This window comes from Hemiscyllium ocellatum, chromosome 3 (assembly GCF_020745735.1).
Source record: "Hemiscyllium ocellatum isolate sHemOce1 chromosome 3, sHemOce1.pat.X.cur, whole genome shotgun sequence".
Classification (NCBI taxonomy): domain Eukaryota; kingdom Metazoa; phylum Chordata; class Chondrichthyes; order Orectolobiformes; family Hemiscylliidae; genus Hemiscyllium; species Hemiscyllium ocellatum.
Window position 1 is genome coordinate 96,281,459 of NC_083403.1, and position 72,089 is coordinate 96,353,547.

Sequence of the window (72,089 nt, forward strand, 5' to 3'; positions counted from 1 at the left end):
CCCTCTGAAGACCATTCTACTCAGATGAAGAGCCTGAAGACTCACCCCCTTATTCTTCTAAGCTACAGTGATATTGGCCTAACCTACTTAACCAATCCTCATAAGTAACCTTGTCATTCCATGAACCATCTAAGTGAACTTACTTTTAACTGTCTTAAAAGCAAATACATCTCTGTTTACGTAAGGAGACATAAAGTATATAGAGTACCTTGGGTACAGCCTCAACAATGTCCTGTGCAGTAAGATTTCCATATTTTTATTATCCATCCCCCCATCCAATAAAAGTCAGTGTTCCAACTGCTTCCAATATGCAATGTGTTCCTCCTTAAATAAGTTGAACTTAACTGTGCGCAGTACTCCCATCACAGAAATTCACTGCAACCAAGGAACAAAACCAGAAATAAACCAGTTACGCTGTTGGAATTAATGTCTCCGCGGTGAAGACAAACACATCTCTCTACATGTCACCAGAATAATTGTTATTCATAGTTTGACTTTTTTTTTGTTGAAAGATTTTCCAGCTCCATCGAAAGTCAAGTAATTGTCGTGATAGTCATTCTTCATGTAAGCCGGTTAAATGACTGTTTTTATCTTATTTTGTCATTTCGATTTGCATTGTTTGACAATGTAAAGGGCGATGATGAATTCATGTAATTAGCTCCAGTAAGGTTCTGTTGGCAAGATAAGAATAAATTTAATACAGAAAATAAACAATACTGCAAATTATTGCAAACTGGATGAGAATGAAGAGCATATTTCAATGGAAAAAAATCTATTGTTATGAATACAATACACTAAATATTTAGAGGTGGAGATGGTTGGAAGATTTTTTTTCAAGGATAAATTGTTCTCTTTCCTCATTCTTAAAACCATCCATGCAACCTGTCACTTTTGAGCAGAGGGTCAGTTGACCAAAATTCTTCCCCAATGATATTTTGAAGTGCATTTGCAACAAGGTAACCTATTTTGATATGACTCCCTGAAATTACACAGGGAAAAACTAGAGTGGCTCTCTTCATTTATCCCCTTTCCCTTTGGAAAAGCTGTTAGACTCCATTTCCGCATAAACTGAAAATGCAAAGGATCACTGGGTGGCATGAGAACCCTGATTCAAAGCTGTATAGTTCAAATTGTCTAACAATTCCAAGGGTTAGTACTAAGTTTGCATTTTGTTTAATTTAAATTGTTGGATATTTTGAGCAATAAATATGATTTTATTTTAAACTGTTTTAGATTCTCCATTACCATTAAAATGGGTGCTTAGTTTAATGCCTTATTCAAAGGCCTTTGGCCTGAACTTTCGCCAAGTTGGGCCAACTCAAGAGGCCTTTAAAAATGATGAACTGAACCAAATTTTGGAATTCTTGCCCCCATTTCCTGACAGTAGCAAGGAATTAGGTTGCTGGTAGCAAGGCCACATTCTGCATTACTAACCTGTCCAGGTCAGTTACAGTGGCTAGGCATCGCAAATCCACTCCCCCTAATTTTTATGGAGTCAGCACTGCCTCAAGGACTGAGGCTGACATTCTCACAGAGAAATAATAGTTCATATTCAAGGAAATTTTTGAAAAGTAAATTTCAAAGCTGTTACTCATGTATCGTGATAGCCCCATTCCTTTTAAATGTGCTTTCCATTAATTCCAAGCCCCTTCAATGACCCCATGTCTTTCCATGTTCCCTGGAAATTCCATGCCCCACTCATCCAATATGCACCATGAGCAGAAACAAAACAGAAATTGCTCAACAAGCTCAGCAGGTCTGGCAACATATTTGGGGAGAAATCAGAGTTAATGTTGTAGGTCCAGTGATCCTTCTTCAGCAATTTTGCTTTGGTTTCTGAGTTCCAGCATCCGCAGTTCTCTCAGTTTTTATTTTGCACAATGAAGAAGACCAATGAACCATATAATTATAATGGGAAATCCTGAAATGCTCAATGAAGGCAACATTGATTCAGAACTCTGCTTTGGTAGAGGTTGATCAGTTTTTACTGCATCATTTCTGTGTCAATTAGGGAATGTCATTCATAGTTTGAGTAACTCCTCTTAATGTTGTCCTCAGAAACAAATGGACATTGAAAAAAAAACAGAGCAAAGGAAGAGTAACTTCTGATTACTTAATAAAAATCGCAATAAATAAAAAGGAGCACTCCAGGCGGAATATTCCCAGGCACTGAACTACATGATTGATGGAGGAAAATTTGGCACAATCATGTGATTGAACTCCTTCCAATATTAGAAACAACAAGTCACATTTTCTGACTAGGTTCCAAAAATTGAGCCAGTGAGTGATAAGGTCCATATTGATGAAGAGTATCACTCATTATCAGCCTCATCATTAATTAATCTTGTCTCATAATATACAATCTTTTATTATACTACCTGTCTGATAGAAATTAGATGCTGAGAATTCCTGACATGAATGTCACATTTTCTTGTGAACCTCCATCTTGGGAATTCAGCACTAATAGCTCAGGGCACACACTTTGGTTTGTGACCACATGCATTCCACATCAACAGACACTGATGTCTGGATCATAACAGCCTCTCAGCACAATTATGGCACATCATTGATCCACATACAGTGTGCCCACCTGTGGCAGGACCATGCTCATGACAACTTATACTGTTTCTTAACACTCTCTCCTTTAGTGCATTCCTTAATGTCCACAAAATGCTTGTTTTGCCTTTACTTTTGGTACTTCATCTGCCAGTGATTATAAGTGGGCAATACATATATCTTGGTTTGTCTTTTGATACAGACCCAAAGCCTGGATTCTTGATATAGTTGTTGGGAGTAATCAGTCAAAGGGGAGGATGTGTGCCATATAGCATGTCAATCTCATGCTTGAACTATGTGCCAGCTGCTTATGTGGCAGGGCAGCTCTGGTTTGACAGAGCTTGACCAGGTGCACAATGGCCTTGTAAAGTGACGCTAGCACCAGGCATCCCACGGAATTCCAGGGTATCCCCCTTGAGATAATGAAAATGATTGGTTGTTTCATCAAGCTTGTCCTACACACATAGTCACTAGACCATAAGGATAAGATACCTTTTCATCATCAATCCCACCAGCCCCATAACCATTTGGAAGAAGCAAATACCAAGGGCCTTAAAGGAAAAATTAAATCTTGAAAATTCCTTTTACACCACTTCAGATGATGAAAGCAGTTCAAGACACCATCTGTGTGGCAGCATATCTCTGAAACCTCCAGCTTTTACTCACATTTGATGAAACACTACATTTGGAAAGCATAAAGATCTCTGCCCCAAGCAGTCATCATTCAATATCCTAGATATTTGCTTCTGAAGTAAATTAATCATTCATTTTCAATAAATGAGGATCTTTTGATGAAGCATATTAATTTGCACACTATTTAACTGTGATGGGCAGCATTAAGTTGAAGTAATAAATTATAATTTTACATAGAGCAAAAATAAAAACATCTGAGACTACAGCTCAAGCTAAAAATAGTATAGATTTCATTATTTACGGAGGCTGAGATAATTATATAAATAATGAACATCAGTAAAATGCACACAGAATGAATGTCATCTTTGTCCTTCAATTTTAACCATTTATTTTCTAATATGCAAACAAGATCAGCATTAGCAAGAATAGATTTGGACTCACTTGTTAATATTAGCTTGTGATGAAAAAGTTAAGCAAGGAAGTTGAGATGTTTAAAAGTAGAGGGGTAGATGAAGACTCATAGGGAGAAGAAATGCCAGCAGTGAACAAGTAAACAAAATGGCCCAGTTTGTATACTATGAATTTTATGTGGTCACTTTATTGCCTCCTTTTGCAGACGTTGTTTTGGAGGGAAGGAGTGCACAGGCTGTCTATCTAATAAGTACAATTGATGAGCCTTTGCTGTCATTATTGCAATTTTTTTGTAATTTCTCCAAGCTACCGGATTGCTTTGACTTCTTTTAAAAACCAAAAAGGCGGCCAGAGGAGACCCGAAAATGCTAACCCCCTAAACTGTGGAGTTCTCTGGAGAAACACTAAGAAGACATTAGTAATATTATATGCATGAATCTTTAAGGGGGAATAGCTTAAACTGCTGTCAATCAGTTCTAGCTCAACAGGACGTGATGTATTCATCACAAGAATTGCATTCAGTCACAGCAGTAGATGTTGGGAGTCAGATGTGTATACTGAGTATTCTAGTTAACATTGTTGATATATAGTATTATCTTTCAATACAGAACCTATGTTTTTGTTGTACTAATTTTTTTTAGAGTAGATTAGATTACTTACAGTGTAGAAACAGGCCCTTCGGCCCAACAAGTCCACACCGACCCGCCGAACCCACACATACCCCTACATTTGCCTCTTACCTAACACTACTAGCAATTTAGCGTGGCCAATTCACCTGACCCGCACATCTTTGGACTGTGGGAGGAAACCAGAGCACCCGGAGGAAACCCACGCAGACACGGGGAGAACGTGCAAACTCCACACAGTCAGTCAATTGAACGCGAGTCTCTGGCGCTGTGAGGCAGCAGTGCTAACCACTGTTCCACCGTGCCGCCCACCGACATTTGACATTACCTTGACATTTGATCATAAAGTTGAAGAGAAGGATGCCACAAAGATAATAAGGTAAAATCACTTTCGTGATACCGGGCTTTCCAACAGCGACATGATCTAATAACCTGCATTTTAAACTATCATGTGGGTATTATGTAGATCTGTTGCTTTTTGATACCTGCCATATAAATGGTTATGTCCTGGCATCAGATTTTCTGTATGGCATCTCTCAACAGGTAGAGAGGTTATTACCATAAATCTCAAGATAAGCAAATTAGTAATCCTACAATTCCAATGAATAATGGTAGATTGCCTCACAGTATTAGTCACTTTGTTTTTTAAAAAGTGGGGACTGTTTTATTAGAAGCAGAGAGATTATGGACGTATTAGATAAATATGTTGAATGTAATTAAAGAAGAGTATAAATAGGAAAAGTACTTACATTGAGGGGGATATAATGAGCACACATTGATTAGAGATCAAATTGGTGAGTTTGGGTAGAGAACCCAACATTGCTTGAGGTAATGGAATGCACTACCAGAATAAATTATTGAAGCAGAAGTTATGTTTGAGAACAGATTAAAGGGAGAATAGAGGGATATTGAAACAAAACTCAGCCCAGTGATTAAAACTGTTTATGTTCAATATTAACATAAATTGATTGACTAAAAGGTCTTTTAACCAGAAATTTCAAGATGATATAAAGGAAATCTTAAAAGTTTATTATAGGGTATAAGTGGTTATAATTTGAACTTGCTATTGCAATCTTTACAACTTTACAAGCTCATTAATGTCTTTGTTACATTGCATATTTGAAACTAAAATCTGTTTAGAGCAATGTAGAGGTGGCTCATATAAGTTATATTTTCAGCAACTGTGTTTAGCATCCAAAAGCTGGTGAGGGTACAGCAAGAATAAAGCTCCAATGTCATTGTGAACAATGAAAATATTTGAGAAAGGCATTTTAAATGTATTTTTAAATGCAACATTTCAAACAATAATGACATGTTCTGAGGTTTTGATACATTGCAACGCCAAGATTGATTTAGTTATCAGCCCTGCACTGCTCATTCTCATGCAATGTTAAAACCATTTTAATTTGTTATACTTTGTGAGGATATAATATGAAGCTCTCACAAAATGTTGTTCAGTAATCAATGGAAGATATCTTGTTTACAAACCTTTGTCATGACGAAATGGTATTTGAAACTGTTAGTGCTACTAAACAGTATGTAATGAAACTGATGGCATTACTCAGCCTCAACTGATCAATGAACATTTTTTGGAATGCAGGCTTGGTACTTTTGTGGCAAAATTTCACATGATTCCCAATGTTCACAGGCCATTATCTGTTTGAGGGGATTTAGATCTCTTGAACAAGCTTTTCCATGAATGAGAATGTTGCTTTTTTTAATATCGTAAAGTCTCTAATCGCCATTTAAATTTTATTCCATTCTAACCGAGCATGAATTCTGCATCTAGGAGAAAGTGAGGAATGCCGATGTTGGAGGGTCAGTCAAAAACTGTGGCGCTGGAAAAGCACAGTAGGTCAGGCAGCATCAGATCACAATCCTGATGATATGCTTATGCTTGAAACATCAACTCTTCTGCACCTTGGATGCTGCCTGACCTGTTTTTCCAGCCCCACAGTTTTTGACTATGTATTCTGAAGTCTGTCTATTGTGGATCCTGGAAGATTTGCACAGATGTATAAAGCAAAAGGTATTGAGATGGGTGGTATTTGGCTCTAAACTTGAATAGAGACAATAAGAAACCATGGGGTTGGTAGAGCATGTTTTGGTATAGAAATTAATGAAGAAGGGCTATTAGATGTGAGTAGGGAGGTCATTAGTTCCCATGCATGGGTAAGGGGATTGGATTGTATGTTAAGGGAGTGAGTGAAGCAAAGGCTAAAAGGCAGAATTGTTAAGAAAGCAACAGGGATGAAATCTCATAGAAACAAGACTGGTCTTCTAAACAAGACAAGATAGGAAATCAGCTGTCTTTATCTCGTCTGGCTTGTATATTACTCCAAACCCATAGCAATTTGTTTGATCACTAACTACTCTCTGGACAATTAATGATGAGAAATAAATCCTGGCTGAGCCTGTGACACCCACGTCCTGTGGAAAAAATAAAATAAAATAAATCAGTGTTCCTCCATTTGGACCAACACTTTGGAGGTTGCACTGAGGGTGACAAGGGTCCATACATATTCTGGCATCTTTAATGTCCACTATCGTCAGTGGCTCTGCAGCAGACAGTCGAGCTCTAAAGGACATTGCTATTGGACTCCATCTCCAGCAGGTGATGAGGGAACCAATAAGAGGGGAAAAACAAATTTGACCCCATCCTTACTGATCTGCTGGCTGCAGATGTATTTGCCCATTACAATATTGGTAACAGTGACCATTGCAAGTTCTTGTGAAGATGATGTTCTGCCTTCACATTGAGAATACCTTACATTACGTTGTGTGGCACTATCACTGTGATAACTGAGTTCCAGACTTTTAACAGATGTGTCGATTCAAAATGAGTGTCTATGAGGTGCTTTGGATTATCAGCAGAATTGAACTCCAACACAAAATTTAACCTCACAGCCCAGCATGTCCCCTACTCCGCCATGACCATCAAGCCAAGGAATCAGCCCCAGTCAAATGAAGTGCACAACAGGGCATGACAGCAGCAGAACCAGACATATCTAAAAGTTATCAACCTGAATGAATCCACAAAACAGGGCTACTCTCATTCCAAACAGCAAAAGGAATGAATGCTAAGCAATCCAACAAAACAATCAATCAGATCTAAGCTCTACAGTCTTTCCGCATCCAGTCTTGAATGGTGATGGGCAATTTAACAACTCACTGGAGGAGGGCATTTCACAAATATCCCACCCTCGATAATGGGGCTATTCAGCACATCAGAGCAAAAGATAAGGCTGAATTAAGCGTTTGCAATAACGTTTAGCCATAAGTGCCTAGTGTACGATCCATCTCAGCCTTGCAAAAGTGGAGGGCTTTTACCTGAAACATTGATTTTCCTGCTCCTTGAATGCTGCCTGACCTGCTGTGCTTTTCCGGCACCACACTCTCGACTCTCATCTCAGCCTTGTCCAGATGTCCACAGCATCATAGATGTCGGTATTCAGTAAAATCAATTCATTCTACATGGTTCCAAGAAATGATTGGAGGCACTGGATACTGCAATGTCTGTAGGCCCTGACAACATTCTGATAGTAGTATAAAGACTTCTATTTGAATGCATACCATACTCCTAGAGAAACTATTCATTATAGCTTCAATGCTAACATCTACCTGACAATGTGGAAAATTGCCCAGTTATGTACTGTACATACAAAAACAGGACAAATCCAACTCAGCAAATTACTCTTGATCATTAATAAAGTGATGGAATGTGTCATTAATAGTGATATCAAGAATCACCTGCTCAGCAATAACCTGTTTGCTGATAGATTGTGTTCTAACAGGGCATCTCAGCTCCTGATTACATTACAACTTTCATCTAAATATGGCCAAAAGAGCTGAGGTAAGGTGAGAATGATATTTGAAATTTGACAAGTCTGACATCAGAAGCCCTAACAAAACTGGAGGCAATGGGTGTCTGGGACATCACTGTTACATTTCGTCAGAGCAGGGTCATGCCCCAGGTCCACCCATCTTCAGCTCCTTCATCAAATAACTTCCTTACACCATAAAGTCATTAGTTTATGTTCCTTTGATTTAGTCCAGCGGGAACTAATTTTCTGTGTATAAGTATCTGAAGACCAAAATGCATATTTCTAGTAACAATAGACAACTTTTTTTTGTCTCTAATACTTTGATAGGTCTGTGGCTTACACATCAACCATGAGGCCCTCATGGCATTTCTGCCAATGAATTGGCAATTGCTTGAACCCCTGAAGAATGGCAAGATTGCTGCCATCGGTTACGGCTGACACCCAAGTTGTTCAATGTTATTGTGCTTTGTGGGCGGCACGGTGGCATAGTGGTTAGCACTGCTGCCTCACAGCACCAGAGTCCCAGGTTCAATTCCTGCCTCAAGTGACTGGCTGTGTGGAGTTTGCACGTTCCCTCCGTCTACGTGGGTTTCTTCCGGGTGCTCCGGTTTCCTCCCACAGTCCAAAGATGTGCATGTCAGGTGAATTGGCTATGCTAAATTGCCCGTAGTGTTGGGTGGGGGGTAAATGTAGGGGTGTGGATGGTGGGATGGTGTCCACTTGTTGGGCCGAAGGGCCTGTTTCCACACTGTAAGTAATCTAATCTTCATCAGCATGATGTGATATGGTTGAAAAGATTTTTGATAATCTGATATGAAGCAATCAAATAGCTCAAGCCCCCTCTCCCCATCCTCATCTCTTTAGTCTCCTCCCAAATGTGGGCATCTAGCCTTTTGATTCGGATCTGTGATGAAGAACAACATGCCCTGCTTCAAACTAAAATTGAAGAATAAGGTGGGCAGGTTTGATTACTGCTTTTCACTGGGTGCCACATCAGATGACCTTCTGACACACAGCAAATGTCAGTTAATGCCACATTATTCTATGTTTGTCCTTTCCCTGTTCACTGTACACATGTTGACTCTCCCAAACACACACTACACACCTCAGGGAATATTTGTCTTGGAACCTATTTACATTGCAGTGTAGCTGAGTGACACCCAATTTACATTTTGATGGAAATGTACACTGTGAGTAATGGTATCAGCAAAGCAGAGTTTACTTTTCAAAGCCTATGCTAAGCTTAACATAGCAGTCTGTGGTGTTTTAAAATGACAATGCAATATAATTTTTAAAAATGATTTGTCAATAACTATTGAACAAGTTGTATTTCAAAAGATGCCATACTTGGAGCTATTTCAAAAGCACAATTAACAACTTTATATTGGGATCTTCATTTTAGCTGGTGATAGTGATGTCAAGAGAACAAAGCTTGATGGAGTTATACTATGAAGGGATAATGGATAAGATTCAAAACCAGTTATTTTGGTAATTCTTTACTCCCCAAACTTTTTTTTCACTCCCAAACAATGTAGAGGCTTGTTAGTTGTTGTGATGCCTCAGCAAGAATGGAGAAAATGGGGGCTTGTTAGAGACAGAGCTGTTATAATTCAGTCAGGAGTTCCATGGTGACTGTTGCTGACTCATAGCTTATGACCCCAAAGTGACAGCTTGTGACTTCATTTGGGGTCCTGACCCCTTCCATACTGGGAATCCCTGCCTTACCTTTGAGTCAGAAACTTCACAACATAAGGATAGGAGGAGGCTATTTAGTTCCTTAAGCAAACTCCAGGATTCGATTCATTCATGAGGTCACAATTAACCATGTTGATTCTGGAACACAAATAACTTTTACTGACAAAAATCCATCAGCTTTAATATGGTCAATTAATGTCCAGCCTCGACATTCCTACATTATACTTGGAGTATAGGAATACACCACTCAACTGAATGTGGTGTCATCTCTTTGTTTTAAGAAAAAGAGGAGACTGTGACATAGTCAGATAAAGCCAGAGACACAGATTAACGCTCTGGGGCATGTGTTCAAATCCTGACATGGCAGATAGTGGAGTTTAAATTCAAATGATTAATAAAGATTTGGAATTAAAAGCTAGTCTCAGTTATGATACTAAAAGAACATCATTGATTGTGATACAAATCCATCTGGCTCACTAATGCTTTTGAAAGAAGGAAACGTGCTGTCGTTATCTTATTTGTCCTCCAGACCAATAGCAATTTAGTTGATGGTTGACTCTTAACTGTACCCTGAAATGGCCTATTTAGCCATTTCTTTTAAGAATAATAAAGAATAGGCAGTGAGTGATGCTGACGTTTTAAGAAAAGATATATTCTTAAAAACAGTTCACGCCAGTTTTTTTGTGCTCTGCACGAACCTCTACCAAGTCCTCTTCATCAAACCCCACAACCGTGTCCTTCAGTACCAGTAGACAATAGACAATAGACAATAGGTGCAGGAGTAGGCCATTCAGCCCTTCGAGCCTGCACTGCCATTCAATATGATCATGGCTGATCATTCCTAATTAGTATCCTCTTCCTGCCTTATCTCCATAACCCTTGATTCCACTATCTTTGAGAGCTCTATCCAACTCTTTCTTAAATCAATCCAGAAACTGGGCCTCCACTGCCCTCTGGGGTAGAGCATTCCACAAAGCCACCACTCTCTGGGTGAAGAGGTTGCTCCTCATCTCTATCCTAAATGGTCTACCCTGTATTTTTAAGCTGTGCCCTCTGGTTCGGCACTCACCCACCAGCAGAAACATGTTTCCTGCTGCCAGAGTGTCCAATCCTTTCATAATCTTATATGTCTCAATCAGATCCCCTCTCAGTCTTCTAAACTCAAGGATATACAAGCCCAGTCACTTCAGTCTTTCAGTGTAAGGTAATCCCATCATTCCAGGAATTGACCTCGTGAACCTACGCTGCACTCCCTCAATAGCCAGAATGTCTTTCCTCAAATTTGGAGACCAGAACTGCACACAGTACTCCAGGTGTGGTCTCATCAGGGCCCTGTACAGCTGCAGAAGCACCTCTTTGCTTCTATATTCAATTCCTCTTGTTATGAAGGCTAGCATGCTATTAGCCTTCTTCACTACTTGCTGTACCTGCATGCTTGCCTTCATTGACTGGTGTACAAGAACACCCAGATCTCTCTGTACTGCCCCTTTACCTAAATTGATTCCATTGAGGTAGTAATCTGCCTTCCTGTTCTTGCCACCAAAGTGGATAACCATACATTTATCTACATTAAACTGCATCTGCCATGCATCTGCCCACTCACCTAACTTGTCCAGGTCACCCTGTAATCTCCTAACATCCTCATCACATTTCACCCTGCCACCCAGCTTTGTATCATCAGCAAATTTGCTAATGTTATTGCTGATACCATCTTCTATATCATTAACATATATTGTAAAAAGCTGCGGTCCCAGCACGGATCCCTGCAGTACCCCACTGATCACTGCCTGCCATTCCGAAATGGAGCCGTTTATCACTACCCTTTGTTTCCTATCAGCCAACCAATTTTCAATCCAATCTAGTACTTTGCCCCCAATACCATGTGCCCTAATTTTACTCACTAACCTCCTATGTGGACTTTATCAAAAGCTTTCTGAAAGTCCAGGTACACTACATCTACTGGATCTCCCTGGTCCATTTTCAGAGTTACATCCTCAAAAAATTCAAGTAGATTAGTCAAGCATGATTTCCCCTTCATAACTCCATGCTGACTCTGTCCTATCCTGTTACTACTATCCAGATGTGCCATAATTTCATCCTTTATAATAGACTCCAGCATCTTTCCCACCACTGAGGTCAGACTAACTGGTCTATAATTTTCTGCTTTCTCTCTCCCACCTTTCTTAAAAAGTGATATAACATTAGCCACCCTCCAATCCTCAGGAACTGACCCCGAATCTATCGAACTCTGGAAAATAATCACCAACGCATCCACGATTTCTCAAGCCACGTCCTTCAGTACCCTGGGATGTAGACCATCAGGCCCTGGAGACTTATCAACCTTCAGACCTAACAGTCTCTCCAACACCAAATCCTGGCAAATATAGATTCCCTTAAGTTCAGGTCCTTCAGCCACTGTTACCTCAGGGAGATTGCTTGTGTCTTCCCCAGTGAACCTAGATCTGAAGAATCCATTTAATTCTTCAGCCATTTCTTTGTTCCCCGTAATATATTCCCCTGTTTCTGTCTTCAAGGGCCCAATTTTAGTCCTAACCATTTTTTTGCCTTGCACATACTTAAAAAAGCTTTGACTATCCTCATTTATATTATTGGCCAGTTTACCTTTGTACCTCATTTTTCCTCTGCGTATTTCCATCTTAGTAATCCTCTGTTGCTCTTTAAAAGCTTCCCAGTCCTCAGTTTTCCCACTTATCTTTGCTATGTTACACTTTTTCTCTTTTAACTTTATATGTTTCTTAACTTCCCTCGTCAGCCACGGCCGCCCATGTCTCCTCCTGGGATCTTTCTTCCTTTTAGGAATGAACTGATCCTGCAACTTCTGCATTATACACAGAAATATTCACCATTGTTCCTCCATGGTCATCTCTGCTAAGGTATTGCACCATTGAACTTTGGCCAGCTCCTCCCTCATAGTTCCATAGTTCCCTTTATTCAACAGAAGTACTGTCACTTCTGACTGTACCCTCTCCCTCTCAAATTGCAGATTGAAACTTAATGTATTATGGTAACTACTTCCCAATGGCTCCTTCACTTCAAGGTCTCTGACCAATTCTGGTTCATTACATATTACCAGATCCAGAATTGCCTTCTCCCTGGTCGGCTCTAGCACCAGCTGCTCTAAGAATCCATCTCTGAGGCACTCCACAAAGTCTCTTTCTTGAGGTCCAATACCATCCTGATTCTCCCAGTCTACCTGCATTTTAAAATCCCCCATAACAACTGGAGTAGCATCTTTGCGACAGGCCAATTTCAGCTCTTGATTCATCTTACATCCGACATCCAGTCCACTATTTGGGGCCTGTAGATGACTCCCAAGAGGGTCTTTTTACCCTTAGTATTTCGCAGCTCTATCCACACTGACTCTAGGTCCCCCCGCGCAAGGGACTGAATATCCTCCCTTACCAACAAGGCCACCCCACCCCTTCTGCCCGTCAGTCTGTCCTTACGATAGCACGTGTAGCCTTGAATATTCATTTCCCAGGCCCTGTCCACTTGAAGCCACGTCTCAGAACTTGGCAAATGTGTGACCTGATTTTGAAGGTTGAAGGTTGTTGCAGCCACTTGCTGAGGGCAGATGGGGAAGGGATAGGATTCTAGAGGGAAGAGAGTGAGAGCTGAATCCTGTGGCGTATAGGGAGGTGTTAGCGATCTGTGGCAGCCATTTCTGTCTCTGAACCTGCAATGCCAGCACTTCTGCTTTTGACCCAATTTGGTACTGATCCACAATTTGGAAACCACTGTTTCATGCTTTTTTTTAAATCCTCTTATATTTATCTAGACCTATTTTAGAGGTATCAATTCTGTTTGCCTCTTCGGAGAACGTTTTGCATTATTGTGGTGAGGAGAGGAGACCATTTCCTCTACCTTTTGTAAAGAAGTGCTTCCTGACATCACTCTGAATTAACTGAGGTCTACTTTTACACCCGAATATTGTTTTAATCTGGACTCCACACAACAGAACTATTCACTGTTTTTCATTTTGCATTTCTCCTTTTCACTTACTTAGTCCTTCACTTCTACGTGTTGCTGGAAAAGCACAGCAGGTCAGGCAGCATTCAAGGAGCAGGAGAATCGACATTTTGGGCATGAGCCCTTCTTCAGGAATGAGGAAAGTGTGTCAAGCAGGCTAAGATAAAAGGTAGGGAGGAGAGACTTGGGGGAGGGACCTATCGCATTTCCAACGCCCCTCCCCCAAGTCCCTCCTCACTACCTTTTATCTTAGCCTGCTTGGCACACTTTCCTCATTCCTGAAGAAGGGCTCATGCCTAAAACGTCGATTCTCCTGATCCTTGGATGCTGCCTGACCTGCTGCGCTTTTCCAGCAACACATTTTCAGCTCTGATCTCCAGCATCTGCAGTCCTCACTTTCTCCTTCTATGCACACTGCAAATCGTCATTTCAGAGCAGAGCACTTCAGTATGTCTTTCCATATGAAGTGATGCTTCATGGGCTGTACTGCTCTGTGAATCGGATCAGTTTTTCATTATTGATCATTAACATTGAGCTCACTCTTTGTGCTGCTTTGATTGTGCTGAATTTCTCCATACATTTGAGATCTTTATTTACATTAAAGTTCTTATTTTCTTCCGGTGATATGGGTCGCTGTTGTTAATTCAGGATTCTTCTTCTTTATTAACTGCTCCTTGCATTCTGAATCATGCCAGTTCATTCTATCTGTATGTTTACAGGAGAGCTACTGCTTAACAGATGAGTTCACACACAAGTTTTCCAACTCTTAACCATTCTATTCAGTTGAAAGTAACATGGTACTAGATTCTAAAATAAGCTGTAAGAGATGAAGGAGGGATTTTCATTTATTTAGTGTCTTTTATGATTTCAGGATGATTCAAGGTTCACAACTAAAGAAGTATTTTTCAATGTATTTTGGAAACACCAGCAGCCAATTTGAACACCGTAAGCTACAGTGTGACAATGACCAGTAAATCCATTTTTTCAGTGATGTTGATTGAGTAACAAATATTGGTCACGCCACTGGGAATAACTCAAATAAAAGCAATATATAGAATGTGCTGTGAATCTGAAACAAACACAGAAGGCTACAGAAACTCACTATGTCTGGCCGCATTTGTGGAGAGAGAGAGAGACAGAGTACCTTGAACTCAGAAACAGAATCAATGTTTCAAGTTCCAAGAGATTCTGTTTTATCGTCACAGATGCTGCCAGACCTGCTGAATTTCTGAGAGCATTTTTTTGTGTTTGTTACCACAAAAAACTCTCCTGCTTTTTTTTTTGGAATAGCATTTGTTGATCTTCCAACATTCACCCATACCCTACTATAGCAAAGAGAACTTTGTGTGGCTTAACATGCAAAAGACATCACCTCCAACAAAGCAGCACTGCACCAATGACTCATGGGGGTTTTGCTGCTGAGATCTCAGGAGTAGAACTTGAACCCATGGCCTTCTTGCTGTATGTTATCTGGTACAAAGAGAAATGGTTGTGCTTCTACCAGATCAATCATCTTTGTGCCAGAATATTTCCAGAGTCATTTGGCAAGGTGCCAAGGTTAGTGTGGAAAATAAAAGACCATTAAGTAGGGGGTAACATATTGGCCTGGATAGAAGATTGACTTGCAAACAGAGAACAGTAGGCATAAATTAATATTTTTCAGTTGGTCATGAGTAGTGTGCCACAGGAGTCGGTGCTGGGGCTTCAACTCTTTATAATTTGTATTCATGGCTTGGATGAACTACCAAAGGTTTAGCATTTAAATTTGCTGAGAACTTAAATGTTGATAGGAAAGTGAGTTGTGAAGAGGATCTAAGGAACTTACAAAGGGATATGGATAGGTTAAGTGCATGAGCAAAGGCCTGGAAATGGACTACGTTTGGAATTTGGGAACTGTAACTCCACTCTAAAACATAACACTGACCGTAACAAGTAGTGGGAGAGAAAACAAAGAACTGTTGATTGGTTAGGTTAGCATTTTAAAGATTGCTGTACTCTGTTGTATTAGGGGAGTGGTCACTGGATAATTAAAATTAATTGGATCATGATATCATTACACAGAGTTTTATCAAATGATAATGGTTTTGACCAATATACTAAAAGTTTTTTTTAAGCTATACCTAGTGAGGCAGATGCAAGGGCATCGGCAGATGTTGTCTGTTTGGATTTTCAAAATACTTTTGATAAGGTGACATACAAAAGGTTATTGCAGAAGGTCAGGGTTGATTGAACTGGGAGAAACATGTGAGCCTTTATTAAAAGTGATTCATAGATTTCTTTTGAAAAATAGATCATTTGGGATGACAGCCTATAATTAGTGGGGTAGCACAAGAATTAGTGCTTGGGCTTCAACTATTTCAAACTATGTTATTCCTAAGGACGAGCGAACAAAATATAATATATACACATTCTGTTCAATAAAAGGCTGGGGGAAAAGTAAGCAGTAATGAGGACATAAATAAGCTTCACAACATTTCAGACAAATTAAGAGACTGAGCTGATGGAATATAATGAGTGGAAATAATATATCCACTTTTATGTGGTAATGTTCAAAACATAACTGAATAGATTTTATACTCAAAGGGAATTGAATTACATGGGGGAAAGGCAGGAAAGGTAGGAATCAATAATTGGAATGGCAGAGCAAACTTGGGTGGGTGGGAATGTCTGCAAGATATTCCAATTCTCATCTTTATTCAATTATCTTTGGTAACATCCTGGGTTTTCTTATAACGAGGTCCAGTTTTACTAGTTTAAGTGCAGAATAGAAAACCTGATGGTTGGAATAATGTTAGCATCTAATTCCTGCACTCGATGTAGCACTGCAGTACATGGAGTTCAATGTAGCTAAGTGTGAAGTAATTCACTTTGGTAGGAGTAACAAGAAGATGGATTACTGGGCTAATGGTAGACTACTTGGTAGTGTGGATGAGCAGAGGGATCTTGGTGTCCATGTACACAGATCTCTGAAAGTTGCCACCCAGGTAAATAGTGCTATGAAGAAGGCATATGGTGTACTGGGCTTTATTGGTAGAGGAATTGAGTTCCAGAGTCCTGAGGTCATGTTGCAGTTGTATAAGACTCTGGTGCGGCCTCATCTGGAGTATTGTGTGCGGTTTTGGTCGCCATACTATAGGAAGGATGTGGAGGCATTGGAACGAGTGCAGAGGAGGTTTACCAGAATGTTGCCTGGCATGGTAGGAAGATCGTATGAGGAAAGGCTGAGGCACTTGGGGCTTTTCTCATTGGAGAAAAGAAGGTTTAGGGGAGATTTGATAGAGGTGTACAAGATGATTAGGGGTTTAGATAGGGTTGACAGTGAGAACCTTTTTCCGCTAATGGAGTCAGCTGTTACTAGGGGACACAGCTTTAAATTAAGGGGTGGTAGGTATAGGACAGATGTTAGGGGTAGATGTTTTACTCAGCGGGTTGTGAGTTCATGGAATGCCCTGCCAGTAGCAGTGGTGGACTCTCCGTCTTTATGGTCATTTAAGCGGGCATTGGACAAGCATATGGAGGTTATTGGGCTAGTGTAGGTTAGGTAGCTTCGGTCGGCGCAAGATCGAGGGCCGAAGGGCCTGTACTGCGCTATATTTTTCTATGTTCTACAAACAATTCAGCATGCCAATCTAATTATGAAGTGTACAAATTGAGTGAAAAAGGAAGGATCAAGGTGCAGAAAGGCTCATTCTAACTAATGGGCGGTACGGTGGCACAGTGGTTAGCATTGCTGCCTCACAGCGCCAGGGACCTGGGTTCAATTCCCGCCTCAGGCGACTGACTGTGTGGAGTTTGCACATTCTCCCCGTGTCTGCGTGGGTTTCCTCCGGGTGTGCCAGTTTCCCCCCACAGTCCAAAGATGTGCGGGTCAGGTGAATTGGCCATGCTAAATTGCCCGTAGTGTTAGGTAAGGGGTATATGTAGGGGTATGGGTGGTTTGCGCTTCGGCGGGTCGGTGTGGACTTGTTGGGCCGAAGGGCCTGTTTCCACACTGTAAGTAATCTAATCTAATCTAATTGCACTTTATGCTTTACTAAAGGCACAAAGAAACATAAATGTCCACAGTGTGGATCAGGAGTGAAGTCGACCACTAAGCAGAACATTCAATAGGTGCAGAAAGTCAGGACTGTCTTGATGAACTGCTGAGAAAAAGTGATATATAATTAAAGGTTCCTGATGTGGAATAACAGGCCCAGGGTAACACTAAGAATCACAATCAATTATATCCTATTGCTAGATTTTACCACAACTGTCCAATACAGAGGAGGTCATAGGTCGGAGCTATAGGCAAGTAGTTACTCCGAAAGTTCAAGATAGATGGGTGACAGTGAGGGGGAGTGGGAGGAGGAAGCCAGTGCAGGGACCCCCTGCGGTCATTCCCCTCAAGAACAAGTATACCGTTTTGGATACTTGTGGGGGGGATGACTTACCAGGGGCAAGCAACGAGGTTCAGGCCTCTGGCACGGAGCCTGGCCCCGTTGCTCAGAAGGGTAGGGTGGAGAAAGGTAGAGCAATTGTTCTTGGGGACTCGATAGTGAGGGGTACAGACAGACGGTTTTGTGGGGGCGACAGGGACTCACGTTTGGTATGTTGCCTCCCAGGTGCAAGGGTACGTGATGTCGCTGATCGTGTTTTCCGGGTCCTTAAGGGGGAGGGGGAGCAGCCCCAGATCGTGGTCCACGTTGGCACCAACGATATAGGTAGGAAGAAGGGTGAGGATGTAAGGCAGGCTTTCAGGGAGCTAGGTTGGAAGCTCAGAGTTAGAACAAACAGAGTTGTAGTCTCTGGTTTGTTACCCGTGCCACGTGATAGAGAGTCGAGGAACAGGGAGAGAGAGCAGTTAAATGCGTGGCTACAGGGATGGTGCAGGAGGGAGGGATTCCGGTTTCTGGATAACTGGGGTCCTTTCTGGGGAAGGTGGGACCTCTATAAAAAGGATGGTCTACACTTGAACCTGAGGGGCACCAGTATCCTTGGGGGGAGGTTTGCTAGTGCTCTTTGGGAGGGTTTAAACTAACTCCGCGGGGGCATGGGAACCAGGACTGTAGCTTTAGGGTACAGGACCTTGAGTGTAGGGAGGTTAGGAATAATGCAGCGATCTCTAAGGAGGGTGCCTGTAACCAGAAAGGTGGATTGAAGTGTGTATACTTCAATGCCAGAAGTATAAGGAATAAGGTAGGTGAACTTGCAGCGTGGGTTGGTACCTGGGACTTCGATGTTGTGGCCATTACAGAGACGTGGGTAGAACAGGGACAAGAATGGCTGTTGCACGTTCCAGGGTTCAAATGTTTTAGTAGGATCAGACATGGGGGTAAAAAAGGGGGAGGCGTGGCATTACTTGTCAAAGACAGTATCACAGCAGTGGAATGGACGATGGAAGAGGACTTGCCATCTGAGGTAGTTTGGGCTGAGGTTAGAAATAGGAAAGGTGAGGTCACCCTGTTAGGTGTTTTCTACAGGCCTCCTAATAGTCCTAGAGAAGTAGAGGATAATATTGCGAGGATGATTCAGGAAAAGAGTGAAGGTAGCAGGGTGGTTGTTATGGGGGACTTTAACTTCCCAGATATTGACTGGGAGAGCTATAGCTCGAGTTCATTAGATGGGTCGGTGTTTGTACAATGTGTGCAGGAGGGTTTCCTGACACAATATGTCGACAGGCCAACAAGAGGGGAGGCTATATTGGATTTGGTTCTAGGTAATGAACCAGGCCAGGTGTTAGACTTGGAGGTAGGTGAGCACTTCGGGGACAGTGACCACAACTCGGTGACTTTTACTTTAGTGATGGAGAGGGATAATCGTGTGCCGCAGGGCAAGAGCTATAGCTGGGGGCAGGGAAATTATGATGCAGTGAGGCATGACTTAGGATGTGTGGATTGGAAAAACAGGCTTCAAGAGAAGAACACTAATGAGATGTGGGGAGTGTTCAAGGAGCAGCTACTGCGTGTCCTCGATAGGTATGTACCAGTCAGGCATGGTGTAAAGGGCCTTGTGAGGCAGCCGTGGTTTAGTAAGGAATTGGAGTCCCTTGTGAAAGGGAAGAAGGCGGCATATGTAAAGATGAGGCGTGAAGGTTCAGTAGGGGCGATTGAGAGTTATAAGGTAGCCAGGAAGGAGCTAAAGAGGGAGCTAAGAGAAGCGAGAAGGGGACATGAAAAGTCTTTAGCTGGTAGGATTAGGGAAAACCCAAAGGCTTTCTATAGGTATGTCAAGAATAAAAGGATGACTAGGGTAGGTATCGGTCCAGTCAAGGATAGTAGTGGGAAGTTGTGTGTGGAGGCGGAGGAGATTGGAGAGACATTAAATCAGTACTTTTCATCAGTATTCACTCAGGAACAGGACACTGTTGCTGATGTGAATATGGAATCACAAATAATTAGAATGGATGCCCTGGAAATATGCAGGGAAGAGGTTTTGGGAATATTGGAAAGGATGAATATAGATAAGTCTCCTGGGCCTGATGGCATTTACCCCAGGATCCTATGGGAAGCTAGGGAGGAGATAGCAGAGCCATTGGCCTGGATTTTTATGTCGTCGTTGTCAACAGGAATAGTACCAGAGGACTGGAGGATAGCGAATGTGGTCCCATTGTTCAAGAAAGGGAGTAGGGATAGCCCTAGCAACTATAGGCCAGTGAGTCTGACTTCAGTGGTGGGCAAAGTCTTAGAGAGAATGGTAAGGGATAAGATTTATGAACATCTGGGTAGGAATAACGTGATCAGGGATAGCCAGCATGGTTTTGTGAAGGGCAGGTCGTGCCTCACAAACCTTATTGAGTTCTTTGAGAAGGTGACCAAGGAAGTGGATGAGGGTAAAGCAGTAGATGTTGTGTATATGGATTTTAGTAAGGCGTTCGATAAGGTTCCCCATGGTAGGCTAATGCTAAAACTTCGGAGGTATGGCATTGAGGATACATTAGAGGTTTGGATTAGGAATTGGCTGGCTGGAAGGAGACAGAGGGTAGTAGTTGATGGATTATGTTCATCTTGGAGCGCAGTTACTAGCGGTGTACCACAAGGATCTGTTTTGGGACCATTGCTTTTCGTTATCTTTATAAATGATCTAGAGGAAGGACTTGAAAGCTGGGTAAGCAAGTTTGCGGATGACACAAAAGTCGGTGGAGTTGTGGATAGTGAGGAAGGAAGTGGTAGGTTACAGCGGGATATAGATAAGTTGCAGAGCTGGGCGGAAATGTGGCAAATGGAATTCAATGTAGCTAAGTGCGAAGTCGTTCACTTTGGTAGGAATAACAAGATGATGGATTACTGGGCTAATGGTAGGCTACTTGGTAGTGTGGATGAGCAGAGGGATCTTGGTGTCCATGTACACAGATCTCTGAAAGTTGCCACCCAGGTAAATAGTGCTGTGAGGAAGGCATATGATGTACTGGGCTTTATTGGCAGAGGAATTGAGTTCCGGAGTCCTGAGGTCATGTTGCAGTTGTATAAGACTCTGGTGCGGCCTCATCTGGAGTATTGTGTGCAGTTTTGGTCGCCATACTATAGGAAGGATGTGGAAGCTTTAGAACGAGTGCAGAGGAGGTTTACCAGGATGTTGCCTGGAATGGTAGGAAAATCTTATGAGGAAAGGCTGAGGCACTTGGGGCTGTTCTCATTGGAGAAGAGAAGGTTTAGGGGAGATCTGATAGAAGTGTATAAGATGATTAGGGGTTTAGATAGGGTAGATACTAAGAACCTTTTACCGCTAATGGAGTCAGGTGTTACTAGGGGACATAGCTTTAAATTAAGGGGTGGTAGGTATAGGACAGATGTTAGGGGTAGATTCTTCACACAGCGGGTTGTGAGTTCATGGAATGCCCTGCCCGTATCAGTGGTGAACTCTCCTTCTTTATGGTCATTTAAGCGGGCATTGGATAGGCATTTGGAAGTTATTGGGCTAGTATAGGTTAGGTAGGATTCGGTCGGCGCAACATCGAGGGCCGAAGGGCCTGTACTGCGCTGTATCCTTCTATGTTCTATGTTCTATACCTTTCATTACTATAAACAAATCAAAGTGTCAGTCCAATGTTGATGCAGACCTCCACTGTGCTATCTGAATAGTTCCACGCAGTACTGTTGTATTCTGAATTTAGCTTGTTTCTCAATGTATGTGAAACAGAAGGAAACTAACTGGGATTTTTAAAAAAATATTATTGCGGCATAATGAAAATGCACATGTTGATGACATGATATAACACTGCAGCCAAATGTTATCAAGACTCACAGGATCAAATAATCTGCTAAATAGAAGTGATACAGAGTTCACTAGTATGTATAATAATGCATAAAAAGAGTTTGTTGAAACTCCAGAGTTACAATAGTTTCTCTGAGGAAAGATAGAGACTGTGGTGCAGCACGGTAAGTCTAAAGAGGTACTTTCTCAACAGTTCAGCAAAGGACCCCAATGACAAAATCTCATAACAGGCTAAGTCATGAAGATTAACCAACTAAGGATTATATCAACAAAGTAGATCAAATTAATTATTTAATTTTAGCATTTATCTTGGTAACGTCATTCATAGCTGTCCTATTGTAGAACTGTACAAGATTACACACATTGTCTGTCTCTGTTGCGAAGGTATTTTACATTTCATTCTTCTGAAGCTGGCAATATATACACCATTTGTGTGACTTTTTTTTTGCTTCTGTACAGGATCACTTCAAAATCAATGAATTCAGTTTGCTAAAGGAAATTGCACTCACAAGGCAGCAAACCGTAGGGAACAAGGAACAATGGGCAGCAGAGAAAAATCAACAGCTTCTGTTTGTATAGCTTCTTCACTGGTATCTTTAACTGTTACCATCCATATAACTAAGGAAGTAGAGAGGACGTTAAACTAAATAATGGGGCAAGGTATCAAATTTGGAAATATATAGCGAATCGCAGAGTAAAGTCAAGGCCAAATAGAGGTATTCAATACAGGAAACGATAAACAAACCATGACCAGCCTGATAGAGTAAACTAATAAGTAACATCAAAATTTATTTTAAAAAAAACTATTGTACCTGAATACACATACCATTTAAAACGAAACAGATGAACTGAGAGTGAAAATAAAAATAAGTCTGATCTGAAAACCCATGGAGAGACTTGACTGCAATATTACAGGGAGTGGGACCTGAATCTTGAAGGGTACATGACAATACTGTTCCTCAGATGCTGCCTGAACTGCTGTCCTCTTCCAGCACCACTAATCCAGAATCTGGTTTCCAGCATCTGCAGTCATTGTTTTTACCTAATTAGGAAGCACAGTCAAGACAGTGGTGCTGGAAAGGCACAATAGGTCAGGCAGCATCCAAGGAGCAGGAGAGTTGACATTTCAAGTAAAAGTCCTTCATCAGGAATTAGGAAGCATAGAAAATTGGAAGAAAGATGGAGTGGTGGCTGTGTTTATTAATTATGGTGAGCACGTTTTGAGAAGACTTATAGCTCAGGTTGAGGTTATGGATGTAGGTATGCTCGCTCAGCTGGAAGGTTCATTTTCAGACGTTTCATCACCAACATCAGTGAGCCTCTGGACGAAGTACTGCTGGTGTTTCCTGCTTTCTATTTATATGTTTGGGTTTCCTTGGTGATGTCTTTGCCTATGGTGACATTATTTTCTATGGTGATGCCATTTCCTGTTCTTTTTCTCAGGGGGTGGTAAATGGGGTCCATGTGTTTGTTGATGGAGTTCTAGTTGGAATGCCATGCTTCTAGGCATTCTCACATGTCTCTGTTTGGCTTGTCCTAGGATGGAGGTGTTATGCCAGTCAAAGTGTTGTCCTTCCTCATCTGTATGTAAGGATACTAGTGAGAGAGGGTCATGTCATTTTGTGGCTAGTTGATGTTCATGTATCCTGGTGGCTATTTTTCTGCCTGTTTGTCCAATGTAGTGTTTGTTAAAATTCTTGCACGGTATTTTGTAAATGACATCAGTTTTGCTTGTTGTCTACAAAGGGTCTTTCAAGTTCATTAGCAGCTGTATGACTGCCAGACTACTCAGATCCTTTGGCACCATGGTAGTCCACAAACCCACCAACACATAATACAGCAGCTAATGAGTGTGAAAGATCCATACAAACAACAAACAAACTAATGTAGTTTACAAAATACTATGCAAGATCTGTAACAAACACTACATTGGACAAGCAGACAGTAAAATAGCCACCAGGATACATGAACAACAACCAGCCACAAACCATGATCCTCTGTCACTAGTATCCTTAAACATAGATAAGGAAGTACACCACTTTGACTGGGACAACACATCCATTCTAGGACAAGCCAAACAGAGACACACACGAGAAATCCTAGAAGCATGGCATTTCAACTGGAACTCCATCAACAAACATATTGACTTGGACCCCATTTACCACCCTCTGAGAAAAAGAACAGTAAATGATATCACCATACAAACTAATATTAAAGATTGGTTTAGAATTTCAGGTTAACCAGACAACGTCATCATGGTTTTTTGAGGGAGAAATTATGTTTAATCAATGAAATGAATTTCTTTAAGGAGGTAATGTGATGTGACTATACGGGATACTACTTCCACAGGTGATTTGATAAAGTGCCATATCTAAGATTATTGCAAAAAATAAAAGTTTATGATGTAAGGAGTGGCATGTGGGTATGGTTACAAGATTGCTTTCTGTTACCCAGTCAAGTGTAGGCAACAGGTTCGTAAGATGAACAAGTGATGTTCCACAACTGCTTATAACTTAGAAAAGTGAACCAGATGAGGGGATTGAAGGAATGGTTGTGGAGTTCGCTGATGACAGAGACAGATAGGAAAAAAAAGCATTGTGAAAAGGGCATAAGAATGTTGCAACTATATATAGATAGGTTCAGTGATTACAGAAAGATATGGGAAATTGTAAAATTGCCCATTTTGTCAAGAAGAATTTTTAAAAAGATCTAAACCGTGAGAGATTGCAAAGCTGAGATGTAAGGAGTGCCATAGTGCATGAATTGAAGAAGTTTACATTGCAGACATAGCAAATCATTAGGAAAGATAATATAATATTATAATTTATCATTCAGGGAATTGAATATACAAGAAGGGAAATTATGTTTAGTTTATACAGGCACTCTTAAGACTATATCTGAAGTACTGTGCCCGATACTGTATGTCTTATGTAAGGAAGGATAGAATTGCATTAGGGAAAGTTCAGAAAAAGTTTAAAAATAGTACATGGAATAGGTGAATTGTTTTGAGAAAGGCTGGACAGGTTAGGCTTGTACTTCTGGACTTAAGAAAAGTAAGAGTGGCTTAATTTAACAGAAGATCCTAAGGGGTGGATGTGGAGAGGTCATTTCCTTCTGTGGGAGAATCTAGAACTAAGGGTCACTGCTTTAAAAAGAGGTGTCTCCTGTTTAAAACAGAGATTAAGCAAAACTTTTTTTGCTTTCCTGAGGATCCTGAATCTTTGGAACTCTATTGTGGGAGAATGACATTGAGTCTGCTCTGTAATGTTGAATAGAGGAGTGAGCACAATTGGCTGAATGGCCTCCTCTTGCTCCTATTTTCTATGTTTCTTTCTGGAAAAGTGGTGGGAGTAGAATACTTGAATGTTTTAAAGGCAAGAGTGAATAGATTCTTGTTAAGCAAGGGATGAATCTTTATCAAGGGTAGGCAGGAATGCAGATTTGAGGTTAAACTTAGAGCAGCCATGATCTTAATAAATGACAAAGCCGGCTCAAAGGCTTACTCGTACTCTTTGTTTGCGTGCTCATATGTTAACAAAGGAGTCAACACGGATATCTACTTCAAACTCACAGCTACCTGGACTACATCTCGTCCCACTCCCTCCTCCTGTAAAATATAGTCCCTTACTCCCAAATCCTCCGCCACTGCCACATCTGCTTCCAGGAGGACCAATTCCACTCCACAACATCCCAGATAGCCTCCTATCTTCAAGGATCGCAATTTCCCCTCAATGCCCTCAGTGTATCTCCTCCACTTTCCACACCTTTGCACTTGAACCCCACTCCTCCAACTACAACAAAGACAGAATTCCCGCTCCTTACCCTCCATCCCACCAAACTTAGGATGCATCACATCATCCTCTGCCATAGTCAGACCCCCCTATCAGTGATGCATTTCCCTCCCTACCCCTTTCAGCATTCTGCAGAAACCATTCCCTCTGTGACTCCCTCATTAGGTCCACACCCTCCACCAATCAACCCTCCATTCCTGGCATCTTCCTTTGCCACCGCAAGAGGTGTAAAACCTCAGCCCACATCTCCCCCCTCACTTCCATTTAAAGCCACAAAGGATTCTTTCATATCCAGCAGAAATTTTCCTGCACATCCAAACACCTCATCAACTGTGTTCGTTGATTTCAATGTGGTCTCCTTCATATTGGGGAGACAGGATGCCAACTTTCGGAATGTTTCAGAGAACATCTCTGGGACACTGCATTAAGCAACCTCACTGCCCTGTGGCCAATCACTTCAACTCCCTCTCCCACTCTGCCAAGTACATGCAAATCCTGGGATCCCTCCAGTCCAAATCCTCGCCACCCAATGACTGGAGGAAGAACGCCTCACCTTCCACCTTGGGACTCTCCAACTGCACAGAATCAATGTCAATTTTCACCATTTTCCTCATCTCCCCTCCCACCACCTTATCCCAGATCCACCTTCTAACTTGGCACCACCCTCTTCAACTGTCCTACCTGTCTATCTTCATTGCCCCCCACCCCATCCATTCCAATCTCTACTCTGACCTATCACCATCACCCCCCATCTTCATCTACCTCTCACATTCCTAGCTTCCTTCACCTCAGCCCCAGCCTCCCCATTTATTTCTCAGGCCCCTTGACAACCACCCTTCCCCCCACAAACATTCCTGATGAAGAGCTTATCCTTGAAACATTGATTTTCAGATGCAAACTGACCTGCTGAGCTTTCCCAGCACCCTTCTAATCTAGACTCTGATTTCCAACATCTGCAATCCCCAATTGTGGGCAGCACGGTGGCACAGTGGTTAGCACTGCTGCCTCACAGCGCCTGAGACCCGGGTTCAATTCCCGACTCAGGCGACTGACTGTGTGGAGTTTGCACGTTCTCCCCGTGTTTGCGTGGGTTTCCTCCGGGTGCTCCGGTTTCCTCCCACAGTCCAAAGATGTGCGGGTCAGGTGAATTGGCCATGCTAAATTGCCCGTAGTGTTAGGTAAGGAGTAAATGTAGGGGTATGGGTGGGTTTCGCTTCGGCGGGTCGGTGTGGACTTGTTGGGCCGAAGGGCCTGTTTCCACACTGTAAGTAATCTAATCTAATCACTGTAAGTAATCTAATCTAAAGGCTAATCTAATCTAATCTCACTTTTGCCTGCTTATCAAACAAGCTATACATTTGGGCAGCATGGTGGCTCAGTGGTTAGCACTATTGCCTCACAGCACAAGGTTCCTGGGTTCGATTCCTATCTCTGTGTGGAGTTGCACATTCTGCGTTGGTTTGCTCCAGTTTTCTCCCACAATCCAAAGATGTGCAGGTGAGGTGATTTGGCCACTCTAAATTGTCCACAGTGTTAGGTGCATTAGTCAGATGGAAATTAGCTTGGGTGGGTTACTCTTCAGAGGGTCAGTGTGCCAATGGTCCTGTTTCCACACTGTATGGAATCTAACTTAATCTAATCATACTGCTACAAAACATAAAAACTTTGACCACGCTGTTGTTACCTGTGTTCAGACATTGATTTTAAGAAAGTGCCTGAAAGAAGAAGAGAGAGGCAGCAAGGTTTATGAAGAGAAGTCTTGAGCTGAAAGCACAGGAAGCTGAATGGATGGCCATGAAAAGCAGAATGATGAAAATTTTGGATGCATATTTGGCCATAAATAGGTCATAAAACTTCAAATGCTTTTGGGACTGGAAGAGGCTACAGTGATGGGAGGATATGAAGCCTCAAGCGATTTGAAAAATAAGTCGAGAAAATTAAAACAATCGACTCCTTTACTGAACCAGAACCAAGTAATGGTCAGCAAGGGCCAGACCGATGGATGTGGGCACCTCAACATAAACAAGCTCTATTTGGTGAAAGGCGCAAGTTGTGAGGTTAGCCAGGAAAGCATTGGAACAGTCTCATCAAGAGCACTCACACAATAAAAGAAGTTGAAGAAGAGGTAGAAGCAGCATATATGTATTTGTCACAATTCATTAAAAAGAGGAATCATAATGTCCATAAAGTGCAGAAAGATGCCACTTGGCCCAGTTAGCCCGCATTGATTCTCCAGACAGCATCCTACATCAACCTAGGACGCACCCTATCCCCACAAACCCCACTTAACCATGGCTAATCTACCTAGCCTCCAAATCCCTGGACATTACACCATCTCCACTCCACCTAAAACCTAAGCAACTTTGGACTGCTGGAAGAAACCAGATCATGAGGAAACCTACGCAGCTACAGGGACAACACCCAAACTCTACACAGACAGTCACCCGAGGCTGGAATCAAACCAGGCCTATAATGCTGTGAGGCAGTAGTGCTAACCACTGAGCCAATGTGCTTCAATATTGCTAGAGAACTGGCAGACAGCTTATGGCATTCCCTGACAAAACATTAAATACAATAGGGAAGTTCAGGGAATTATTGAATTAATGTGGTATGGGCGATAATTTTTAGCAATATTATAGAGAAACCTCTAGCAGCCAAAACTCAATAAAATAAAAGCATATATTTCAAACGGGTAAGTTATAGTCCATCAACTTTATTGAATTTTTTGGAGAACAGAAAGCCAGGCAAAAAGCAAGCCAGTGTATAATATATTTGTATTTCCAAAGGCTTTCAGTAATGTATTGCACGTTGGATTTATGTGTAAGATAAATAATATATGGAGTCGGGACAAAGATCAAAATGGGTGGCAAGTGAGGAACATGCAGAATGTTAGATTAGCCAGGCAGTCAGGAAAATGTGAGGAAGTGATTTTCCACAGAAGTCTGTGCTGGACTGTTTGTAGTTCTAAACTACAATGAGTAGTTTTGATTCAGTCTTCAAACATGCAATTTTAAAATCTGTGAATGACATCAATTGGCTGCATGTTTGAATTAGAGGAAGAAATGCAAGAAATACTGGAAAATATATTGAGAATTAAGATGGTATATTTTGAGGCCACATACTGCTTAGATAATCAGTCTTTATGAGGTAGATTAGTTAGGTTCAGTGGTTAGCACTGTTGCCTCAGTGCCAGGGATCTGGGTTTGATTCTAGTCTTTGATAACTGTCTGTGTGGAGTTTGCATGTTCTCCCCACACCTGTGTGGGTTTCCTTTGGATGTTCTGCTTTCCTGCCACAATCCAAAGATGTGCAGTTTAGGTGGATTAGCCATGGTGTCACTTGGTGTCCAGGCATGTGCCATCTAAGAGGATTAGTCATGGGAAATGCAGGGTCATGGGAATTGGGTAGGGGGCAGATCTGGGTGGAATGTTCTTTAAATTGTCGGCATAGACTCAATGAAATCACTTGCCTGCTTCAACACTGTAGGGATACTATAATTCTACACCAGAACTGAGGATTTATAATAATTAGGAAAGATAAAACAGTCAAAAGACTTTTTTTCTCTCTACAAAATGGAAGACTGAGGAGTGACTTGATAGTGATCACTAAGATAATGAAATCATGGTAGAGAGGTAGCGAAGATGTTTCTGCTTGTGAAAGAATTTAAAATGAGAGGTTCTAAATATAGCCACTAATAAATCCATTAGGGGATTCAGGAGAAACATTATTTTTAAGATTATGGGACTAGAGGTATCCTCTGAAACCATCACTGGCATCATGTGCTGATCAGGGTTCTGGCTGGTTCATGTAGTTCACTCCCAACAATCCTTTCTTTTACATATTTCCTAGGGCATGTCTAATTATCAGTGTTGCAGAGGATGAGTTACTTGTCTCAGATAGCAAGATATCAATAATGATTCAGATAACAATAGCAATGCATCAATTTACATTAATTTTTTCAGCATAATGCTTATGGAGAATTAATCTGTTCCCTTTGGGTACTCAAACAGAACTCCACTGTTTCCACCAAGACTGTGTGTTGTCACCAGATTGGCTAGAGGTTAATGCAATAAGATCACGATTTCCTTCAGATCCATTACTGTATGCAAGAGAGTTTACCACAGGAGTAACTAATGCAAATAGCATAAATGTATACTAGGGATAAAGAGTTTTCTTGAGTTGTTCAACACGGTGGCACAGTGGTTAGCACTGCTGCCTCACAGCGCCAGGGACCTGGGTTCGATTCCCTCCTCAGGCGACTGACTGTGTGGAGTTTGCACGTTCTCCCCGTGTCTGCGTGGGTTTCCTCCGGGTGCTCCGGTTTCCTCCCACAGTCCAAAGATGTGTGAGTCAGGTGAATTGGCCGTGCTAAATTGCCCATAGTGTTAGGTAAGGGGTATATGTATGGGTGGGTTGCGCTTCGGCGGGTCAGTGTGGACTTGTTGGGCCGAAGGGCCTGTTTCCACACTGTAAGTAATCTAATCTAAAAAAACTTAGTAGCTTGCTGTGCCATTTCAGAAGATGCATGAGATTCTACATTGTTGTGGGTGTAGAGTCACATGCAGGCCAGATGAGGTAATGGTGAGACATTTCCTTCCTGACTGGACTTTTGTACAGCAGATGCGCATGTACAGCCATTGTTGAGTCAGCCAACTTTTAATTCCTGATTTAGATGTTAAATTCTATTCCGTGAGTTGCTATGATGGGAGTTGAATACTGTTTTTCAAGCTAGCCCAATGCAATTAACAATATGCCACTGCTTCCACTTAGAAAAGCATGATCATAGTTGTTAACATGCACCCCAAATCAAGCCAAGGACAACATAACCCAAATGGCCTGGTTCCATGGTGTTTGGCTGGTGTAATGCTGAGTGTTGAAGACATGGATCAGGGTTAGAATATGATTGGAGTAAGTTCATCTTCTCATTTGTCAGCAGACCTTTAGAGATTTTGCGTTTTGGAAGTTGCAGCTGGTATCAGGATCATGAGAGGCAATGGTGCTGTCTTTTGGCAAAGTGATAATCTATTCTCTTTTCAACAATATTTTGAATCTGATGAAATTTATTAACATATATGTTTGACCATGAATCCTGAAATCAAAGAAGTACATGTTACACTATATAGAGGAAACTTGATTATCCAAACGAGAAGAGCAGGCACTATTTAGTTCAGATGATTGATTGTTCGATTAATTGGTTCAATGCCTTTGCTCTGGGGCTCGGACCTTTTCTGTTGAATCCGCTCCCCATTCAGGAGACTAGGTAGCAGCAGACTGTGCTCGGGCTCCCTCCCTGCAACCCCAACCCTGTCCAATACCACTCCCAACCCCACCCCCCAACCCCTTCCAACACCATTCCCACTCTGTTTCCCCCCAACCCCATCCAACACTACCCCCACCCCTGCCCCCCCAACCTCGTCCAACACCACTCCCATCCCCGCCACCAACCCTGTCTAACATGGCCCCTACCCCCGCAAATACCAACCCATCCAACATTGCTCCCACCCCCCACCCCAACCCTGTCTAACACCACCTCCCTGGCCCCACAGCCCTCCGGCCCCCTCCATGCGCGCCGCCTCAGTCTGCCCCAGCCCTCTCTCTAGGCCAGCCAGACTGGACACCAACAATAAGACTGCTTCTGCTGCTGCGCCTTTTTGGCGGGTCGGGGGGTGGGGTTATGTCCCAAATATCCTGTGCACGCTACACATACAGCTACACACACAACTTTTTATTCCAACGCTTGATAAGTTCCACCTTTGCCCTGGAGAGGAAAATGTTGGAGAGATTATCTGGGGAAGGGGGAATAGGTACAAGCCTGTGTAGAACTCCAGGGAAAGTGTGTGGGGAGAGAGAGAGAGGGCAGCAGATCAGTCATTTGGACATATTGCCTGGGCTCCAATTGATGACCAGGACTGTTTTCAGTAAGCTGAGTTCACTTTTAATTACTGTAAGCAAAAGACATGATCACTGTTGGAAATACGTCTTTGATGTAATGTTTCTATCGAGATCTCATGATCTCCTTCAGAAAATCCGATATTCGGATAATTGATATTCGGATAATCGAGGTTTCTCCGCACGGTGCCCTCCATTGTCAGTGGTGGTAATATGTACAAGGTGAAAAATCTTCAAGTAACTTTAGCAGCCTATATCTACCACATTCTATGATAAAGATGTCAATCCAGATTTGCTGGTTTCTGAAGATATACGTGGGTCTGATAATCCATTTGCGGGGAGACAATGTTAGTTGAGAAATGGGATGAAAGACCAGATTTGTTGAGTGTCGATGTAATTCAGGCCTCCCAGGGCTGCTGAAGATGTTGAAGTTGCTTTGCAAGGCAGGATTATTGCAGCTGATGTCTAATCCTTTCTAAGCAATGAGTCAGAGACAATATACAGCATGGAAACAGACCCTTCAGTCCAACTTATCCATGCTGATCAGACATCCTAAATTAATCTGGTAATATTTGTTAGCATTGGCCATATCCCTCTCAACTTTTTCTATTTATATGCCCATCCAGATGCATTTTAATGTTGTAATTAAACGAACCTCTACCACTTCCTCTGGCAGTTCATTCCATACACACAGTCTTCCTCTGTGTGGAAGACATTGCTCCCTTAGATCACTCTTAAATCTTTCCTCTCACTTTAAACTAATGCCCTCTAAGTTCAGACTCCCCTACCCTGGACAAATGACTTTGGCTAATGACCCTATCCATGCCCCTCAGGATTTTATAAACCTCTATAATGTCACCCCTCAGCCTCCAACACTCCAGGGAAAATAGCCCCAGCCTATTCAGCCTCTCCCTGTATCTCAAACCCTCCAACCCCAACAACATCCTTTTCTTTTCTGAACCCTTTCAAGTTTTATAATGTCCTTCCTATACCAGGGAGACCAGAATTGAATTCAGTATTCCAAAAGTAGCCTACTCAATGTCTTGTGCAACCATAGCATGACTTCCCAACTCCTATACTCAATGGACTGACCAATAAAGGCGAGTGTACCAAACACCCTTTCCACTATCTTGTCCACCTACAACTCTACGTTCAAGGAAGTATGAACCTGCATTCTGCATTCCTAGGTCTCTTTGTTTGCCAATACTCCCCAGGACCTCACCTCTACATGTATACATCCTGTCCTGATTGGCCCTATCAAAATGCAACAGCTCTTATTTATCTAGACTAAACTCTAACTGCAACTCCTCGGCCCATTGGCCCATCTGAGCAAGGTTGTGTTGTACTTTGAGGTAAGATTCTTCTTCGCTGTCCACTACACCACCAGTTTTGGTGTCATTTGCAAATTTAATGACCATACCTCCTGTATTCACTTAATCTCTGCTGTCTTTACCTGACATATATTACCTTCTTTTTCTTAACAAGAACCTCAACTTCTCTAGTCATCTAACATTCCTTACATCTGTCAGCCTTGTCCTTCACCCTGATAGGGACATACTGTCCCTGGACTCTCGTCTCATTTTTCAAGGCTTCCCATTTTCCAGTCACTCCTTTATCTGCAAATATTCAGTCCCAATCAACTTGTGAAAGTTCTTGCCTAGTGCCATCAAAATTGGCCCTCTTCCAATTTAGAAATTTACCTTTTAGATCAGGCCTATCCTTTATCATGACTATTTTAAAACTGATAGAATTATGATCATTTGCTTGAAAGTGCTCCCCCACTGACCCCTCAGTCACTTGCCATGCCGTATTTTCCAAGAGAAGATCAAATTTTGCTCCTTCTCTGGTAGGTACTTCCACATACTAAATAAGAACATTTTCTTGGATGCATTCAACAGGTTCTTCTCCATCCAATCCATTAACATTATGGCGCTGCCAGTCTGTTTGGAAAGTTAAAGTCCCCTACCATTTCATCATTTTGTTTGGACAGAGTTGTAGATTTCAACACTGTCCTCAGTTATGATATGCATTTAGGGTGATCTGATCTGTGAATATTTTTGAAGCAACAAGCAACATTAACTGCAACAATTAGTGCATCTTTCTTTGAAATCAGTTTGAGCTACCTTCCAAGATGAGAGAAGAGCCAGGCTTGATTAATCATAAAATAAAACATAGAACATCATGGTGCAGTACAGGCCTTTCTGGTCTCAATGTTGTACCAACCTGTGAAACCAATCTGAAGCCCATCCAACCTACACTATTCCAATATCATCCATGTGTTTATCTAACGACCTTTTAAATGTCCTTAAAGTTGGCATGTCAACTATAGTCGCAGGCAAAGAAGCTATCTCTAACGTCTTCCCTATATCTATCACCCCTTGATTTAAAGCTCCGTCCCCTTGTGCTGGCCATCACCATCCGAGGAAAAGCTTTCACTGTCCACCCTATCTAATCCTCTGATCAGCTTGTATGTCTCTATTCAATCACCTCTCAACCCTTTTCTCTCTAACGAAAAGAGTCTCAAGTCTCTCAGCCTTTCCTCAGAAGACCTTTCCTGCATATCAGGCAACATCTTCTGCATCTTTTCGAATGCTTCCACATCCTTCCTATAATGTAGCGACCAGAACTGTGTGAAATATTCCAAGTGCAAACACACCAGAGTTTTGTACAGCTGCAAAATGACCTCATGGCTCCGAAACTCAATCCGTCTATCAATAAAAGCTACCACACAGTACGCCTTCTTCACAACCCTATCAACCTGGGTGGCAACTTCCAGGGGTCTATGCACATGGATGCTGAGACCTTTCTGCTCACCCGCACTACCAATAATCTTACCATTAGACCAGTACCCTGCATTCCTGTTACTCCTTCCAAAGTGAATCACCTCACACATTTCCGCATTAAACTCCATTTGCCACCTCTCAAAAGATAATGACTAATTGAAGGATGGGAAAAAAATGTGGCTACTTCTTTTTTGAAGTATTTTAGGTGTTGGAGGTGAATTCCTTGAATTTCAGGAGTAGTAATTACTGCTTAATATGCTGATACATTGTTTCGGAACTTTGAAGGAAAAAAGTCAAAACAACAGCAACAGAAGGGCAGACAATAGGCAGCATATGGTCAGTGAAGGAGAAAGACAGAAAATGAAAACTGAAACAGCAGTGAATCTGTGCAGATACTGCCTTTGCTGTCTGAATTTGTGTATGTCTGGACATCATAGTGCATCGAAGAAAACTTAACAACCAGCAAAATTCACAACAGAACTTGGAGGAACTTGTTTGGGAGATGTAACAGCACAGACACAGATAAGTCCATAATTTTTAGTATAGCTTTGCTGTAAATCTACAATAGTGAGTGGAATAGGTTTGTTCTTGATTATGTGTTTTATTGAGATATGTCTCTCGATTAAATTTCAGAAATATAAGCCATAAGTATGAAGTTAGCCTGGAGCAATGTTCTTTTTAGCAAAGAGACAGTGCTATTTTCTGGGTCTGTAGATTGTGAAGGAGCAAAAAGGACCTTTAGAAGAGTGATGTGCTCTTCTTGTCGGAAACGTTTTTTAGGGAAAGTTTACGTCTTGCTGAGGATTATACCTGCAATAAATGTCTTTGGTGGTGAATCCTAGCAGATCAAATGGATCAGTTGGAGCTACAGTTAGAGACAATGAGGAATTTACAAGAGCAATGAGGTGTATTGGATGGCAGTTTTAGGAAGGGATAAAAACCAAAGATATGGACAGAAAGATAGGAGAGGTAGGCAGGTAGTGCTATCCCCATTTCAAACAAGTATGCTATTTTGGAAAATGTAAGGGGTGATGGACTCTTGGGAATGTAGCATGAACAGCTAAATTTCTGGTATCAAGACAGGCTCTAATGTAATGAAGGATTCATTGGGTTGCAAGCTATCAATTAAGTTAGGAGACTTTCTAGTCAGAGGCACAGACAGATGTTTCTGCAGCCAGCAGCAAAAAATCAGAATGGTGTGTTGCTTCCCTGGTGCCAGGATCAAGGATGTCTCAGAGAGGGTGCATAATGTTCTCAAAGAGGAGAGGGATCAGCAGAAGCTCATTGTACCGATTGGAACCAATGGCATAGGAAGGGAAAGGGATGAGCTTCTGAGGGGAGAATATGGAAAGTTAGGCAGAAATTTAAAAAGGAGGTCCTCAGGGGTAATAATATCCAGATTATTCCCAGTGCTATGAGCTAGTGAGGGTAGGAATAGCAGGATAGAGCAGACAAATGTGTGGCTGAGGTGCTGGTGCGTGGGAGAAGGGTTCATGTTTTTAGATCATTGGAACCTCTTCTGTACGGGAAGGATGGATTGCACCTGAATGGGAAGGGGACTATATACAAGCAGGGAGATTTACTAGAGCTGCTCAGGGGGATTTAAACTAGTAAGGTGAGGGAGTGGGACCCAAGGAGATAGTGAGGAAATAGATCAATCTGAGACTGGTATATTTGAAAAAAGAAGTGAATCAAACTGTCAGGGCAGGTTGGGTCAAAGCAGAGAACAAGGTAGGACTGATAAATTAAACTGCATTTACTTCACTGCAAGAGGCCTAACAGAGAAGGCTAATGAACTCAGGGCATGGTTATGACCATGGGACAAAGATAACATAGCAATTACACAAATATGGCTCAGGGATGTACAGGACTGGCAGCTTGAGTTCCAGGATACAAATGCTACAGGAAGGACGGCAAGAGAGGTGGGAAGAAAGACATTTTAAATAACGGATAGCATTACAGCTGTACTTATGAAGGATATTCCTGGAAATACATCCAGGGAAGTTATTTGGGTTGAACTGAGAAATAATGGGAATGATCAATTTATTGGGTTTATATTATAGACCACATAATGTCAGCGGGGAGTTCAGAAACAAATTTGTAAGGAGATCTTGGTTATCTGTAAGAATAATAGGGTGATGGTGATAGAGAATTTTAACTTTCCAAACATGGACTGGGACTGACATAGTGTTAAGGGTTTAGATGGAGGGGAATTTGTTAATAGAGTACAAGAAAATTTTCTGATTCACAATGTGGATGTACCTTCTAGAGAAGGTGTAAGACTTGACTTACACTTGGGAAACAAGGCACGGCAGGTGACTAAGGTGTCAGTGAAAGAGCACTTTGGGGCCAGTGACCATAATTCTATTAGTTTTAAAATAGTGATGGAAAAGGATAGACTAGATATAAAAAATGAAGTTATAAACTGGAGGAAGGCTAAGTTTGATGGTATTAGGCAAGAACTTTCAAAAGCTGTTTGGGGATAGATGTTCGTAGGTGAAGAGACAGCTGGAAAATGGAAAGCCTTCAGGAATACGATAACGAGATTCCAGAGACAGTATATGTTAGAGTGAAAGGAAAGGCTGGTAGGTGTAGAGAATGTTGGATGACTAGAGAAATTGAAGGTTTCGTTGAGAAAAAAAGGAAGCACATCTCAGCTGTAGACAGGAGAGATTGGGTGAATCCTTAGAGCATAAGGGCAGTAGCACTATACTTAAGAGGGAAATCAAGGGTGCAAAAAGGGTACATGAGTTAGCTTTGGCAAATAGATTTAAGGAGAATCTAAAGGGTTTTTAAAAAAATACATTAAGGACAAAAGGGAGAGAACAGGGCCCCTCAAATATCAGCAATGCAGCCATTGTGTGGAGCTGCAGGAGATGGGGGAAATACTAAATGAATACTTTACATAAGTGTTTACTATGGAGAAGGACATGGAAAATATAGAATGTAGGGAAGTAGATGGTGACATCTTGAAAAATGTCCATATTACAGAGGAGAAAGTGCTGGATGTCTTAAAACGCATAAAGGTAAATAAATCCCCAGGACCTGATCAAGTATGCCCTAGAATTCTGTGGGAAGCTAGGGAAGTGATTACTGACCCCCTTGATGAGATATTTTGTATCATTGATAGTCACAGGTGAAGTGCCGGAAGACTGGAGGTTGGCTAAATTGTGCCATGATTTAAGAAAGATGGTAAGAGTAAGCTAGGAAACTATAGACCAGTGAGCCTGATGTCAGTTGTGGACAAGTTGTTGGAGGGAATTCTGGAGTACAGGGCTTACACGTATTTGGAAAGGCAAGGACTAAGAAGGGATAGTCAACATGGCTTTGTGCGTGGGAAACCATGGTCTCACTAACTTGATTGAGGTTTTTGAAGAATTAACAAAGAAGATTGATGAAGGCAGAGCAATGGACGTGATCTATATGGACTTCAGTCAGACATTGACAACATTCCCCATGGGAGACTGGTTAGCAAGTTTCAATCACATGGAATACAGGGAGAACTAGCCACTTGGAAACAAAACTGGCTCAAAGGTAGAAGACACAGGGTGGTGATAGGGGACTGTTTTTCAGACTGGACGCCTGTGACCACAAGGATCAGTGATGTGTCCACTACTTTTCTTCATTTATGTAAATAATTTGGATATGAACATGGGAGATATAGAGAGTAAGTTTGTAGATGACACCAAAATTGGAGATGTAGTGGACAGCGAGGAAGGTTACCTCAGATCACAGCGTGGTCTTGATCAGATGGGCCAGTGAGCTGAGGAGTGACAGATGGAGTTTAATTTAGATAAATGTGAGGTGCTGCATTTTGGGAAAGCAAATCAGAACAGAACCTATATACTTAGTAGTAAGGTCCTAGGGAGTGTTGCTGATCAAAGAGACCTTGGAGTGCAGGTTCATAGTTCCTTGAATGGAGAGTTGCAGGTCGACAGGATAGTGAAGAAGGCATTTGGTATTCTTTTCTTTGGTGGTCAGAGCACTGATTTTAGGAATTGGGAGGTTATGCTGCAGCTGTACAGGATGTTGGTTATGCTACTGTTAGAATATTGTGTGCAATTCTGGTCTCCTTCCTATCGGAAGGATATTGTGAAACTTGAAAGGATTCAGAAAATGTTTACAAGGATGTTGCCAGGGTTGGAGGATTTGAGCTATAGTGAGAGGCTGAACAGGCTGTGGCTGTTTTCCCTGGAGTGTCATAGGCTGAGGGATGACCTTATAGAGGTTTATAAAATCATGAGGGGCATGGTTCAGGTAAACAGACAAAATCTTTTTCACGGGTTGGTGGGGAGTCCAGAACTTGAAGGCATAGGTTTCGGGTGAGAGGGGAAAAATATAAAAGGGACCTAATAGTCAATCAAACAGATTGTGGTGTGTATATGGAATGAGCTGCCAGAGAAAGTGGTGGAGGCTGGTACAACTGCAACATTTAAAGGGCATTTGGATCGGTATATGAATAGGATGGGTTTGGAGGGATATGGGCCAAGTACTGGCAAATGAGACTAGATTACACTAGGGTGTCTGGTTTGTTTCTATGCTGTACATCTCTATGACTCTGCAGCTTATCGATGTCCGTCTGTAACTTACAACATTCTTCGGCACTGTCCATGACTCTACCAACCTTAGTGCCATCCTTCTACATCCTCATCCAGGTCATTTATAAAAATGACAAACAGCAGTGGCCCCAAAACAGATCCTTGTGGTACACCACCAGTAACTGAACTCCAGGATGAGTATTTCCCATCAACCACCACCCTCTGTCTTCTTACACCTCACCAACTTCTGATCCAAACTGCTGTATCACTGTCAATTCCATGCCTCTGTATTTTCTGCAATTGCCTACCTTATCGAAATATATTACAAAAAACCTTGAAGGCAAAGATGCAAGGATCTTGCAAACAATAGTACCTAGTAAATGGTGAAATTGTAATGATCATTGGAGGGATCTGTGGCTGGCATATGCTGACATGGATAGGGTTGGCCAGGTTGCATTTACAGTCTTTAACAGCATTTCTTCTTGGTTAAGTGACTGGAAAAGTATCTTGAAGCATGCAATTGCCACATCAGAAGCCTCCTATTTCCAACAATATGTCAATATTTGGGAATATTATACAAGAAAGAACATAGTACATTAGTTGAAAATCACAAAAGGATAGCAAATACTGAAAGCGATTGGAATGATAGAAGACTGAAGAAAACCATTAGGTGCTTTTAAATTAAGCAAGGTAATTCACTGATGTGGAGAAGTGTACAATATTCATTATTTTGTATTATTATGCAGTAAAAAGTGAGGTCTGCAGATGCTGGAGATCAGAGCTGAAAATGTGTTGCTGGTTAAAGCATAGCAGGTCAGGCAGCATCCAAGGAACAAGAAATTCGACGTTTTGGTTTCCTGATGAAGGGCTCTGGCTCGAAACGTCGAATTTCCTGTTCCTTGGATGCTGCCTGACCTGCTGTGCTTTAATCAGCAACACATTTTCAGCTATTGTTATGCAGTGCCAAGTACTAATTTTAGTGAGTCCGTTTGTTTGTAATTAAGTTGAAATAAATCTTAATGACTGAGAGATGACCTCATTTTAATAAGACTGGAATTGTCCCACTCCTTGGATGCAATGAAGAAGGAAGCAAAAAGGGGAAATAATCGGCAAGGTGATGGTAGAGACACACTCAACACCTCACCGAATAATTTCTGGAAGAGAAAGTCCATGGATGGTGATTTTGAGCCACCTCAAATTGCTATGCTTGTGCACAGCATAAATGGCCACTTAAGGATCTCAACTCCTCAGTTGGCTGCCTTTCTAATGGGTGAGAAAGACGGATTGTTTCCCAACCAAGCAAACACGTTAACCAGCCAAGGATAGTTGCCACTTTGGAATAATAAAGGGGAAAATTCCTTTTTTTTTCTGTGTCTCAAGTAACAATCAAGTATAAGCTGCAAAGTTCAAATTTCGTATCCCATGAACAAGACTTCAAATCTTGTGGTTTGGATATCAAGTAATGGAATTGATTATAATTCAGACAATCATTTGTTACCAAACCATAGAAGCATGAATTTCTAGAAATGAATGATTGACTTGTAAGGAAGTATTTTCCTATTGATCCTGGCTTCAGTGGTGTCTACTGAAGTTATGCAATTTTTAATGAATAATTGCTAGTTGGTGTTAAAATCCAGCAGATTATGACGTATTTAAAATAGTTGGGACATTACCAATTGTACAAAAAAAAACTGACTGTGATAGTCAAGACTTTACAACTGGTAAGTTTAAACATGTAAAAGTTTTAAAAATAACAGTTGAGTTGTTTCAGAAGAATAATATTTTCGCAGATTGGCTTCAAGGGAAAAAGGGTCCAACAACTGATTATACCTTTTTAAATCTTTTATCCTCCATGATAGCAATTAAGGTTTACTCACAGGAGGAAGACTTGTATTCTAGTAGCTCTTTCATGACTTCAGAATATCCCAGAGAGGTGCAGAGTTAGTAGAACTTGCGTTAGCATGAAATCCAGTGAGGCTTTCAAAGAGTTCCAAAGCCAAAATTTCAAGATACCTCAACAATTCTTGCTCAGGCATTTCATCTTCATGTGGTTTGGGAGCTTTTCTTTGTGGGAGGTAGAAGATGACAGAGACTTGGAGACACAGAAGTTTAAGAGCTGGCCATTGTGCCTTTGTGGCAAGATTGCCATATTGAAAATGAAGAGAAAACCATAGTGGGACATGATTCCACCTCAATTCCTAACCAGGTGTGTGCTGCCAATGCCAATATGACAGGCACAAGTAGTTGTCAGACATCACACTGTCACAGCAGAGCAGTACAGAGCCCCCCCAACATCCCAACCCATATACTGGCAATTCTGCTGGCTGCTGCCTACATCTCCATTCCCTACCAGCATTGCTATCCTCGTCCCTTCTTGCACTTTTAGCATGCCAGTCACTGATTCACCCATGGGTGGTGATGGAGGGTGTAGTAATGGTGGCAATAAATGTAACTATATTGAACAAATGATTTGCATCAGATAGTGGCCCTATTGCGTGTGTGATTAACTTTTATTGCTGCACTCGTGCAAGATGATAGATACTTGCAGGATGTCATGGGACACACATCTCCTGAATTATGCTACAACATTCTGTGGGTTTTGTTTACTATATGGTTGGGTGATCAACCATTTCAGTTATACCACCACTGATATGGTTCACCTGCTAGTTGACATCAACTTTAGTTGATCGACAGAAAATCTAATTGTGATATAACATCTGTTTTGCCATTTAAGCTGCAAAGATTTCAAGATCAGGAATGTATGACCAGTCAATTTGCTAGATAGACAGGTCCTAGACAAAATATAGGCAAAGGACAGTTAGTGGCAGTGAATTACCTCAAGCAATGCTTCCCTGAACGCTCATTGGCAGCAGGACCATAATGTGTCAGTGGTGGCATCAGGGGAATATCATAAGCTGTACGGTCAAATTCAAAGACATTTGGATGACCAGGATCAACCTCTCTGCTTGACTCAACTCATGAATATTCTGTCCATTCAGTAGCACAAGAAAGAGTGATGAATTATCAATTTCAATTTCAATCAACTATCTTGATGCTAGGTATAATGAAAAACATCTCAGTCAAATCCCTCAAACTCAGCACCACCTTCCTAACCTACAATCTTCTTCCTGACCTCTCCGTCCCGACCCCACTCTGGCCTATCACCCTCACCTTGACCTCCTTCCACCTATCGCATCTCCATCGCCCCTCCCCCAAGTCCCTCCTCCCTACCTTTTATCTTAGCCAGCTGGACACACTTTCCTCATTCCTGAAGAAGGGCTTATGCCCGAAACATCGAGTCTCCTGTTCCTTGGATGCTGCCTGACCTGCTGCGCTTTTCCAGTAACACATTTTCAGCTCTGATCTCCAGCATTTGCAGACCTCACTTTCTCCTCCATAATGAAAAACATGTCCTGAATAGAGACAGCTATTACTGAGTTTTCAAAAATGAATTTAAAAATGAATTTAAACATCTGATGAAATGAAAAGAGTTTGTAGAACCGCAGAGAACAACTATGTTGTTTCTGGAGAGACCTGGTATGAGCAGGATGAGCTAAACATTCTCTCTGTGTGCTGGAATCATTCTACCATTTTACTATAATATACAAGGAATCCACAGCACTGGAGGTGAAATCTGAGTATCTAGTCCGTAAGACAAAATCAATGTAAACCCATTATGTTGATTATAACATGCAAAGTTAATCATATCTACATTTCAATGACATGGAAGGTCTAAAGTGTTAAATTGTATACCTTTTAAATAAGAAATTTTGTCAGTCAGTCCCTGTTGGATGAGTACCAAAGTAAGTTTCAAATAGTCAGCAGGATATTCCACTCAATTACCATTGAAAAGGGAATGCTTGTTGTCTATTTCCTCATGTAAATTTGAGAGTTCAAAACTACTGAAGAGAACTTATCCCTGCATTCAAGATTGTCCATTACTTCACCTTAGTTTTCCATTATCCAATATGATACCTCATCAACCTTGAAAAAGGTTGGTGTGTCCTTTAAGCTTCTGCAAAAACTTCTGAATTTGTTCTTACCCTTGCATGTGACACTCTTAACATTACTCCATTCTTTCACATGTAGTGTCCCTCTCCCCAATATGTTGCCATTATTCTGAGCTGTCTGAAATTGGTATGGAAGTGCAAAATTGAGCTGATGAAATTACCCTCAAAAATTGAGATGAGTGTATTTGGGACTTATTCAAGTTGTGAAGCACGGAAAGCTGAAGTAAAACTGGCATAAATCTGAAAAAGTAAACCTCTCCCAGCAGGTTCTTTTTTTGCAGAATATTGAATCAACTTAAGTGATTCTTCTCTTATGTAGAATACTGTTACAAGTGCCAATCACTTTTTGGTTAAAGAAATGTAGTCTTCCATTGACCACAAACTGGTTTTTTCACAAGGTCTTAATCTTTTGTCTTGGTTTGCCTAGAATTAAAGCTATTCACTTCAACTGCACCATTTAATGTACTTGTTAGTCACTGCTTTTCAAGGTTAAAAGCATCATCTTCTCATGTCTTTCCTCATACCTGATATCAAGATGATTGCATTATCAATCTCATTTCTCTTCCCTGTGCTTTTGAATGTTTCACTTGTATCTCTGGAACTAAGTTGGGTCAAGCAGGGAACTGTAGAGTTTGATCCCGGGAACCCAAAATTTTCAAATTTGCTTATGAAGCTTGTAGTATTACATTGATGCCACCACTGACTCGTCATTGTTCCTCTGCCAGTTTGTGTTCAGGGAAGTATTGTTTGTGGTAATTCGCTGTCCTTTGCTTATAAAAAGCAGTGATATGGAACATATCACCACAGTCTTTTACAGTGTTCTTAGTTAATAAGATCATTTATTTCATGATCAATCACAATAAATACAACTGAATTACATGTCAGGAATAATTACTAGGACTCAGGGGCTGTACAGAATATCTGCTTCCCATAAACATTCATTGTTGCATTCATTGTCTCCATCCATACAATGTATGGCAGCAACAAAATGAGTGGAGTTCAATGTAACACTAAGGTTAAATCCATTAGAAATCTTTTTACAACACAACTCATCATTGAACTTGCTCTGTTAACTAATCTGAGGAAGTCTTACGCTGCAGTGAGTAGTATCCCTTACGCTGAGCCAGAAGCATTGGGTTTAGGTCCCATTGAAGAACTTGTGCCCAAGGAATGCATGTTCATAGTATATCCAACCAGATTGTGTCAATTTATATATCCTTCTGACACAACAAATAACAATTGGCAACAGCAGAAGAGATTCCTGGAAGGCCAAGTGTTGGGAAGAATTTGGAGTCGCAACTGTTGCTATTATTATGGGCCAGGCCAAACTCCTTCAAAATATATATATATTTTAATTTTTTTTTAGGTAAGTGCCTGGCACTGCATTCTGAATGCATTTTGGTCAAACTACAGTCTTGAAGTAAAATACACTTTATTCTTACATGGTGGTTAAAAGACAACAAAAGAAAGAAAGAATTGGAATAGCTTAACTCTATTGGAAAACTTAACGGAACAATAGATTATTGAACTACTAAACTGTAACTGTTCAAACATAATACTTGGTCATAGACAGGCCCTTTGGTAAAAGCAAATTCTGTAAAATAAATTGTCTCACATGAAATTCTAGTAGCAGGAAAGGTACCCCCAGCCTTTAGCTGTAAGAGAGAAAGGAAAAACAGCTTCCATATCCAACTTCAAGATTCCAGCAACAACTGCTACTAACAAACTAAAACCAAAAATCCTGGTTCTGTGGGAGTGTGATGCAACTCATTCAGACTGCTTTTATAGTTCCAACTTTAAAAACAAACCAAGGTCTTGCAAACGATTTACTTTATTGGCTTTGAGTAGACTGTTTGGTACCTCTGCCTTAACTTTCCTTCATTTTTGAAAAATTAGACAAAAAGCATATCTTTAAGCCATGTTATTGTTACCTTATCCATAACTCCAGTCTGCAAAGTGTTTATAAAGGTAAATGCTGTCACAACAACTCTGACTTCTTTTGAGTGCTGGATGGTCCATATGGATCAACTAGGTGCTGATAGTACAGATTTCAATCAACATTCCAGTCTGATTTGAGGTATGTCTATTTTCCCTTTATGTGGTAAGGATCATGGTGTTGTGAATCAGACCTGCTTTTAGCCAGAGAATCTGAGAGGAAAATGGGAAGAAATTGGAGTCGCAACTGTTGCTATTGTTATGGACCAGGCCAAACTCCTTCAAAACATATTTATATATATATATAGTATTTTAATTTTTTGGGGGTAAGTGCCTGGCACTGCATTCTGAATGCATTTTGGTCAAACTACAAGTCTTGAAGTAAAATACGCTTTATTCCTGTATGGTGGTGAAAAGACAACAAAAGAAAGAAAGAATTGGAATAGCTTAACTCTATTGGAAAACTTAACAAAACAATAGGTTATTGAACTACCAAACTGTAACTGTTCCAACATAATACTTGGTCATAGACAGGCCCTTTGGTAAAAGCAAATTCTGATGCCTGTTGAATTCTTCCTGTACTCTTAATATTGTGCTTCTGGTTATTGGTCTGATGCCCACAGTGAAGGATCCATTTCAGTCAAAAAATATAATGATAGAGTATTACTTAAATGATAATAGTTTGGGAAATGTTGATATACAATGTGACATTGGTGACCCTGTACAGGAGTCACTGACAATAATAATGTAGGTATAGCAGGTGGTCAGTTGCCCTTAATTGCAAGAGCATTGGAGTATAGGTGCAGGAATGTTTTGATGCAGCTACACAGGGCCTTGGCAAGACCACATCTATTATATACAGTCTTTGTCACCTTTCTTAAGGAAAGGTGTACTTGCTATTGTGGAATGTAACAAAGGTTCGCCAGATTGATTCCTGAGATAGCAGGTTTGTCATATGAGGACATATTGGATCATCTGGGATTGTGCTTACTAAAATTTAGAAGAAAGTGGGGAATCTCATTGCAAGAATAATATAAGGTGTGCGTGTATGTGTAAAGAACAAAGGCTGACTGTGTCTGGACATCTCCATTTCTGAAGAAGCATCAAACTTACTAAATTTCTCTCTCCACAGATGCTATCAGATCTGCTGACTTTCTCCAACATTTTCTCAGTGTATCTGTACTCAGTGTTTTTCATTCTTATTTTTCTTGTGTGTCATGAGAATTCAACTGCAATGTTAGGTGTCATCCTGATTGCCAATTGGGAACAGTTCTAATGGTGGGTTCCCTGCCTTTCCTACATGGGGAAGGTATTTAGGGAAGAAAGCAGGTAGGAAAAAATATCAATCATCAGTCTTATTTTCCTTTCCTTCAGTCACAAGGAACAAGACTGTGTCACCCTGCATTCCATAATTGTTTTGGCTTCTCCTGCACTGTGCTCCTTAGCTCAACCCCTTCACTACTCATGTCCTTTTCTGAGTAAGAGATCTTTCCCCGAAAGATTATTATCTCAACTCCAATTTCTGTCTCCTGCTCTCTGAAAATTTATTACCACACATTAGTCAGCCTAAGCTTCCTGCATATTATGGTCAAGAGACCCAGCAAATAAATGAAAACTGGAAGGGAACTTCTACTGCTGAACAAAGATTGACATAAGTAGTTTACTTTGTATCAAATCTTTAATAGGTTCTCAACAGATAAAGACAGACAAGAGAATGGAATTAAACTGGGCTTATTTGGAGGAAAGACATTGGTATAGATTAGTGGGGATGCAGGGCTTTCCTCTATCCTATAAGATTGTATGATTTAAGGGTGGCTATATTTTTATAAGATCAATTTTACAGAATGTACCTTATCCCCAGGCTAATTTTCAAGATAGGGAAAAGTGCAACTTGCATGTTAGTGAATAATGAGCATTTAAAAGAAGATGATAACCAAAATATGTTATTATGCAAACCCATGCCAGTTTTACGCCAGCAACTGATAGGGTAATTCATTGACAAAATGGGTTTGCCCTGTAACTACTATTACGGTATCATTCTGGTCATTGATTTAGTTTTGCATTATTCACCTCTAGCGGTTGACAAAGTTGTGAATCATGGCTCCTTGAATATTGATTGATTTTCCTAGTCTTCCGATGCTGCCTGACCTGATGTGCTTTTCCAGCAACACACTCTCAACTCCTTGAGTTATAGGGTCATAGGGTCATTGAGCTGTGCAGCATGGAAACAGACCCTTCGGTCCAACCCATCAATGCCGACCAGATATCCCAACCCAATCTAGTTCCACCTGCCAGCACCTGGCCCATATTCCTCCAAACCCTTGCTATTCATATACCCATCCAAATGCCTCTTAAATGTTGCAATTGTACCAGCCTTCACCACTTCCTCTGGCAGCTCATTCCAAACACATACCACCCTCTACGTGAAAATGTTGCCCCTTACGTCTCTTTTATATCTTTCCCCTCTCACCCTAAACATGAGCCCTCTAGTTCTGGACTCCCCAACCCCAGGGAAAATACTTTCCTGATTTATCCTATCCATGCCCCTCACAATTTTGTAAACCTCTATAAGGTCACTCCTTAGCCTCTGACGCGCCAGGGAAAACAGCCCCAGCCTATTCAACCTCTCTCTGTAGCTCAAATGCTCCAACCCTGGCAACATCCTTGTTAATCTTTTCTGAAATCTTTCAAGTTTCACAGCATTTTTCCAATAGGAAGGAGACAAGAGTTGCACGCAATATTCCAACAGTGGCCTAACCAATGTCCTGTACAGCCGCAGCAAAACCTCCCAACGTCTGTACTCAGTACTCTGACCAATAAAGGAAAGCATACCAAATGCCTTCTTCACTATCCTATCTACCTGCGACTCCACTTTTAAGGAACTATGAACCTGCACACCAAGGTCTCTTTGTTAGCAACATTCCCTAGGACCTTACCATTAAATATATAAAGTCCTGCTAAGATTTGCTTTCCCAAAATGCAGCACTTCGCATTTATCTGAATTAAACTCCATCTGCCACTTCTCAGCCCATTGGCCCATCTGGTCCAGATCCTGTTGTAATCTGAGGTAACCCTCTTCGCTGTCCAGTACACTTCCAATTTTGGTGTCATCTGCAAACTTACTAACTCTACCTCTCATGCTCGCATCCAAATCATTTATGTAAATGACAAAAAGTAGAGGACCCAGCACCAATCCTTGTGGCACTCCACTGGTCACATGCCTCCAATCTGAAAAACAACTCTCCACCACCACCCTCTGTCTTCTACCTTTGAGCCAGTTCTGTATCCAAAGATATGCTCCAGAGATCAGAGAATGCACCTGATATTCACTGCTGCATGTATTTAAGGGCTGGCTTTCCCAAGTAAGGAAAGTTGGTTAGGAAAAGGAGTGAGCAGACTGGAGATTGTATTTCAATTATGGAACGCAAATGAACATTTGTGGAAGACTGACTTCACCTTTCTGCTTCAGTAATGGAGAATCAACAATAATATCACAATTTTGGTGTTTGATCATTAGTCAACCCATTCAACTCATTCAACTGTTGACTAATAATCAAATAAACATTCATCTGTTGACTAATGATCAAACATATGGACATATCCAGAGGTAAGTTACAAATTTTAAAGAACAGAAATAATCAAAATGAAAGAATGGAATTTGTATCCTTCAGATTCAGTAGCTAAATCAATAAGAAATATATTCAAAGTTGGGTTTAGCTGGTTCAATAGAAGATTAAGTGACAATGAAACACCTCTGGATGATATCTGTATTGAGAATAAATGAATTGGCCCCCTGGAGGACTGGATCTTCCAGAATAAGTGTTAACAACAACTTGTATATTCAACCTTCATGAAGTCTTTCTTTAATGAAACACAACAAAATCTATAGTGATTCGTGGAAAGAGGCATAGTACAGCTGAGAAGTAAGCTTCAAGAAACACCTTAAAAGAAGGGAGAGAGGAACTATGTAATGTAGGGATGGAACCTCAGAGTTAAGGGCTTAGGTAGCTGAAGGCACAGCCACTGACAGTGGTGTCAAGACATTTTGAAGAAATACAGAGGTCAGATTTGAAGAAATGCAGAGTTCTTGGAAGTTGTGTTCGATTGGGTGGAGCAAGATGATGGAGAAATTTGAATGTGAGGATAAGAATTTAGAATGTGAAGTCAGCAAAACAAGGATGGGAGGGTGACCAGGACATATTGCATGACAGGATATGGGCCAGCTATTACATTGCATGTCTCTCCTCTACCCCATCATCCCCACATTGCCCCCCACCCCCACACCCCTGCCCATACCCCTCTGACACACACACACAGACACACACACACACACACACACACACACACACACACGCACACACACGTAACTATAGCAGAAAATTTGCATGTTCACTTGCTTTCCTTTAGTATAGTACATAACTGAATTTCTGGAAGCTGAATAACGAATAATTACATTTCATCCTGGCAAAGCCCTGCTCACAAACTAGCTGTGAGAACACTCTCTGAAGTGTTTGATTTGGAAAAACCTTGTGCAATCATGTATATTACAATATTGATTGCACTTTGCAAGACCTTCACAAGCTGTGAAATGCTTTGCAATGTCTAAGGCTATGAAAGACACTATATAAATACCTGCAATATATGCAAAATATTAACAAGCGTTGCATTGTTTCATTTTAAGATACAGTTCCACTGGGACTGAGACAGGGTGCTCACTAACACTTGTTGTCCATGTTTGCTAAAAGACGTGATTATGGCATTCACACTAGGCCTCTGATACACTGTGTGGTTGTATAGCCTCTGATTTATTGGTCTGTACATTATGACCCTGACTCACCAAAACGCCAAAAGGAATTCAACAAGATTTCAGAGGTTGATACTGATAATTGGGGTTCGGTCTCATAAATATAAGTTGGGGCTCACTGGAGAAAAGAGGAGTAAGAAGACACTGGCTCAAGGTTTTTAAAATCGACTGTGCGGTCACAAGAGATTCTAAATTGGATTTAAGGAAAATCAATAAGCCTCGAGCAAGAATTAAGATGGGAAGAATTCTTTCCACAGAGGAGATGTGATGTGGGATAGACCAGCAATGAAAATTAATACTGCAATTGACACATTTGAAAAGATCTGCATTAATAATCACAGTTAAGAGCAGAAGAGAAGTATTAATGATTTATTTAAAGAGTGGATTAAGTTCACTTCACAGTCAATGGGAACTAGAGAATTACCACCTTACCTGATTCATAGATGACTCATAGATTACCACTTTACCTGACTCATTGTTTAATGGGATGGAACCTCTAGAAAATATGAAATCATGAGGGTGTTGATATGGTGAATTTGGAGAGGATATTTCCTCTTGAGATAATTTCAAACTATAAGGTTCACTATTTAAAAATGAAGCATTGCCCATTTAAAAGAGATGAGACTTCTTATCTGAGGATTGTTCGTGTTTACTGAAAAGCTGATAGAGCTGAATTATAGAGTCATAGTCATAAAGATGTATAGCATGGAAACAAACCCTTCGGTCCAACTCTTCCAATCTGACTCAATATCCTAACATAATCTGGTCCCTTCTGCCAGCACTTGATCCATGTCCCTCTAAACCCCTCCTATTTATTTTACCCATCCAGATACCTTTTAAATGTTATAATTGTACCAGGCTCCACCGCTTCCTCTGCATACCACCCTCTTCGTGAAAACTTAGCTCCTTAGGTCCCTTTTATATATTTACCCTCTCTTATGCCCTCTAGCTCTGGAGTCCTCCTCCCCAGAGAAAAAACCTTGTCTATGTACCCAATCTATGCCCCTCATGATTTTATAAATCCCTGAGCATCCGACGCTCCAAGGAAAACAGCCCCAGACTATTCAGCATCTCCCTGTAGCTCAAATCCTCCGACCCTGGCAACATCCTTGTAAATCTTTTCTGAACCCTTTTATGTTTCACAATATCCTTCTGATAGGAGGGAGACCAGAATTGCATGAAATATTCCAAATGTGGTGTAACCAATGCTCTGTACAGCCGCAACATGACCTCCCAACTCTTATACTCAACATTCTATCCAGTAAAGGAAAACGTACCAAATGCCTTCTTCACTATCCTATCTATCTGTAACTCTACTTTTAAGGAACTATGAACCTCCAGTCCAAAATCTCTTTGTTATGCAACACTCCCTAGGACCTTACCATTAAAGTTCTTGAATTTGTTCTTAGGTTGATTTAAATAGATTCTTGTTAAGCAAGTGGATGAAAGGTGATTGGGGTAAGTGGGATTGTGGATTTGAGGATACAACTGGATCAGCCATGATCTTTTACAATGGTGGATCAGGGTTGATGGGCTGAATGGCCCACTCTTATTCCTAATTCATAACTTAGGATATCAGTTAATGCACTGTACTTCTAAGGAAATTAATGCCTTTTTAAAATTGGAAAGCCACCCACGTGAAGCTGCCTAGTAGCTCTTGTCTACCAGTACTATAAATAATGTAATAAATACTGTCCATCTCCCATACTGTAAGCCAGAGGCCTCAACTCTGTCCTCATTGCTTCAATACCATTCACCTAACCTTGTACGTTGCTACATTGACAAACAGATAATATCTCTTGAGAGCTATTGAATGCCATTACTATAAAAATATATATAATAAATGATAATTAAAGATTTGATAATATTGAACATTGGGAAACTAATGAAGATCTCTTCAAGAATCGATGTTCAATATTATCAAACCTTTATTTATCAGTTATTGTATACTATTATTGCAATGGTATACAATAGCATTGCTGAAGGAATATTACCTGCTTGTAGCAATATACAAGGGCAGGTGAACAGCCTTTTGTACTTTCCCTGGTTTACAGAAATGATTCTGAAGAAAGTTTTGTTGTCCTCCACTCAGATTTAACATTGTCTGTGTTCGTTCTTCCACAGCTCCAGTGTGTTGCAACTGGCTCCACTGTTTCCCATCCTGCTTTCTGCTAAAACCCATCATTCCAAAAGCTCCCATCACCTTGAATGTAATCTTTATATCATCCAGCACCACTGAAAAATTCACCTTCCACAATCCTTCATTCACAATAGTCCTAATGCTGCCACATATTAAAACAGAAAAAATGTTGCATGTAAAATGCCTTGTTTGCAACTCTCATAACACAACAGGCTTATATGGAAGTACAAGCTTTCAGAGCACTGTTCCTTTGTCAGGTAGCTACTCTGTGTACTGCGATCCCACCCCACAAGCTACCTGACAAAGGAGCAATGCTCCTCAAGTTTGCACTTCCAAATAAACTATTGTTGGACTATGACTTGGTGTTGTGTGATTTTTAACTTTGCAAAAGTGAGGACTGCAGATGCTGGAAACCAAAGTCTAGATTAGAGTGGTACTGGAAATGCACAGCAGGTCAGGCAGCATCCGAGGAGCAGGAAAATCAACGTTTCAGGCAAAAGCCCTTCATCAGGATTTTTAACTTTGTCTACCCCAGTCCAAAACTGGCGCCTCCATACCTTGTTTGCAATTGATATCGTAGTAAATGATATATTATAAATGGAAATTTATTTCTCAGAAAGGGACCTGAGGTGTAACGTTTTCACACGGAGGGTGGTTCATATATGGAATGAACTGCCAGAAGAAGTGGTAAATGCATGTACAGTTACAATATTTAAAAGACATTTGAACAAGTACATGAAAAGGAAAGATTTGATGGATATGGGTCAAGCTGGTTTTAGTTTGGGAAACTTGGTCGGCATGGAGGAGTTGAATGGAAGGGTGTATTTCTGTGCTGATGACTCTGATTCCATAAGTAGAACATATTAATGACCATTTATTCCATTTAAAAATCAAACTTCTTAGCTGTCTCTGCATGGATAGGTCAGTTTCTAAAATGGTGAGTGGCGATAAAAAACAACATATTATGAATATTGAAAATCTGAAACAAACACCAGAAACTGCTGGAGAGACTTCAGAAGTCTGGCAGCAAGAGAGAAGAAACAGTTGACATTTTGCTCAAAAACTGCATACATTCATGTAGAACTCTGAGCTCAAAAACTGCATGAAGTTTGTAAAACTTGTTATCTCATTTCTTGGATTAGAATCAATCTAAACATCAGGTCATAGACAGAGAACACAGGGGGCTAACACCCTCAGCATATTGTCTAGCTATCACCATTGTTAACAGCTAACCCGAGAATGCAACTTTTATAAAAAGGGTTTTGTGATTTACACATGAAAGAAGTGAAACTATCACTGTATTCTGACAGATGAAAGGCTTAACAGACAATCAATTTTTCAATGTATAATTTCAGTTACGTCGCACTGCAAATTTTTGCTATAAATTCTGTGTTACGATCGAGCCCTCCATTATCACCTGATGAAGGAGCGTCGCTCCGAAAGCTAGTGTGCTTCCAATTAAACCTGTTGGACTATAACCTGGTGTTGTGTGATTTTTAACTTTGTACACCTCAGTCCAACACCGGCGTCTCCAAATCAAGAATCTTACCATTAGCCTAGTACTCAGTGTTCTGTTGCTCCTTCCAAAGTGTATGACTTCACATTTTTTCTGCATTGAACTCCATTTGCCACCTCCCAGCTCAGCAGCTTATCTATGTCCCTGTGTAACCTGCAACATCCTAGAAGTGTTTAACAGCCGCCCTTTTTCAGATGCAATTTTAATTTTCTGTCCTCCTAAATGGATGAAACAGCTTCTAATTTCAAAGAAAAACAGAGGATTTGTGCCTACTCTTCAATCAGCATTCTTACAAACAGACTACCTGTTGGTTCACTGTTACATGGCTGTTTGCTACCTCACTCTGGAAAATGTTCTTATCCAACTTGCAACAAGAACAACACCTCAAAAGTACCTTTTTGACTGCTAAATGCTTTGGAATGTGTCCTGAGATCATGGAGCACCAGTTTTTCTTAATGACTTGTAAACAAAGATGAAGGAATAAAGCCTCCCCTAAATGGCCTCCTCTGATCTCAAGTTTTCTCTCAGTTATGTTCTAGTCAGGTGGAGAGGCTGCAAGTCCTTCTAGTCTCAGGTCCCTTGAGTTGCAGCTGGGATCTGGGATGATATCAGCCTGAACTGCGTCTGCAGATTTGAATGTTCAAATGGGTTGAAACCAGATGGGTGTCCTTGTCATTACACTTGCCCTATTGGTTCAAATTGAAGATGGGAGGAGTCACATCAGGACCCAGACAGTGAATTACCTGCTCAATCTTGCATATCTGCCTCCATTGAGGCTCTAGCATCTGCCTCCATTGAGGCTCTAGTTGCTGGGTTAAGCAGCTATTCAGATGTTAGGCCAATGTGAATTTCTCAGAACAGGTATTTTGTGCCATCAAAAGAATGAATCTAACCATTGGCAGCCTGGGTGGGTTAGAACTAAATGCACTTAAACACATACTTTATCTTCACACATTCAAATTATTATTCTAAATTTCTGAGATAATGGAGATTGACTATCTAAGGTATTAATACTGCTGGGGATTATTAGAAGAGAAAAGCACTTACATCATTTAGCATAAACTCTCCTGCCACTTTTGAATTTGAATACAAATTCATAGACTGATAAAGCACAGAATCCCCAGACACCCTACTCCTGCCTGTACATTCGCCTGCACTTCTTTCTCACTTCCCCCACAAAGTCCTGTATTTTTTTTATGTTTTCCATGTATTCAATCTCCTTTCTAACACCATTGTCAAATATACCCAGAACTTCAATCTCCAGCCAATCTACAACCCAAGATATGTGTCAGACCTTACAGAGATCCTGATGCATTGACTTCTTGGGACTTGCTCATGAAATTTGCTAGGTAATTTCCTGATTTTCCACAGGAGCCTTTGGTAACGTCTCCGACTGAGTCTGAGTTGGAGATCTTGGGTAGTTTGGACTTTTTTTTTATAGAGCAAGTTACACAAGAAATAATGGACTAGGAATTTTCTGTCTAAATCATGGGCACACCTCTTCTTCCCTCTTTTCTACCCCACATCCCCCACCCACCCACCAACCCCTAAATACCCAGACCTGACCTTGTGCCACCATACCCCCTTATCCACTTCTCTCATTCTGTCTGTAAGTCTCTCTCTGTCTTGCACAATCACTATTATTAATGTTGTCTCTCTCTATTTAACAAGTTAGGGTAAATTAAATTCTCTGAAGTCATATTTATACCTTTCAGAGATTTTACTGAAGGTTACTAATTTGAGAAATAATAAGTAAAAGACAAAATTCATGCTCCTAAATCTCCTATAAATAGTAATTGTTGCCATAGTTCTCCAGCCACAGGGCTGCGATCTCATTAGCAATACAACTAGTGATGGCTTAATTTGAAAGTCATCACATCTCAAGTGAAGGGAGAGGTAGAGAAGGAGAGTCCTACATGGTAACCCCAGCTGGTTCAGGAATTGAACCCATACTGTTGACATCATTCTGCATCGCAAGGCAGCTATCCAGTCAACTAAGCGACCGTTAGGATAAAGTCACCATCGTCCTACCAGCTTACGCGGTCAATAGCCTAAAATAGATTTATGTTGAAAAACTTTGAAGTTTTAATTTTGCAAGACAGTTGCAGTCTTTTTTTTTAATTGAAACAATGCTTTCTCATTAATAGGAGGTAAAATGTTAAGACTGATTACAAAGATAAACAAATCTGTTTTTGTGTACCTCACTCGCCTTTCAAAGAGACTTTGGGATAATTAAACTTTGTCTTTGAGAATATGGGAGCTCCTCCCACAAAAAGAGTGTGATTTCTGTGCAGATTCCCTCTGATGTCTGAGCAATCCAATGCATAGTGAGTTTTGTAGGTTCAAAAAAATTGAAGAAAGGCAAGTGTTTAGACTTCTTTTTTCTGTCTGATTAGCTTTGGAAGGAGAGATTCTGACTCAGATCAGAAGATTTGCACCATTTTTCTAAATTTCTCAACAGCTGCAAACTGACCAGTTGAGCTATGAATTCCCTGTGTCAGGGTTTATTGAGGAAATAATCCAGGAAAGCTGCCTCCTTTATATTTCTGCTGCTCTCTTCTGCTGCTGCTGCTGCCTGATGTAACTCAAGTTTAGCAGTACAATGGCACAGTAGTCATGTGTGAATAAGTGCCATAGCATACAGGCTCTGTTGATCTAAATCCCACAGTGGGATCACAGACCCAAACCCGAAACTACAACTGCTTTTGACTCTCGGAGATAATGGCTGAATTTCTAACTACAAATAAAACTGACACTTTTATTTCATAAATGTCACCTCAACAAAATAAATTCATGAAGTGACAATGTAATTGAAATCCTTCATTCCATGTGACTGCACACATCCTCAGAAATTTGGTATTCAATAATCAAAAGATTTGTTCCTTTTCCCACCATCATCTCCCTCCCCCATCCACCCTGCACATGCCCATGAAGTGAGATCAGCTTCTCTTGCTTTTTCTTGCTTTTGCTGAGCTGCAGAGAAGCACAGCTCAATTTAACAAGGAAAATAGCCAAATGAAAAGCACTGCAGGTGGATCCTGATGCAAGAAGCAGAAAAAGGTGGAAACAATCAACAAATCAGTGGGAATCCGTGGAGAGAACAGATGTGCTGTGCCAGTAGCGTGTGTTTATCTTCAGGGTGGCATGTAAACTGGATCACAATATTAGCAGCCTTTAGGTGAAAACAGCAAGATTTAATGCAAACCTAAGTTTGAACCGCACAACAAAAAATAGCTATACCCACTTGGGAATACAGCCCCCAGCCATAAGAGGGGGATAACATATAATTGTGTTCATATTTTGTTTTGGGAAGCTTTGACAAAAGAGCCAGCAATTATCTGCGACCCACCCTTTATCTTGTACCACCAAGTCATCCAGAAATACTCTTGGGATTGCCAGCTTAAATTCCACGTAGAAAAGCTGTCATTCAGATTCTGCTCTCATACCAAGTCGATATACATTAATCTGGTGCACCTTGAAATTGTTGAAACCAAACTAGATGAGCAGATCTTATTGGAGAGAGCATGAATTTGGTATAAGAGCAATATCTAGATTAGTGCCCAACTGCAAAGCTTCTGGATGCTAGAAATCTGAAATATGAAGAACTAAATGCTGGGGGCACTCAACAGATCTGGAAATATCTGTAGAGTGAGAAAGAGTTGACATTTTTGGTATAATATCTAAAGAGAAGTCAATAACTCCATCAGGAGCTTTTCTTTCTCTCTGCAGATGTTGCAATGACAACTACCATGGCATTCAGGGTTTTGGGTTCTGGCTTTTCCCTCACTGTTAATAGCTGGCCTCCCTTATTTGAAATTTCTAGAGCTCCTGTGTCCTTGACAGTGTTGTTAAACTGTCATCTTGAATATGGAATTTGATTGTAACCCCCTTTAAACGCCTTCAAGTTGACCAAATAGGAATTGCTCTTCAGTGATGATTCCCACAGACCAACTGTTTTTCTAGTTGCTTTTCATTTTCAGACAGCCCTTTTGACAGTGTTGTGCGCAGGTGATCCTGTGGAGTTAGTTGCCTTCGTTCCAAGCTCTGAGAATCATGCTTCTGATCTCTTTTGATTCCTTATGCCTACAAATCTCACGTCTTCATCTCCACAAATTACAGCTGTTATATGATATTATAATAAGCACACAGCACAGAAAGAAGTCATTTAAACTTATTGTTTTATGTCATTACTCATGTCCATTCCAGCCTCACCTCTATATCTATACTATCAACATACCCTCTCCTTTCAATTTTCTGCAGTATAACAGTACAATGAGTAGACCAAGCACATAACAAAAATGCCAATATCTTCTGAGAGTGCTGGCCTTTAGCTTAACTTTCTGATACCAATTTTTCCATTTCTTGTATTCTATTTGAATAAAGTCTAAATGTGTTCAAATGGCTCCAGAGATTTCTCATGGGTTTTCAGACAAAACTTGACATCAGGCTACATGAGGAGATGTCATGACTAACAGGTCATAAGCAGATGCCCTCTATTTCTCGATTCCCCAACCCAAGAAAAAGACTGAGTGCATTCATCCTATCCATGCCTCTCATGATCTTATACACCTCCATAAGGTACCCCCCCACAGTGCTCAAAAGAAAAATGTCCTAGCTTGTCCAGCCCCTCCTTATAACTCAGACCCTTTAGTCCTGGCAATGTCCTTGTAAATTTCTTCTGCACTCTTTCCAGTTCAATAACATCCTTCTTATAACAAGGTGACCAAAACTGTTTACAAAAGTCCACGTGCAGCCTCACCAACATCCTGTGTAACTGTAACATACCTTCTCAACTTCTGTACTCAATGCCCTGACTGATGAAGGCCAGTGTGCCAAAAGCCGTCCTCACTGCCCTGTCTATCTGTGACTCCACTTTCAGAGAATCCTGCACAAGATCCCTCTGCTCCACTACACACTTTAAGGTTCTACCATTTACCATGAAACTCCCACCTTTATTTGACTTTGCAAAATGCAAGACCTCACACTTATCTATATTAAAACTCATTTGCCATTTCTTGGCCCATTTCCCCAGCCCATCAAGGTCCTGCTGCAATTTCCAGTAACCTTGCTCACTTTCCAGAATACTGCTATTTTAGTGTCATCAGCAAACTTACTAATCATGCTTTGTACATTCTCATCCAAATCATTGGTGTAGATAACCAACAGCAACAGCCAGCCCCGACACCTGAGGCACTGAATAGTCACAGACCTCCAGTCCAACAAATATTCTTCTACTATTACATTTGGATTCCTATCATTAAGCCAGTAGTGTCTCCAATTTTCCAGTTCTCCCAGGATTCCATGCGATCTAACTTTCCAGAGCAGCCTATTAGGTGGAACCTTATTAAAGGCCTTACTGAAATCTATACAGTGTTGAGGATGAAGGGCTTATGCTCAAAATGTCGATTCTCCTGCTCCTTGGATGCTGCCTGACCTGCTGTGTTTTTCCAGCACTACTCTCTCGACTCTGATCTCCAGCATCTGCAGTCCTCACTTTCTCCCAGCTGTTATCTATACTGACTATGTCTCCACTCTGCCCTTATCAACCTTCATGGTCACTTCATCAAAGAATTCGAACAAATTTGTGAGGCATGATCTCCCACTCACAAAGCCATGCTGACTACTCATAATGAAACCCAGTCTTTCCTTGTCTGCACTGAAGACAGTGAGGAGTTGAGCATTTGATGTAGGTGTGGGATAGGAAGGGTGTCAGGATGCTGCAGGCACTGCCTTCTTGATGACACTGGGTGGTCAATCAGCTGGAGCAGCACTTTGACCAAGTTGCTGCATAGACCAAAATGAATGTGGACAGATGATGGAAACATTATCAGGATCCAATAAGTTTCACTGTCTGGAGAAGGGTTCTCAGCCTGCATCCACAGGGCATGTCACTGATGATGGTTCTGAGACCTGAGAAACTCATTTGATCCCTCTATTCCCAATGTAAGTCATTACCACTAAGTGTCCCAGGTCTTCTTCTTGGTTGCTGTTGTTGCCTTCATAAGGTGAAGATAGATACAGGAGCTGACAGCAGGCCCCCTATGAGGACAAGGGGCATTCAGTTCAAGGAAATGTTACTTGCTGCAAGATCTTTCCAAATGCATGGGATATGCAGGAAGCCCAAAATCTCCAGCCTTCCTGAGGATGTGGGGTGTACAGTGCAGATGCAGGCACTATATATCCCAGGACACTGCTGGAACTGTGTTGAATGTTGGAGTGGAACCAGAGGGCTACAGAGTGGGAAGCTATTTCCTCTTGGTGGCTGCGCAGGTCATTGCAATACCGAATGTTTATACAACTGTCTCCTTTCAGGAAGTGAAGGATGACCTATTTGGGACCCCTCGGTCATGCTCCCACAAATTCATAGGACAGTGACCAATGACATCTGTGCAAGATTCCACTAATTCATTTTATACCCCTCTCATGAAGTCAGTGTTGCAGCCCAAGCAGTAGGGCTTGAGCACAAAACTGGTATTATCTTGAGGTGTTATTGACTGTACAGACATGGCACTGAGGGGGCTGTGTCACAATATTGCACAATTCATCATCAGGAAGGTGCTCCATTTCAGTAATGTTCAGGTGATCTGTGATCACTATTACCACATCTGGTGTGCCCAATACCCTGGCAGTTGGCAAAACCCCTACATTCTGAATCACACTTGCATTCTTGCTGTTTTGAAGGTCCAGGTGCCCTAGAGGGCTGGTTACTAGGGGACAAGAACTACCCAATGCAACTTGTGCTACGCCATTAAGCAACACCCTGGCCCAGCCAGACTGCACATTTACTGCTGCCCATTCTCGACCAGAACAATGGTAGGGCAGACCATGGGGCTGTAAGATCTGGTTCCAGAGCCTGGTCCAAACTTGAAGAGGCCCTCCAGTATATTCCTGACAGAATGTGCTGAGTCATCCAGATGTGCTATGCTCTACATAGTTTGAGCAGGGAACTAGCCCAAGTGTTGACTGTTGAGGACTTGAGAGACCAGGGACTATCTTCCAACGAAAAGGATGAGGTCTTTCAGTGGAGCTCAGCTATGTCAGGTGTTTTAAAAACCAAACAAATTCATGGTCACTTTTTTCTACTAGATGTGAACTGAGTGCAGTACATGGAGCGTAAAGTATTCTTTGACCATGATGCTGAAATTTCGCTTGTGTTTGGAGCAAATTTCAGCATCTGTTTACTGTAATTAAGAACTGATGTTTGTATTTTCCAATTGCTTGCCTGATGTTCCCTGACTGGACAATGACAAGCTGTAGGTCTCCAGCCAGCATTGGGAACACAGCAGCGCTGAAGTACATGGTGCTCAGAAGTGATGTAGGTGTGGACAGGTGAAGTCTGTGATATGGTGTTTTAAACTGTGACTAAGGTGACAGAATAAGATTGTGCATGCCAGGAAATGTCAGCCTTTGCTGGCTTTGTGCTATGGGCACCTTTGACAGAATGGAGTTGCTGACATAAATGAGATAAGGATATACCCTAACTGCAGCTCAGCAGGAATTTTGAGGATTTTGTTTCAGGCACAGAAAATATTCCACCTTTGGCCCTGTCTTCAGTTACCCAGATTCTTCCCACATCTCTGCATCTTGCTTTCTTCTGTTAAGACACTCCCAAAAACCTATCTGTTTGAGCAAACTTTGGATCATCTTCCCTGATAACTCCTTATATGATGCAGTATCAAATTTGGCCTTATAATGTTCCTGAAAAGCAACGTGGGTAATGTTTTGTCATTAAAGTGGCTTTGTAAATATAAGATGCTGCTGCTGTGACTGCCCAGGACAAACTTCCACCTGAATTGTACTAAAATTCCTTACCTGGGCACACATTGAATGGCCAATGACCATACTTCTTACCGCACAAATGCATTCTGATCAATTCTAACCATAAATCAATGTTGCACTGACCTAACTTGAACTGAATGAGAGTTCACTGATTCTAATATCATAACTGAAGATTCAAATGGAAGAAGTCACATTGTGCTGTTTCCAATGCCAATAGTTCAGGGAAGCAACAGTTCTTATGACTGAGCTTTTTTTTTATTGTTGTGGCAAGATCCATCTGCCATGCAATTGAACATCTATATGTGGTTAAGTGTTGATGTGGTCCTGTAGTGGATAGCTATCGAACCACATTGTATTGCCAGTTCAAACACATATAGCCAATAAAAATTTTAGAATTCATGGAGTAAACATCAATTTTTCAATCATTCTGTAGACAGCATAATACATGGGTCCCAACAAAGAATGTGTATAACTGCAGAGAAGACTCCCACCCTTTTTTTAAGTTTTCAGTGAAGTTACTTCTTACAAGCTTCAATTTCATTTCTGTGCAGGCAGGGTTCTTCTACTTTTGTCTATATATAACAAATCTTCTGTATTCCTGATGTTCAGTGTATGACCTATTCCCTGTCGAGGGAAATATCATGCTTGACAATCATTTCTTGGATTCTTTCCAACGCTACATGGGAGACAAAAATTTATTTCTATCACTCAGCGTGCAATGGCTCAGTGGAGAGCACTTTCACCTTCGATCAGAAGGTCGTGGGTTTAAGTATTACTGAAGACACTTGACCATAAAATCAAGGCTGAATGTCCTGTTAGATACTGAGGGAGTGCCACATTGTTGGACGCATTGTGCCACTGCTGTGTTAAACGATAAAATCTGTGTACTTTCTTTTTCCCGGTATTGCCCACAGAAGAGCAGGGGAGCTCTATCATGTTAAACTAATATTTATCACTCAAGCAGTCTCACTAAATGTACAGATTGCTGCTGTCTGTAAAGTAGTGCTGTGAAGTAATGATTACACCTCCAAATTAGCTGCAAAGTGTTTGGGGGATCTCCTAAGTCTTCAATACACATGTTGAAAAAGTGTTCTGATTTAACTAGTGTGATTTGCTGACTTTCAATGGTGCCTTTTAAGAGATGTGTTCTGTCTTGTTTCTCTTGCAGATGGGTTTTGTCGCAGCAGTGCTGAGGTACCTCGTTCAAGCAGGCAGTTTGTAAATAGCTTTGGGTTTCTTCCTGGATATATTTTCAGCGTAAGATAAAAGAATCATGTGTTGGCAGAGTCCTGCTCACACAGACCCAGAGGACTTTGGTTTTGATGTCAGTTGTATTTTTTGTTTTTTGTTCATTAGCTGCTGAAGTGAAGAGCTAGAGTTCTCTTTGTTGCTAGATTGAAGACATGGACAGAGAGCTTTCCTCTTAGAAATCAGAAAGGGCAAATTGTTCCTTTCTACTGGATTGGAGACAGACAGCATGTGAGAATAATAATTGTTTTGCTGAATTGCATTTTGCCAAAGGGTGTGTTTATGAAATGCTGCCCAATTAGAACAATTGATGGTTGTGGCTAAATTATACATTCTCTTGTTAAGGATGTCAATAGAGTAAAGTTATGCCAGTTCTTCATTTTGTTGTATTTTAATTGTATTGTAGAATAAAATGTGTTTTGATTAAACATTAATTGTGGATCAATCAAAACGTATCTGAACACAACAACTTGCACTAACTTTTGTTTCAATTTAAAGGCAAGAATCTAGGCTATTTCCATAACATATTTTGGGGAGGCTAGTCTGGCCTCTGTGACCAAGAATGATTGAAGAAAATCTCATGAATTCATCAACTTGGATTAACAGTGACATCCCAGAAACACTCTTCAACATTTACTCCCTTGACCACTGATGCACAGTGGCAGCAATGTATGCCATCTACAATTCACGTCCTCTTCTATCTTGAGCACTAAAACAGTGCAACTTTGGAAACACCATCATTTGCAATTCCTATCCAAGCCATACACTGTCCTGACTTGGAAATATATTGTTATTGCTTTACTGTCACTAGAACTCTCGCTTAACAGCAATGTATCCTTCCTGAGGTGCAGTATCTAGAACTAGATGCAATTCTCCAAAATCAGATCTACCAAAAACTTTCATTCTTTTTCCTTTTCTGAGATTTAAAAAAACATCCATTTAGCCTTTGAAGTTACTTCTTTGTTCCTGCCCATCAGCCTTCGGTGATCCCTAACTCCAGGATCACTAATTCTCTCCGTTCATCCCCAGTGTCTTCCCATTTGGAAGGTTCTCTGATCTCTTTCTTAAATCGAGTATACAATTTTTCACTTTCCCACAGTGAACAGCATCTGAATCTATTTGCCCATTTCACTGAATCAACAGGCCTCTGCAAGCTTCTGTTCCTTCCTGCACAATTTAACACTCATCCTCATCAGTCACCTTAGATATATTGCTCTGTATTGGAAAGGCTTCAGGGACAGTTCTAGAACCATGTTCCACCCTCTGGTCTGCTCATATTTGTCGAGATGTTCTGTTAACTTTAGTATGAGTAATAGATTCTAGGAATATTACATGGACAAATGAGCTTGCGATTTTCTTGTTTATCATCACTCTTGTCAATTCTTAAGTAGATGTGACATTGACAATTTTGCTTTCCAAGAGAAAGTTTCTGAAACAACCAATTTCCTGAACAATCCTCCTTTTAAACAATCTTTGGTCCTCTGGATCTAACTAATGTTAATCTCATTACTTCCTCCCAAACAGTTGTTTCTTTTTAACTTTTACTGAATATAGCTAGCTCCTTGACTTGATTTATTTTCAGCTTTTCTTGTATCTTCACCTCCTGTCCTGTGAAGGGTAATTACTAGTGACCAATGCCATTCACAATCCAAAAGCAAACTTCAAAAAACTTGTATAATGTCCACTAAAATGTCCGCTACTTTACACAGAGAGATTTCTGAAAGCAAATTCATCTTCCAGTGCATTTCCTTTAAATACATGTTTTAACAAAGGTATTACCAAATATAATTTAAAGGTCTATAATATGAATACCTTGCATTTGGCTCAGTGGTTAGCACTGCTGCCTCACAGCACCAGGGACCTGGTTTCGATTTCAGCCTCAGGCGAGTGTTATCCATGGTGTGGAAATCACTGATATGTTTCCAGGGAACTTTCAGGAGGTAAAGAATTGAAAATCTGCAGGTCCAACAGATAGAAATTAGTATTTTTATTTTTGGAAGGCATAGAATGGAATAATCTTACATAATTTAGTAACTAAACTAGACTTTAATGACCTCACTTGTTTGCATATTCTCCCCGTGTCTGTGTGGGTATCCTCCATGTGCTCCAGTTTCCTCCTACAATCCAAAGATATGCAGGTTGGATAAATTGGCCATGCTAAATTCCCCCTTAGCGTTCAGGGATGTGTAGCTTACATGCATTAGTTAGGGGTAAATATAGAGTAGGGAAACATTTCTGGGTGGGTTACTCTTTGGAGGGTTGGTGTGGACTTGTTGGGCCAAAGGGCCTGTTTCTACATTGTAGGGAATTCTAGTTGATGCTTTTACCCTTCTCTTTTTCAACAAATTACTGAAAGTAATGTTAAATGATCATTTGATTTCACTTTTTGTACCCTGTTAAGATCTCCAAAATGTAGTTTGTTTCTTGTTGCAGATAAATATATCACTAAGATGCAAACAAATGATCTTTGAGAGTAAATGCATGTTTCTAATGTTTCTGAAGTGAGGGTTGTGGAATTTGCTAAATTATTGAAGCATCACCTCTGGGTTAAATGGTATTTTTTGATTTGTTTTATTATTTGATTATCATTGAATGGAATTCACTGGTGTTTCCAGGGAACTTTCAGGAGGTAAAGAATTGAAAATCTAAAGGCCAACAAATAAATAGAAATTAGTATTTTTATTTTTGGAATGCATAAAATGGAATTATCTTATGTAATTTAGTAACTGCACTGGATTTTAATGACATCACTTGTGAGGTTATACCATATCTAATACATGTCTCAGAGCTTAAAAAAAACAAAGCCCTCAAAAGATGATCACTTCAAACAAATCATCATTAGCACTTTCAGCATGACTTGTACTTCTGGTAAAATTATCAATGACTGCAATTTCAGCCTCAAAGTAACCAATGGGCACACATTGATGATTCAAACTTAATTTTCATGCCTTTGAAGTTTTTAACTGAATCCTCCCATTAATGTCTGTGCAAAAGGCTAGGTAATCTCATGTTGTAAACACACTATATTCCAGCACTGAACTCTTCGGAAGAACAATGAGTATTTAACATGCTAAATCTGATGTCCAGTTCTTTCATTCTCTCGTTTAGAGAATGGTTATGGCCTGGAATGCATAGTGTTGCTATGGTTGGAAAACATAACAATACAGATGGAGTACATGAGAAAATAATGCTTTGGCAATGCCTTGCTCAGCTTTTAGAAAGCTTTAGATTGTGAAAGAGAAGCAAGAAGTTGGTTCACCAATCTAAAGGTCCAGTGGTGCACCAATCTAAAGGTCCAGGCTCATGCAAGGAGGAAGAAGATGCAGGATAGTAATCAGTAAGCTATTGGGAGTTCCAAATATAACTTCAATAAATAGAAAGCTAAAATTAAATATGAATTGTAACAAATTTTTAAAAATGAAAAAAGGAAGTTCACACAAAATTAGTAGGAGTAACAGCAAACTTCACGTTAGAGGTGGCTATAGATGACAAGAAGAAAGCAGGAGCAGTTCCAAAGAAATTCATGAAGGAAACATCACTGAAGGGCAACAATAGCAGAGAAGAACTAGGAAAGAGCATTACTCCATCTGCATATACAATGTGACAAAAGTTTAACTCTGTGACTGGCAACTCCTCCATAAGCATCATGAATTTGTTTGTGAACCTGGTTTCTGAGCACATGTCAGGTGAGGCTTACCATCTGTTCAATGATGATAAATGCAGTTCCATCAGGCTCCGGAAGATATAGACTCCTATGCTACCCTCACTGGGATCTGGTCGAGCATGCCATATCTGAAGAGAGAAACACAATAACAATGTGTACAGGCTCCAAATAAAACTCCCCTTGAACCAAAACATATCTGTTACTGCTATTCCAGAAATAGTGACACTCCTATCTATTCCAGTGAAAGCGTTGGATGCATTGTTGAGTTTAAATGACTTTTGCCTTACCAACCAGGTTATATCATCATTGACAATAGGATCAGACATGAATAGGAAATTTGTTGTTGATTTGGGACTCAGTGATAGACATTTTACCACACAAACCATCGTGACAATAAATTGGTTTCAGTGTGTTAAAATGACTTCAATCAAAGTAGAAAATTGAATATAATCTTCTGAAATTGGTGTATTTATTCACCTGTGACTGCAAGGGCATAGTTTAAGTTTAGACTGTGCACTCAGAGTATTTCAGATCGATAATAAATTGAAGTAGATCAGCAGTTATTATGTGCTGGAAGTTGCAGGACTGCTTTGACTGGTCTGTTCAAAGTAAATAATGTAGAAAATATCCATTTATATAGCATCATTCATGTGCCAATGTAATACCTTACAAATCATTGTTTCTCAAGTGGTTGTCTCTGTTCCTTTCTGGGGAGGTGTTGGCTAGGTTTCGCACAGCACAATCCCAGAAGCAGTAATAGTTAACTTATCTGTTTTGCCAAATGAGGATGCATATAGCTACATTGCTGAAGGTACCAGAAGAGTGTCTTTCCTCTCTATTCCCACGTGTTGTCCACTGCAAATGAGGGAGTAAACAAAGAAAAAGTGTTGGTGATAGAAGTCTCTGACACATGGGCTATCCATTGTAAATTTCAAACAGCTCTTGACTTGAGAATCTGCACTCTTTCCAAAAATGGACAAGAACCCCAATGACATTTTTAAATTTGTGTTGAATGCTCCACAAGGATCATTATGCCATCTTTGGGTGGCTAAGCACTACCACAGCTGCTAGCTGTTATCATCTACAAACCATGGACAGGAACAGGAAAAAGTACAGGACAGGAAAAGACTGTACTAGTGGTATTTAATAAAACTATCATATAATGTATTGTCAACTTAGAACAAACTCATCTGTCAAAGTTGGTATGTCAGTGAAATTTTGGTTTACTTGGAGTGGTGGCAAAATATTCAGGATTATTACAGGCTATGTGCTGTTTCTGAACATTGTTTAGTCTGCAAAAATCTAACAGATTTTTTTAAAAAGCACATATTTATAGAAGTGTTATTCACAACTTCCACATAACTAATGATGTACTTTCAGTGCATGATAACTATAATAATATTAGATTAGTCACAGAGCCAGTGCAAGATCACTAGCCATCCCTCAGGACAGTGCCTCATAACGTACTAAAGAACAGATTGTTGGATTGCTGTGAAATCCTCTAAATTTTGAAGGTTGAGCACTGAGAAACACAACCATGATGTAAACATTCTGAGTATTCATGCAAGCAAGCTAGGCTTACATAACTGCAGTCTGTAGCACCTAAATATCATGTGGCTTCTGCTTGTGCTGCAGTGAAAGAAAAAACATTAACCACCAAATGCTGTATGATAGTTGGGTCCACAGTATGGTAATGGAGTTAGGCACCACAGCAAATTCTCCACAGTCCCAGAAGACCATGGCTGCTTTTTCATGTGAGGTAGAAGACAGGTAGTTAATTTAACCTGAGGCTCGCCACACCTCAGGCAAGAGGTGAGGTTGAGAAGGAGTTAATGGGAGACATTGGTTTCAGGAAGTGGAGTTCTTTTGAAAAGGGATAAAAGAAGAGTTATTCAAATTTATTATCGATCTGAAATACTCTGAGTGCATAGTCTAAACTTAAACTATGCCCTTGCAATCACAGGTGAATTGATGCACCAATTCATTATGGAAATAAATGGAAGAGCCATTACTAGTTGTGCAAGAGCATTTGGTATAGTGAGGCCTCTTGAGTGAAGGACTATGAAACCCAGAGGGAAGGTAGGGTTAATGCATTTGGAGAATGGAGTGGATTAGAATGAAGAGAGTAATAGACAATGAGCCTTGATGGGAGATGAGTGCATTATCAGAGGAAATGAATGTGAGGTAGCAACAGATGATGTGCTTTGCGAGCGTATTAACTTACAACACTATTGTGCATTTCTTCTAACCATGGAGATTGCACTAATCCAAGTGATTATCTCTGATCATGTTGGCAGGCTGGGGTAAGATGGTCTCCCATGGAGGTCTTGGAAAAAGTGAATGCCTTCCTCTCTACCACACTATCCACTCAGGTCCCCATGTGGAAACTAGGTTGTCAACTTTCCCTTTCTCTGCCATCTCCTTTCAGAATTGCAGATGGGGAACACATTTAATATGGTACTTCCTAGTTCTCAACACTGCCAGGATTTAAGTAGAATAACATGAACGAAACATGAATGGCAAGATTGCGTGAAACTTTGAGACCGTATGCAGAATCAGTGAAGTAAGCAGTGGGAACTTGCATGAGAAAAGTTGCCAGGCCTCAGAGGGAAATGTCCAGGAAGCTCCATGAAATTAACACTTGAAGAAAATATGGAAAGATTCCATTCACTGTTTTTGAGCTTTGGTCTACTCTCTCTCACTTCAGTGCTCTCTCCTGGGACATCTTCCTCTACTTGTTGATTTAGTATAAGATTGTACACAGCTCTTAGGCTGCGGAAAACTCAGTTGTGAAAAGCTACTGACTCATTTATATAACCAGTCTTGACTAAATGAGATTTCATTGCTGACTAATTTATGGGTTTCAGTTCTTTCCAAGTCCTAGTTATCTCCGTCATGAAACCCCTACAGTTTATACAGTGCTGTAGCAAACAGTGGTCACAATTATTGGGGAGGTCTTAATGAGTTTGTTATTTTTTTCTGCAGAAACAGTTTAGGATAATAGTTGAGAAGTTTGGGAGAAGATTTGTAGCTCGGGTGCTCGTTGTTGTGGTTCTGTTCGCCTAGCTGGGAGTTTGTGTTGCAGACGTTTCGTCCCCTGTCTAGGTGACATCCTCAGTGTTTGGAAACCTCCTGTGAAGCGCTTCTGTGAAGCCGGAGGAAACATCACAGAATCGCTTCACAGGAGGCTCCCAAGCACTGAGAATGTCACCTAGACAGGGGACAAAACATCTGCAACACAAATTCCCAGCTCGGCAAACAGAACCACAACAATAGTTGAGAAGCTTGGTTTGAACATTTCTCACGGTCTGCAACTTTCCAGGGGGGAGTCTGAATTCAGTTTTCATTTTTTTTCATTTGTGGGATGTAGATATTGCTGCATGGCCAGCATTTATTGTCCATCCCTAGGAGCCGTTGAGAAGGTGTTGAAGAGCTGCCTTCTTGAAGTACTGCAGTCCACTTGCTGTGGGTTGACTCACCACGCCATTCAACTATGCCATTAGGGAGGGAATTCCAGGATATTGACCCAGCAACATCTCCAAGTCAGGATGGTGAGTGGCTTCGAAGAGAATTTGAAGATGGCGGTGTTCCCATATACCTGCCGCCCTTGTGCTTCTAGATGCTTCTGAGGATCTTTGGTAAATTTCTGCAGCACATCTTATTGTGACTGAAGTGCATTCTGCATGTGAATCTGAAATTGTGTTGTTAACAAGATTTTCTCTAGCTGATGTTTTTAATAACAAAAAACATTTTGTTCAGCCTCAGCAAAAATCTACCAATAGATCTCTGACACTTTTGTTCCAGTTCCAATACAAACTATAGAAGGGATGGGAACATTGTCACAGAAAGTTGGACAAGCACTGGAGATTCCCCATTGCAAATTACACCACTTTGTGTTCACCTCATGCAGCTTTTATGGTGTAGCTTTGAACTTAGTCATGAGTTCCAAAGAGGCCAGAAGAGAATCCAACTCTTACCAATCCCTTTCATTCCTGTCTGTAGATGAGCTGTTCAGAAAACATGCATGATCTTTTCCCCCAAAATATCACATTAAAATTGGAAAACAACAATATGCTTATTTGTATAATTGCTTCCATTCTCTTTGCAGAAATAAATGTCACAAAAGAAAAGCTCAATTTTTCAAAAATTTATGACAAAATACATTACACAGCTATGACTAATCACTGACAATATGTCATGAGTCGTAATGTTCAATTGTTCTGTGCTTGATTTTGAGAGTCTGGTAGCTGATCTGTGCTCCCTGTGCTTGATTGCCTAATCTTGAGTGTTGATCCAATGGAGTAAACAGACTCCACAGGAGTAGCATGTGAAAAGATAGTTCAAAGCATGTAAATAAATCTTACTAAATGCTTAAAAGCTAGTGTCACAGATTTGAAATATAAAACATACAATAGGTCATGGCTTAGAGGGTTAAAATCTGAGAACTGGTTGCAGACCCTGAATTGTTCCCACATTGAAGAGAAATCTGACGAACAGTTCCAAGTTGGTGGATGATTTAATGTAGAGATCTATATTTTCTCAGGTGGAGGAAATCTTGAAGAAAGTGACATCCTTTTAAAATTAGAGCTTGGCCACTCCTGAGAAAAAATAGGGATGCATTTTTTTAAAACACATGACAGTAGAAATCTGACACTGTTACCCCCAAGATTGCAAGGTCAATTGGTGCTTTGAAGACTGAAGTTGATAAAGTTTATTTGGGTAAGGAGATCAAGAGATATGGGCTTTGATGCTTGTTTCTTCTGTATGGCATGTGGGACACGTAGTGTGCCAAATCAAGTTGGAGAGTATATGTAGAAAAATGATATAGGAGAAAGCAGGGAGGTGGAGGGAGATGGAAAAAGCCTCCGCCTCAGTGGGTGAGTCAGAGAATCCACTCAACTGTCCAGGACAGCAGGAGGTTTTGCTGGGAGAGCTATGCTATTGGAACTGTACCTCCACAAGAGATGCTGAAAATATTTTATGCCAAGGTAACAGAATTGATGTATTGATTAACTATGACTGATTTCAAAAGCAGGGTAAATCCAAGGGAGTGAGAAGTCTTCTCGTGTTCACACATGAACAAGTTATCATAAATAATTTGCCAGTCAAAGTCCTCACTTACATAATTCTTTGTTTGGTTACATAGTGAATACTATTATTTATCTGGAATAGAACCATTATATGTCTTTGGTTTACTTCTAGTTATGAATAATGACTATAATATCCATGGTTCCTTCTTCCACACCAGCTGCTATGCAAATTCTTTGTTCTTGGTTAATTTGTTTTATTCAGTAGTTGAAAAAGTATATATAATACCATCTACTCTGGATTATTGAAGCATATAGCAAGTGCATTCATTATCCATGCAATCAAATGAGTTACAAGCTGATTATTTCACTATTCATGTATTTAAATAAGTAATTTAATGCAATTAGAAATGATGAAGATGACAGCATTAGATTAGAAATATTTGTGTGTGCACATAAACTTTAATAAAACTTTAATGAACAAGAGCTAGCAAGACCTAATTAGTTGTGCACCTGCAATAATAGTGATTTAATCTGTTTTAGAATACCAAGAGAAAAGCTAGTGGTATTGTGCTCAATCTATTTGGAAGGGACTTTCTTCCATTCTGAATGAAGGCCCTAGAAATTCTGAGCAGTGGCAGTGTTGTCTCTGAAATCAAAACCTCTTTCAATGCCACTGTGCAGTCCTTCTGGGGTGAAATGTAGTCAGTAGTCATGGTGAGGGCGTAGTTGGGGTTAGTGGGAGCAGCATTAGTTGTGGTGTCATGAAGGGAGGTTTTGCAGAGTTGAAATTACTTAAATTTTTTCACACGGAGGTTGGTACATGTATGGAATGAACTGCTAGAGGAGGTGGTGGAGGCTGGTACAATTGCAACATTTAAAAGGCATTTGGATGGGTATATGAATAGGACTCTATGACTCTAAATGGTGGGTAGATCCTGATTCCAAGAATTCTGCCCACAGTCCTAGCACACCCAGTTTTTGCTGAGATTCTTATCCAGTCAGATAGATCGCAGGCAGTTCTAGCATGTACTCTCAAC